A 72,089-nucleotide genomic window follows, 5' to 3' on the forward strand; every position below is an offset into this window, starting at 1 on the left:
TAATAAAATGTTACACTCACATTCTTATAGTTTAAATTCCAAACAATTCCATTTAAAGGGATAGGAAAGTCAAAATTAAACTTGCTTGATTCAGATAGAGCATTCATTTTTAAGACACTTTTAAAGTGAGTGCTACATTTTATTAGTAAGAAACTAATTTGTGATTCTTAGTGGGTGTCTTTTAGCTATTTTTTAGCACTTTTTTTTTGCTTTCCATTATACATCAGTATTCTTCTAGAACTTTGGGGCTTGGTTAGGAGTCTGAAAATCAGCGCAATGCTATTTAAAAATTAGCAAAACTATACTTTTTTTTTAAATAAAAAAAAAAGCTGTATAGGCTATATAAATGGATCATCTACAAAAAAGTTATGCAAAGAAAAAATCTAGTGTATAAAGTCCCTTTAACCGTTTCGCAAAACAAAAAAGTCTCACAAAACACAACAAAAATATATTGCAAAGTACAGATCCACTCAAAATAACACCATCTAATAAAAATTCTTAAAATAAAATATTGCATAAAAAAGTTATAAGGGCTCCAAGATAGGTGTTAAAAAAAAAAAAGGCAGGCAAAGGGCGTTTTAACATTAAGATACATACTGTATATATGCATGTCTAAAGATGTACAGTATATACACATAAATACACATGTATACATATATAGGCATGTATATAAGTGTATTAGAGCCCTTTGCAGATGAAAACATGCAAAGGCATTTTTATGCAATATTCATATTTAATAAACTGTTATAATGTGTATTTACTGTAAATATTTCAAATTCCAATGTTCTGCACATATCAGAACATGTTCAAAGTATTTGTAAAACAGAATTTATGCTTACCTGATAAATTACTTTCTCCAACGGTGTGTCCGGTCCACGGCGTCATCCTTACTTGTGGGATATTCTCTTCCCCAACAGGAAATGGCAAAGAGTCCCAGCAATGCTGGTCACATGATCCCTCCTAGGCTCCGCCCACCCCAGTCATTCGACCGACGGACAGGAGGAAATATATATAGGAGAAACCATATGATACCGTGGTGACTGTAGTTAGAGAAAATAATTCATCAGACCTGATTAAAAAACCAGGGCGGGCCGTGGACCGGACACACCGTTGGAGAAAGTAATTTATCAGGTAAGCATAAATTCTGTTTTCTCCAACATTGGTGTGTCCGGTCCACGGCGTCATCCTTACTTGTGGGAACCAATACCAAAGCTTTAGGACACGGATGAAGGGAGGGAGCAAATCAGGTCACCTAAATGGAAGGCACCACGGCTTGCAAAGCCTTTCTCCCAAAAATAGCCTCCGAAGAAGCAAAAGTATCAAATTTGTAAAATTTGGCAAAAGTGTGCAGTGAAGACCAAGTCGCTGCCTTACATATCTGGTCAACAGAAGCCTCGTTCTTGAAGGCCCATGTGGAAGCCACAGCCCTAGTGGAGTGAGCTGTGATTCTTTCAGGAGGCTGCCGTCCGGCAGTCTCATAAGCCAATCGGATAATGCTTTTAAGCCAAAAGGAAAGAGAGGTAGAAGTCGCTTTTTGACCTCTCCTTTTTCCAGAATAAACAACAAACAAGGAAGATGTTTGTCTGAAATCTTTAGTAGCCTCTAAATAGAATTTTAGAGCACGGACTACGTCCAAATTGTGTAACAAACGTTCCTTCTTTGAAACTGGATTCGGACACAAAGAAGGTACAACTATCTCCTGGTTAATATTTTTGTTGGAAACAACTTTCGGAAGAAAACCAGGCTTAGTACGCAAAACCACCTTATCTGCATGGAACACCAGATAGGGCGGAGAACACTGCAGAGCAGATAACTCTGAAACTCTTCTAGCATAAGAAATTGCAACCAAAAACAAAACTTTCCAAGATAATAACTTAATATCTACGGAATGTAAGGGTTCAAACGGAACCCCTTGAAGAACTGAAAGAACTAGAGTTAGACTCCAGGGAGGAGTCAAAGGTCTGTAAACAGGCTTGATCCTAACCAGAGCCTGAACAAATGCTTGAACATCTGGCACAGCTGCCAGTCTTTTGTGAAGTAAAACAGATAAAGCAGAGATCTGTCCCTTCAGAGAACTTGCAGATAATCCTTTCTCCAAACCTTCTTGTAGAAAGGATAGAATCTTAGGAATTTTTATCTTGTTCCATGGGAATCCTTTAGATTCACACCAACAGATATATTTTTTCCATATTTTATGGTAAATTTTTCTAGTTACAGGCTTTCTAGCCTGAATCAGAGTATCTATTACAGAATCTGAAAACCCACGCTTTGATAAAATCAAGCGTTCAATCTCCAAGCCGTCAGTTGGAGGGAAACCAGATTCGGATGTTCGAATGGACCCTGAACAAGAAGGTCCTGTCTCAAAGGTAGCTTCCATGGTGGAGCCGATGACATATTCACCAGGTCTGCATACCAAGTCCTGCGTGGCCACGCAGGAGCTATCAAGATCACCGAGGCCCTCTCCTGATTGATCCTGGCTACCAGCCTGGGGATGAGAGGAAACGGTGGGAATACATAAGCTAGGTTGAAGGTCCAAGGTGCTACTAGTGCATCTACTAGGGTCGCCTTGGGATCCCTGGATCTGGACCCGTAGCAAGGAACCTTGAAGTTCTGACGAGACGCCATCAGATCCATGTCTGGAATGCCCCATAATTGAGTTATTTGGGCAAAGATTTCCGGATGGAGTTCCCACTCCCCCGGATGGAATGTCTGACGACTCAGAAAATCCGCTTCCCAATTTTCCACTCCTGGGATGTGGATCGCAGACAAGTGGCAGGAGTGATCCTCCGCCCATTGAATTATCTTGGTCACTTCTTTCATCGCCAGGGAACTCCTTGTTCCCCCCTGATGATTGATATATGCAACGGTCGTCATGTTGTCTGACTGAAACCTTATGAATTTGGCCTTTGCTAGTTGAGGCCAAGCTCTGAGAGCATTGAATATCGCTCTCGGTTCCAGAATGTTTATCGGGAGAAGAGACTCTTCCCGAGACCATAGACCCTGAGCTTTCAGGGATTCCCAGACCGCGCCCCAGCCCACTAGGCTGGCGTCGGTCGTGACAATGACCCACTCTGGTCTGCGGAAGCTCATTGCCTGTGACAGATTGTCCAGGGTCAGCCACCAACGGAGTGAATCTCTGGTCTTTTGATCTACTTGAATCGTCTGAGACAAGTCTGTATAATCCCCATTCCACTGTCTGAGCATGCACAGTTGTAATGGTCTTAGATGAATTCGTGCAAAAGGAACTATGTCCATTGTTGCAACCATCAATCCTATTACTTCCATGCACTGCGCTATGGAAGGACGAGGAACAGAATGAAGTACTTGACAAGAGCTTAGAAGTTTTGATTTTCTGACCTCTGTCAGAAAAATCCTCATTTCTAAGGAATCTATTATTGTTCCCAAGAAGGGAACTCTTGTTGACAGGGACAGAGAACTTTTTTCTTTGTTCACCTTCCATCCGTGAGATCTGAGAAAGGCTAGGACGATGTCCGTATGAGCCTTTGCTTTTGACAGGGACGACGCTTGAATCAGGATGTCGTCCAAGTAAGGTACTACTGCAATGCCCCTTGGTCTTAGAACCGCTAGAAGGGACCCTAGTACCTTTGTGAAAATCCTTGGAGTAGTGGCTAATCCAAATGGATGTGCCACAAACTGGTAATGCTTGTCCAGAAAAGCGAACCTTAGGAACTGATGATGTTCCTTGTGGATAGGAATATGTAGGTACGCATCCTTTAAATCCACGGTAGTCATAAATTGATTTTCCTGGATAGTAGGTAGGATCGTTCGAATAGTTTCCATTTTGAACGATGGTACCCTGAGAAATTTGTTTAGGATCTTTAGATCCAAAATTGGTCTGAATGTTCCCTCTTTTTTGGGAACTTTGAACAGATTGGAATAAAATCCCATTCCTTGTTCTCTTATTGGAACTGGATGTATCACTCCCATCTTTAACAGGTCTTCTACACAATGTAAGAATGCCTGTCTCTTTATTTGGTTTGAAGATAATTGAGACCTGTGGAACCTTCCCCTTGGGGGTAGTTCCTTGAATTCCAGGAGATAACCTTGAGAAACTATTTCTAGCGCCCAAGGATCCTGAACATCTCTTGCCCAAGCCTGAGCAAAGAGAGAAAGTCTGCCCCCCACTAGATCCGGTCCCGGATCGGGGGCTATCTCCCAGAACGAGGCTCTGTCTATAACTAGAAAGGCCCCCATCTGAAAAAGGTGTCCAACACAGTGCCTGCCGTTTTTCTAAACGTTCCCCAAGATTATAATACCAATAATTAGTTAGAATCTGCATAATATGCCTAGTAAAGCAATCGTTTTAGCCCAGAAAAATGTCTACCAGTTTTTAAGCCCTTTTTGAAGCCCTTTATTCTTTTATGTTTAACTAAGAAAATGGCTTACCGGTCCCCATGAGGGGAAATGACAGCCTTCCAGCATTACATGGTCTTGTTAGAAATATGGCTAGTCATACCTTAAGCAGAAAAGACTGCTAACTGTTTCCCCCAACTGAAGTTACTTCATCTCAACAGTCCTGTGTGGAAACAGCAATCGATTTTAGTTACTGTCTGCTAAAATCATCTTCCTCTTACAAACAGAAATCTTCATCCTTTTCTGTTTCAGAGTAAATAGTACATACCAGCACTATTTTAAAATAACAAACACTTGATAGAAGAATAAAACTACATTTAAACACAAAAAAACTCTTAACCATCTCCGTGGAGATGTTGCCTGTGCAACGGCAAAGAGAATGACTGGGGTGGGCGGAGCCTAGGAGGGATCATGTGACCAGCATTGCTGGGACTCTTTGCCATTTCCTGTTGGGGAAGAGAATATCCCACAAGTAAGGATGACGCCATGGACCGGACACACCAATGTTGGAGAAATAAATATCCCTATATATATCTGTATATATCTATACCTATATATAATCATCTATATACAAGTATATATTGTACCAAAATACCATTAGATATATATATATATATATATATATATATATATATATACAAAAATATGTATTTATTTATGAATAAATAGAATATATTCTTCTATGTTAAAAACATTGGAATGCGAAATATTCATATTTTCATGTCAGGTTAATGCACATTAGAATACGCGATTGGGGTTTGCGCGCAGGTAGGGCGTTTCCCCCCCCACCACACACACACACACTTTTTTTGCTCCATTGGCTTCTATGGGGGATTAGGTTATCTCATGCGCGATATTGTAAGGTTGGCATTTTCCGAGTGTCATGTTAGTGCGAGATAACTTTTTACTTTCAACTCATAATACCAGCGCAACCCAACGCGTGCAAAAAGTTTACTTCTAGCGCAATTAGCGCTCTAATGAAAGTGGTAAATAGTGTTCCACTCGTAAAGTGGTCCAGTATGGGTGTCTTTTAGCTATTTTTTAGCACTTTTTTTTTGCTTTCCATTATACATCAGTATTCTTCTAAAACTCTGGGGCTTGGTTAGGAGTATGAAAATCAGCGCAATGCTATTTAAAAATAAGCAAAACTATACTTTTTTCTTAAACAAAAAAAAAATGTAGGCTATACAAATGGATCATCTACAAAATATTTATGTAAGGAAAAAATCTAGTGTATAAAGTCCCTTTAACTGTTTCGCAAAACAAAAAAGTCTCACAAAACACAAAAAATATATATTACAAAGTACAGATCCACTCAAAATAACACCATCTAATAAAAATGATTAAAATAAAATATTTCATAAAAAAGTTATAAGGGCTCCAATATAGGTGTTAGAAAAAAAAGGCAGGCAAAGGCCGTTTTAACATTAAGATACATACTGTATATATGCATGTCTAAAGATGTACATATGCAAACACCTGTATTGTAAGGGATAAACCTGCTCAATGGCCATAACATTAGTTATGTGCATTTGTATAACATGAAACTGGTTAACTTCTGGTAGCTTGACAAAGGGGATCATGGTTTACATTCAACTGGAGTTTATTTTTTTTATTTTTTTTTAATATTTTTTTTTTATTGAGGCGTAAGGAGAAACATTACAATAATAAGACCACTAAACAAATGTGGCAAGCATAACCAATACATATTTAGTCATTGTATGAAATACAAACAGGGTATATTCAAATCAGTTTAAGATTCGAAATCTGTGCCTATCTGTCATCCTGGGATAAAGACAATGGTCTATATGATAAGTCAAAATAGTCTCGTTTTCTTTTCACAAAGGGTTATTGTATAATGTACAGGCGTAATGGGTAGTTATATCAATAATATAAATGCGAACATTTAAATAATAGTGGAAGAACCGTACAATTTGCAGATAAGTATGGATGTTAAGTTATGTGATCCGGGAAGGGGAAGAGAAGGTAGGAGGGGAGAGAGAGAGAGACAAAAAGATAAAAAAAGAAAAAGGGAGGGTAAAAGTCATGGGGAATCATACAAGTTGGGGGGGGGGCAATATGGGGAAGTTGTAGGTATAAGGGGGTCTAGATGGGTAGGTTAGTTTTGCGGTCTGTTTCCCATTTCGGGAATTTCGAAAGCCAAGGGGACCAGATCTCGTGGAAGGAATCCACTTTGTCTAGGACTTTGTATGAGTATTGCTCCATTTGCCCAATATACTGAGCCATGGATAATACTTGAGATAGGGGAGGAGGTTTCTCTTTGTTCCAACATCTAGCTATGGCCAGCTTCGTGGCCATGAGGATGTAGATCGCAAGAGCTTCATTTGGAGGGCTAAGGTTTGACATCTTCATATGAAGTAAAGATACCTCTGGTATGAATTGTAGAGTAATTCCAAGAAAGCCGAGGAGGGCATAGACTTTTTCCCAAAGTGGTATAATGACTGGACAGGATGACCAGATGTGTTGTGCTGTACCTGTGAGTCCGCATTTCCTCCAGCATTCGGGGGTGTTTGTATTGTAAATCTTGTGTAATGTAGCCAGGACTAGATGCCAGCGGATTAGAATTCTATAGTGCAGTTCCAAAAGGGTGGCACAATGTAATAGTTTTTTAGTTACCATGATCCTAGAGTGCCAGGTATTGATGTCAACGGTGAAACCCAATTCTCTCTCCCAGGCAGTATGCTGTGAAATTTTATGGGGGGTTTTAAGTTAATGAGTAGGTTGTATTATAGGGAGAGGGGATGTGAGATATTAGAGGCTTGTTGCCATATAGATTCCCATGGAGATAGTTGCCTAAGTACTTTTTTTGGATAGCCCCATGTGAGTAGTCGTGTGTTTAGACGATATGTCTCGAAACTAAGATTCGGTGGAATCTGAAATTTAGTACAGACATTAGGGTGAGAGAGCCACTTTTCATTATCATAGAAGTCTGTTACTGATAGGATCTGTCTGTTGCGCCATGCCTCAGGGTGGGAGTCTGGTAGGCAGAAGAGTGCACCTGATACGGTAAGCACAGGTGACGGGTGAGGAGATATAGCTGGGTTATGTCTTTCTTGATCCTAGAATTGGATCCAAAGAAGATCCGTGAGGCATATTGTAGTAGGTAGTAGTGCTGATTCCACAATGTGCCATCCCGTGAGTCGCGCCATGTTATTCCAACCCAGTAAATGTGAGAGTCTGGCAGAATTATAATAGGTAATGAGGTTTGGTAAGGCCAGGCCTCCTTGTTCAACTGGTTTCTCAAGAGTTCGACTAGATGTTCTGGGTCTCTTATCTTTCCATACATAGATAGTTACCAGGCTCTGTAATCTATTTAGGATAGGCCTAGGGACATTGTACGGTATGGAGCGGAAAAGGTAAGATATCTTAGGGAGAAAAGACATCTTGATCGCAGTAATGCGACCAGTCCAAGAAATTTCTCGGAATTCCCAGGTATTCAATAGTTTCCTAAACTCTAGGAGTCTATCTGTGTAGTTTTGCGCCACCGTGGTGGGGTTTCGGGGCTGAGGAATATCCCTAACACCTTAAGGGAAGATGTATTCCAGTGAAACTGGTATTTTCTTTGCAATAGTGTGAGGTCGCTAGGTGGTATGTGGATAGGGAGAGCTTCTGTCTTTGCAATGTTGAGTTTATAATAGCTTAGTTTGCTGAATTCCTCAATGATCCTGAAAACTGAAGGTAGGGATTCTTTCGGCAAAGTTAAGAGAAGGGTGATATCGTCTGCATACAATGAAATTGTATGTACGTGTGCTCCAATGCGAAGCCCTGTGATTCGTGAATCCTTTCTTATGCTTTGATCTAAGGGCTCAATAGCCAAGGCAAACAGGAGAGGCGACAGTGGGTATCCCTGCCTGGTACCGTTGGCTATGGAGAATGAGGCAGACTGAAATCCAACTCCTCGAACTCTAGCTGAGGGATGTGAGTAGAGAGCCTTAACAGCTAAAATAAAGGGATTTCGGAAGGCTTCCATAACCTTCCATAAATATTCCCATCTGACCCTGTCAAACGCATTTTCAGCATCCAGAGACAGGGCCAGAAGGGGCATCTCTCTCGTAGACGCAAAGTTTAGGAGATCTAGTATATGCCTGACTGCATCAGGACCTTCACTATGAGGTATAAAGCCTACCTGGTCATTTGCATTTAAGGAGGGGATGATTCTTGAGAGTCTATTAGCTAGGAGTTTGGCATAAATTTTGGTGTCAATGTTAAGTAGTGAGATTGGGTAGTAGCTAATACAGTGATCTGGAGGTTTGCCTGATTTTAGGATTGTGACTATCATGGCTTCTAAAAATTCTGTTTTGAGGGAGCCTTTACTCATAGTCTCCTGACATAGTCTACAGAGAATGGGGGCTAACAAGTGGTGAAAGGTTTTGTAAAACCTGGCTGTGAAACCGTCAGGGCCTGTGGATTTCCCTAATTTCATAGATTCAATGACTTTACGGATTTCTTCTATGGTTACCGGAGATGTCAGAATGTGGGTGTCTTCTGGATTTAACCTGGGGAGACAAAGGTCCTCTAGGAAGGAAGAAATGTCCTCTGGGGAATGAGGGGGGAACTCAATGGTATCTTCTATGTTATATAGGGTTTGGTAATATTGTCTGAAGGTATTCCCTATATCTGCGGGTGAATATACAAGTTTTCCGTTTGAGGTATGGATTGGCATGATTCGGGATTGGGCATTTTGATGTTTGAGCTTTGTTTCTAGTAGTGTAGAGGCTTTATTACTATGGTGGTAATAGATTCTCTTGAATTTCTCTAACATGTTTTGAGTTCTTTTGATTTCTAAAGTTTGAATTTGTTTAGTAGTTTCTATAATTTTATCATTTACTGATGAAGAGTACGTTAGGGTAAGTTTAGCTTTCAATTCCCTTAATTGAATAGCTAGGGCTGACAGAGTTGTGCCATTTTTCAAGCGTGCAGCTGATTCAGTCTGCATAAGGTGTCCTCTCATGACAGCTTTAAATGCGGCCCAAAGGTTTTGGACTGTGGTTTGGTTATCATCATTTAAGTTAATAAAATCAACAATCTTAGTTTGGAGTTCTATCTTCAGAATGGGGTCCGTAACGGTCCAATCTTGTAAACGCCAGAGCGGAGGTGAAATGGGTGTGAGACGGGGCCCACTCGTAAGTGGAGGGCATCATGATCAGACCAGGAGACTGGAGTGATTTTAATGTAGGAAATATTATCTAGAAGTTTGGAACAGGTAAAGAAGTAGTCTATGCGTGAGTGCGACTTGTGTGGGGCAGAGTAGAATGTAAAATCCTTTTCTTGTGGGTGAAATTATCTAAATATATTATATATTATTATTATTATTATTATTATATTATATCATATAAGTCATATTGGGCCATGAGCATCCAAAATGCTTGGGAGAGCGAATGTGTGTTTCTGTCATGATGAAAGGTTTTTGGCCCTGTTCTGTCAAGAGTAGTATCCAAGATTAGGTTGTAATCCCCTCCCATAATTAATTCCCCATGTTTCACCGCTGACAGTGACCTGAGAAGTGATCTAAGAAATTTTATTTGTTTAGAATTAGGTGCGTATAAATTAATTAGAGTGACTAATTGTTTGTTAAGTTTACATATTATAATGATAAATCTAGCATGAGGGTCGCGTTCAATGTAAATGGGGTCATACAGAACACTTTTACCAATATAGACAGCTACGCCTTGAGCCTTGGAGGAATATGTGGCTTCAATTACTGAGGGGAATGGGCATGTGGTATGTGTGATTCCGGAGTTAGAGATCCAGTGTGTCTCCTGAAAACGCTTTGTGGGAGAAACATTCAGTGTGAGGAACTGCATACCATCCATGATTATGGCAAGGGGAAAAGGAAGGCAATGAGGGGTTAAATGAGGGGTAGAGGAGAAAAAAAAAGGGGGGGGGTAGGTGGAGGGCAAGGTAAGTAGCTTCCCGGATCAGGATTCTGCAGGAGAACGGATCAGGAAAAAAAAAGAAAATATTTGGAATAGCAGTTATGACAATATTTGTTTATAACTAAGCTGTAAACAATTTAAGGGGGGTTCGGGTGTTCAGGGGTCCAGAGCCGCTTTGGTTAGAAAAAGGGATAATAGTTGTGAGATGGAGGTGAGGGGAGTGAGTCCCCTAAGTTGTAATGTAATGTATGGGAAAGGGGATAAAGGGTGGGGGGGAGAGCTGAGAGATAAGTGTTAAGTCTTGACTATGTGAAATATTTTTGGAAATGTCTGAGCAGTCTAGCAGGAGAGAAGGTTATGAGGGAATGTTTGAGTTTAGATTTATGTAGAGTAGGGTGGTCTAGGTTATAAGAGTGGGAGGTCTAAGGAGAGGGAGAGGTGCCGAGGGTGAAGGCCCCCCCCAGTTTATAGGCATTGGGGTAGGCATGGGAAGAAATACATGTTTCTGGAGGTGTGGAGGAGGTCCAGGTTGGATAAAGTTATTCCAGATATATGTCAGAGGGGAGGGATGTAGAAAAAGAAAAAAGAAAAAAAAGAAAGAAAGTGTGCTTAGTGGAAGTTATTGTTATGATATAACGAATTTTGTGTCATTCATGGTATGTGTTAAAAAATTGGAACGTCATATCAGCTGTTCAGGTAATCAATTGAATAACATAACATGCAAAGCTATACAATAGATACATGTGAGATAACAAGTACAGTATTTGAGCTAAGTTCAGTAAGGAAATAAAAAAGATAAACAACTCATAACATAACATTTAAAGATATATGCATATGGTCCGGGGTGTCCCATATCCTCAGAAAGTGACAACTTTATAGGGTGTAAGCAATTCCTGTAAAAGGTCTTGATTTTCTCCCCACCGCCCAAAAAGGGCAAAAGGAGAAAGATGTGCCCTTCAATAAACAAACCTAGTAAACATTGGTAACAACAAAGCACAAAAGAGAAATATAAAAACAAAAAATCAAGTGGAATAAAAAAAAACAAAAAAAAAACTAAGAGCTAAAGCAAGGTAAGGTATGTACCCTTATGTAAGCTCTAGGTCTACCTGATTGAAGGTCTTCTGGTGGAAAAGTCTTCATCCCACAAATCAGTAGCTGCAGAGAAGATTGAGGGTAAGGTATGTACCCGTATGTGAGCTCTGCAGGATATTGATTCTGGGAAGACTGGGATGGAAAGTGGTAAGTCCAGGCATAGCTAGTGTCTTTAAGGAATAAGGTTATGGTCTAATTCAATCTTCTTCTTGGTGAGGAGTTTCCACGGTTGGAGGATGCCACTCTGGTGCTGTGGTATTGAGTACCTTGGGGTTGTTCTTACGCCTGATGTTAGGATCTGCTGGAATCACAAGGCCCAGGTTATGTAGTAACTTCAGTCCTTGTTCCAAAGATGAGATAACATATGAGTGATCCTCATGTTGAAGAAAAATCTTAACCGGGAACCCCCATCTGTATTTTATATTATGGTGTCTTAGGGTTTGCGTGACCTGCTGGAATGATCTCCTTTTGGCTAGTGTGTGCGGAGACAGATCTGGGAAGATTTGCAAATTGTGGTAGGGTTCATTGAGAGGTTTGTTGCTAAAAGATGCTTTGAGGATCCTCTCTTTTGTTGTGTAGTAATGAAGTCGTGAAATGACGTCCCTTGGGGCGTCAGAGGGTGAGTTGCACGGGGGCGTAATGCTCTATGAGCTCTGTCAATTAGGAGATCTGAGTCTGTGACAGTGCCCAGGAGATTCTTGAAGAGGCCATTTAAGTAGTAGTTAAGGTCAGCTGGTTTTATTTCTTCCATAATGCCCCTAATCCTAAGATTATTTCGGCGTGATCTATCCTCCAAATCAGCCAGTTATGGCCAATATTATCCGGACTGGAGTGTAAGGGGTATAGGGAGTAATATTATGGGCAAATAACTTCGGGGTATAAAGGATAGTAATAATTTAGGAAGTTTTTGCAGAGAGAGCTCCTGCTGTATGCGACCGCTCAGTATGGTTGCAAGCTCCGCCCCTAACTGGAGTTTATTTTGACCGAACATTCAGAGTACATTGAAAAATGACTGTTAAGGAATATTCTGGTTTTAGTCTTTTGCTGCAGCATTTTGATTTTAAAGGGAGACATCCCTTTAAAGCTTTAATTAATTTGTGAATTGATTTGTAAATTAATATTTAGAAATAAATTTGATAAAACTAATATATTGTTTTGATCTATCTCTTACACTGTATATAAATTGTATAAGTTTTTTAGACGATGAAGGTGTTGTAGCTGTTAGCGGCCTGCACAATACGTTTTTTTTTTTTTTAAAGCACGCTACATTGAAGTCGGTGTTGAGAAGAAGTTAACTTGGTCGCAATATATGTAGTCTTGAAGTTAGCATGCATCTGGGTTCGCTCACGCTCTAACCTATTACTATCAGCTAGTTATACGCATATTAACCCACCCACGTTAAATGTTTACTTTGAATATAGCAAGCGTGCGAGCGAAAAATAGGATAGCGCATCACTTTTGATCTGGCCCAAAGATATTAGTTTACAATATTTATCAATGACCTTTTAGATAAGAAAGATTTGCAGCCAGGAGCTTCAATTTATTTTCTTTCTGTTTCACGCATAACAACTGATTCATTTGATTTGGTAAGTTTGACCAGAAGCTGCGTCCGGTTGCAAAATGATAAGATATTGCATATTGGGCGTTTTGTATTTGTGTGCTTTATTCTCAGTGAGGATATTGGACAAAACTTCTATCTCTTAATAGAGACACAAAGCAGCCACATGATCAAGGAATGCCTTGCAGGAACTTAATTTCTCTCTTTGTATTATTTTTCTACCATTCATTTCTCTTTACATTATTTGGACAATATATATTTGCAATGTGTGTGTTTGGACATTGCATATGTGGCCATGTTTGATTCAAATTAAAGGATTGGATTGTTTGTGATTAAATGTTCTCAGCAGACTCCCAATTAGTTATTTTAAAGCATAATAATTTCTGTTTCTCCTTATGCTTTGGTATGTATCATTATATTAGTGCCTAGACCAGAGCTTTCCAAACTTTTCATGTTGGTGACACACTTTTTAGACCTACATCATTTTGCGACACAGTAATTCAGTTGTACTAGCAAAAAGGAGGTTAAACTAACTTGTTTTAAGAGATACGGACACATACATAAATTATATAATAACGGAATGTATTTAAAAAAAGCTTAATAACACCAATAGCTACTTACTATTTTTTTTTTATTTTTTTTATTAAGGTTCACCAAGCAGTACAGAATAAATATATTACAATGTGAAACATTGGGCACCATATCCCACTACAGATAATAGCAAGGACCACATTGTTATTATTTACATCTTACAGTACAGTATAATATAGTATGCCTTCCAGCTGATAATGAGGGCCACTTTAGGACCCCTCCTACACCTAAACCTTATGGAAGGCAAATTATAAATGAGGGACCACTTTTGGATCCCATATAGGAGGAAGAACCTTGTTTTTCTTCATTTTTTCTCATACATATAGAACTTGATAGGCTGCTCACAGACCTTATATTAAACAGAATAACAGCTGCAGCTAATATGCCGACATGTGGGAATCAAATAGTGATTTCTAAATAGTTGAAGCACAGTTGTGAGTTTGGAGCACATAGAGATATAGTCGGTATATACAACACAATTATGACATGCAGCTTTCAGATATAGACGCGCTATGAGCACCTGCCTCAGGGTTGCAAAGAGATAATCTTATTAAAGCTCACACACTAAGCTACAGTATATTTGAGGTAAACTGTAACACACCTTACATATCTGGGAGGAGAAACTGTAATAGACTCATTTTTGCAGAATCCCTAAACATTTTAGATAAGGGGAATAACAATACATATGTATCAGTAAATAGCTCCCCTTAAAGCATAAAGTCATATATGGCAGGGTTCATTTAACCGTGAGGTAAAAATATCAAAGAGTAGTATATGTTATAACCTAAAAATATCGTGCAGAATGACCCTAACAAAGACATTATTTGGACTCAATTAGAAACAGATATCGCAGGAATTATCCCACGGGACATGATTCTTTGGGACTCTAAACAGTGCCTCAATAGGAAGCAGCATGAATATCCAGTAATAGACTTCATGATCAAACATTGGTCTAGACTGACCACCTCTCTAACTCTACTCCCCGCACACTCCGCTAAAGCCACACTTACAAGCTTAGTCAGACATGAACTGATCCCCATCATCCAAAAGTGGGAAAATAGAGGACTATATAGAATAGCTGACCTTATAGTAGGAGGTAAACTGATGAGTTACACACAACTACAAGAAAAATTGCAGCCAATCAAATTAGAATGGTTTTTATACCTGCAACTTAGCTCCATCATTCACCCAATCTTGCCACTCATAACTAAAAACTTACCCTCTGTGCTAGAGAGCATTTGCAGTACCTCAACCAGGCCCAAGAACACCATCTCCAGGCTATACCAAGCAATCCAGCTAGCATCAGACAATACTAAATCCACCATACAAACTAAGTGGGAAAGGGACATCAATAGGGAGGTGGAGACTCAAGAGTGGCATGTAACTATATCTGGTGCAGGGAAGGGATTAATAAGTGCAGATATGTGGGAAAATTGCATTAAGACCAATTTTCAATGGTATCTAACACCGCAGATAACCTCACACTCCACCAAAGATAAATCTAGACTCTGTTATAGAGGTTGCGGGGAGGTCGGGGACTATAAACACATGTGGTGGGACTGCTCACATACACGCAGGGTGTGGAACCAGCTGTCGCGATTCTTAAGCTCTATCATAGACAGCCCTATTAAGCTTACCATGGAACAAGCCCTACTCCACGTCAGACTTAAATAATTCAATAAGTACATTAATTTATTTATAAGAATAACATGTACAGCCACAAGGATATGTATAGCCCACCATTGGAGGGAGAGCGCCCCGTCCTGGGAAGAAATCAAATTAAAACTTAAATTTTATTATAACATGTCAGAGCAGGCAGCATTTCTTCTAGATACTCAAGAAACCTTTCAGAAAGTATGGTACTACTGGATATTACACAACGTGTCCTAACATACTAATCTAGTCCAATAGAGCCCCTCACCTGGATTGTCCTACTATTTGAATTTTGAAATCCCCAAACACGACAGATACAATTTGGATCAATAGGAGACATCCTAAACCCACATATAACAAACTCCTGAATAAAACGGAGTGGAATGGTCAGGAGATATCTTTACATCTACACTTTACTTCTCTTTCTCTCTCTCTGCTCTACCTAATTCTTTTCCCCCTTCACTTTTTCTTTATTTTATTAATCCTTATCCTGGTAATATGTAACCAGTTTGAGCCTTAAAGCAACACAACTACGTACAAAGTTACTTTAATCCCAGCTACAAAAGAAAACAGCTACAAAAGACTGTTTCACAATGTTGGGTGCTATTAAGCCTTTTTTTTGTTTTTTTGTTATGAGAGTGGCCTTACAGGTTATGATACAGCGACTGAACGATTCAATGATCCGTAATCTGAACTATTTTATTCACTATGTAATCTTGGAGAACCAGGATTTCTGTTTCCTTGATCTGTTAATTTCTTGTTTCACATCTCTTTTTTTTATTATGCACTTGCTACAAAATAATAAAAATTACTTTATCATAAAAATATCGTGCAGGAAGCCCTATCAGCTGTAGCCTCTAATGAGCAAAGAGGACAGAGTATGTCTAAATACTTACAGCCAAACTTTAAAACTAATAAGGCTGCTGTTAAACTATTGCAGCCAATGAGTCATAGAAACATAGAAACATAGATATTGACGGCAGATAAGAGCCATAGGCCCAGCAAGTCTGCCCCACCTTACCTAACAGTATAAACTTATCTAGTTCGTAGGATAGCCCTATGCTTGTCCCATGCATTTTTAAAGTCCCCCACAGTGTTTGTTGCTACTACCTCTTGAGGAAGTTTATTCCATAAATCAATCACTCTTTCTGTAAAGAAGTGCTTCCTCAAATTACTCCTGAATCTACTACCCTTTAGCTTGAGCTCATGACCCCTTGTTCTTGAATTTTCCATTTTATGTAAAATACCCACAGCCTCAGTTTTACTAAACCCTTTAATGTACTTGAAAGTTGCTATCATATCACCTCTTTCCCTTCTCTCCTCTAAGCTATACATATTTAGGTCTTTGAGCCTATCCTGGTAAGTTTTATTTTTTAGACCATGTACCATTTTGGTAGCCCTCCTTTGCACAGATTCAAGTTTGTTAATATCCTTCTGAAGATATGGCCTCCAGAACTGCACACAATACTCAAGATGAGGCCTAACTAATGATCTATAAAGTGGCATAAGAACCTTACTATTTCTGCTGCAAATACCTCTACCAATACATCCAAGCATTCTGCTAGCCTTACTCGCTGCCTTACTACATTGTTTACTAAGTTTTAAATCATCTGAAATAATAATTCCCAAGTCCTGTTCCTCGTCTGTAACAGTCAGTAAAGTGTCATTGAGTCTGTAATTAACATTTGGATTTTTCTTCCCTAAATGCATTATTTTACACTTTGCTGTGTTAAACTTTAGATCCCAGTCGTTTGTCCAATCCTCCAATTGTTGTATATCACTTCTCATTTTGTCTACCCCCCCTGGAACATCCACTCTGTTGCAAATTTTTGTATCATCTGCAAAGAGACATACTTTCCCCTGTAGCCCTTTGCTGATATCGCAGATAAATATGTTAAACAAAACAGGCCCCAGAACTGACCCCTGAGGAACACCACTAGTAACAGCCCCCTCTGCTGAATGAACTCCATTTACTAAGACACTTTGTTTTCTGTCCTTAAGCCAGCATTCCACCCAGTTCACAATTTTTGAATCTAGACCAAGGAGATATAGTTTGTGAATAAGTTTATTGTGTGGGACGGTGTCAAATGCTTTGCTGAAATCTAGATATGCTACATCAACTGCTCCTCCCTTGTCTAATACTTTTGTTACATAATCAAAGAAGTCAATTAGATTAGTCTGACATGATCTCCCTGAAGTAAAACCATGCTGATTTTGGTCCTCTAAATTGTTTGTCTTTATGTAAGTCATAATTCTTTCCTTTAAGAGGCTTTCCATTAATTTCCCTACTACTGAAGTTAAACTAACTGGCCTGTAGTTGCCAGATTCTTCTCTACTGCCCTTTTTATGAAGAGGTATTACATTTGCTATTCTCCAATCATCTGGGACAGCTCCTGTTAATAGTGACTGATTAAACAGATCAGTTAATGGGACAGTTAGCACTGAACGAAGTTCTTTTAAAACCCTTGGATGAATATTATCAGGACCCACTGCCTTTGTAACATTTATTTTTGATAATGCTAACAAAACCTCATCCTCTGTAAAAAGATTACTGTTAAGCTTGTTTCTATTTTGCATAGCATCCCTTAATGTAGACATTGTATCTTCACAATCTTTAGTGAAAACAGAACAGAAGTAATCATTGAGACAGTCTGCAATCTGCTTATCTCCTATTATTCTACCATCAACTGATTTCAATTTTACTATTCCTACCTTATTTTTTCTTCTTTCACTGATATATCTAAAGAATGTTTTGTCCCCATGTTTTACTGACTGTGCTATCTTCTCTTCTGCATCAGCTTTAACCTTCCTAATTAACTGCTTAGTCTTTGCAGTTTATATAATAAAAGACTATGTGGTAGCCTATTGAGCGGCAAAACATGCATGAAATAGGTTGCAAAAATAAGAAAAGCAGAAATTAACACATTAAGGCTAACATAATAAGCTACAGAGTGTTAGAGGTGAACTGCAGCGTATAACATATAGCTAAGAAAGAGAACTACAATAACGTATGAATGCATAATCACTAAACACATCTTAGGTAAAGAAAGCCAACAATGCATTTATGTAAATAGATAACCTCCTATTGAGCATAACATAATAACGCTAGGCTCCACAAAAACTGTTTAAAGTGGACATGCTAATGGTAGCAAATATGGTTATATAATTAGAGCTCACATATAGCTTAAGCAAATGGATAGCTAAAGGTTATAAAAATAACAATCTAAATTAAGTACTATCTAGTTGGATATCAGACCTTTTGCGCATCAGGGTAAGCTGCAATGGGGTTCACACAAGTTTCTTGCAAGGACCTAACCTATTATCTATACTGATAAGATGAAATGATAAGGCGTACTATGCTTTACCATTCGTAATCTGATTATTAGAGGTTATATAGCGTAAATTGGTGATAATAATTACTAACCAGTCATCCACATTTTTATAGAGGGAAACTATACGTGTATGTTCACCTAAACAAAGGCTCATATATATTAATATACAATTATATAGGGCATTTCCCAAAAGTATGTAAATTGAACCGGAAATATCAGTTAGAAAGAAAACTGCAGCCAAACCGGTACAGGGTGTGGGAGTCCAACTATATAACTTATAGCGTCCTGGGCCTCAACTTCAAACCTCACGATCTTCATTAAAGTGCCCAAGTCTAAAACAAAAGCAGGATACTATATCGAGTACTCAGGTCTAAGATTTCCACTGTACTTAAAGTGTCACCCAATACCGACTTTCACGAGGGTATTGAAATACCGGGAGCCTTCTGATGGCTTGACAATCCCCTGTAGAGACAAGTCTATGGCTGAGGCTGTATAAACAGCAGTACAGCAACAATCCGTCTGCAGCTTTTGTCCACCGACAGGGCTACGCGTCAGGGAGCCGGCCGTTCTCCCCACCGCGACCCCACAAGCGACACCAGCCTGACGATCTTCTCCACAGCTGGTATCAGCTGTTTCTACCATATCCCATACACTGATGTAGGGCCCTCTGTCCAAGCTTGTATACTTCCCAGGTATCGGTACTTCTCGGTCCCGCAAGACCAATGTTCCACACGCCTCTTTCGGATTTGTCTCAGCGGTACCACCTTCTAGTTGCCTCGTTTCAGGTGAGGCATATTTATGGGGAACGTCTCCAGTACTCGATAGGGCCTTGCCTTTCATTTCTTTCACCTTACCAGGCCCAGGATAGATCCCTTCAATACACTGTGCTCCCACTATCGCCATGAGGCAGTCAAATTTGCTATTTATTTGCTTCTCAGACTTCTTAGAGCAAATAAAGCCTTTAGTTTGGCATATAGTTCCTCCTCCATGGTTGAAGAAAGTTCTGTGCAGGATTCTTGTATTACCTCTGATTTCCAAAGATACAACAATTGAAAGGAGTGAAGCGTGCTGTAATTCACTCAAACCCCGGTTCCCAAGGAGGCTTTCTCAAACACTGGGCCGCCAAAGCCCGCAACGGTCCGGTCTGTGGAGCTCAGTATCTTGCAGATATATATATGTTTCTCTCCGGTACACCTTTAGCTATCTCTTACAATAACATATCCTACCAGATGACTTTCACGATTTGAGATACACGGCGGAATGTATTTCCCCATTACAGAGCTCCCAGATTAGCTGCCATCTTGGGCCATAGCCTGGACACGCTCGCTACTTACTATTTTAATGGGATGTATGAGGTTGATGCGATGAACACAGTTTCTGAATATTTAGTGGAATATTAGATAAAGACACTCGCATTTCATCATCAAGCATTTTTAAGCTTCCACTTCCTATCCATATATCAAGAGCAGGAGCAGCAATGCACTACTGGGAGCTAGCGGGGAAAAAAAACCACTTTGACTTCTGACTTCAGCTCAGTGTTTAAGCTGCTACCCTCAGAGCTCTGGAAGTCCGACTGACTATTGCCCACACTGCAAACACACTGCTGTCCCACTCACTGACTACACGTGTAGTCAAGCCGATTGAGGAGTCTGCACGTGCAGTCAGGAGCCAATGTGCCGCCAATGGGAATAGTTTCAGTTCCGGCTAACCTGCACCAATAGGTTAAGATGATCTGTGACCCACTAGGTATCAATCACGTGTCAACCACATGATATGCGTAGCAGGCAGGCAGAAAGTTGGAAACCAAAAATAAAATTGAAAAGAATTTTAAATTAAAAAAAAAATTGTGCTGAAGCAGGGACACACCTACACACTGTCGCCGACACACTAATGTGTAGGGATGGGCAAATGTTTTGCAACATTTGAAAAATGAAACAAATTTTACACATTCGTTCTAATCAAATTTCGAATGTTTACATAACATTCTAACATATTTGTTTGAAAATTTTGAATTGATATATTTGTAATAGTATTTCTATAATGCTTTATTTAAATGTAATATTCGAATTATGCAATATTCAATCGAAATAGAAAAATTCAAATTGATTTATTTGTATCTATTATGTATCAATTTACTAGATTCCCTACCAGATGAACTATTGAACTTCTGAATAGTATTTGTTAAATAGAATCTTAAATTCAAAATTTCGAATATGGACATTCGATCTAATTATAAACATTTTAATTAGAAAGTGACATTCGAAAACTGTAAATAGCATGTGATTATAGAATTTTTAAGAATATTCATTCGTATCAACATTCGGATTTGTAATTCCAATTTTGGTAATAACATTCGAATTTGTAAATTTACACATTCACCCATCCCTACTAATGTGTCACGACACACACGGCTAGATTACGAGTTTTGCGTTATGAGCGGCTCGGTAATAACTGGAAAGTTATTTCCACCGCTAACCTTTAATAGCGCTGCGATTACAGGTTTGCAAAAAACCTGCATTAGCGGGCAATATGGCAGCGTTAAGCTCCATACTGCACACAAATACCAGAGCTGCTTTGAGCTGGTTTTACGTGCTTGTGCACGATTTCCCCATAGACATCAATAGGTAGAGCGGGCTGGAAAAAAAAAGCCTAACAACTGCAATAAAGGAACGTAAAGCTCCATAACGCAGCCCCATTGATTCCTATGGGGAAAGAAAATTTATGTTTAAACCTAACATAAACCCCTAGTCTACACACCCCTAATCTGCCGCCCCCGACATCGCAGACACCTACATTACACTTATTAACGCCTAATCTGCCGCCCCCAACGTCGCTGCCACCACTATACTAAAGTTATTAACCCCTAAACCTCTGGCCTCCCACATCACTAAAACTAAATTAATATATTAACCCCTAAACCTAACCCTTGCCCTAAGTCTAACCCTATTCCTAACACCCCAACTTTAATATAATTAAAGTAAATCTAAATACAAATTACTATCATTACCTAAATAATTCCTATTTAAAACTAAATACTTACCTGTAAAATAAACCCTAAGCTAGATACAATATAACTAATAGTTACATTGCAGCTATCTTAGGTTTTATTTGTATTTCCCAGCTAAGTTTGTATTTATTTTAACTAGGTAGACTAGTTAGTAAATAGTTATTAACTATTTACTAACTACCTAGTTAAAATAAATACAAATTTGCCTGTAAAAATAAAACCTAACCTGAGTTACACTAACACCTAACATTACACTAAAATTAAATACATTACATTAATTAAATACAATTAACTAAATTAGAAAAAATAAACACTAAATTACACAAAATAAAAAAAGGAATGATAAAATATTTAAACTAATTACACCTAATCTAATCGCCCTATCAAAATAAAAAAGCACTCCCAAAATAATAAAAAAAAAACCTAGCCTACACTAAACTGCCAATAGTCTTTAAAAGGGCCTTTTGCGGGGCATTGCCCCAAAGAAATCAGCTCTTTTACCTGTAAAAAAAAATACAAACAACCCCCCAACAGTAAAACCCACCCACCACACAACCAACTCTCCTAAATAAAATCCTATCTAATAAACCTAAGCTCCCCATTGCCCTGAAAAGGGCATTTGGATGGGAATTGCCTTTAAAAGGGCAGTTAACTCTTTTTCATTGCCCAAACCCCTAATCTAAAAATAAAACACACCCAATAAACCCTTGATAAAACCTAACACTAACCCCCGAAGATCCACTTACAGTTTTTGAAGACCGGACATCCATCCTCATCCAGCCGGAAGAAGTCTACATCCAAGCGGGCAGAAGTCCTTAACGAAGCCGGGAGAAGTCTTCATCCAAGCGGCAAGAAGTCGTCCTCTAGGCGGGCAGAAGTCTTCATCCTGACGGCATCTTCTTTCTTCATCCTTCCGATGCGGAGCGGCTGCATCTTCAAGACATCCGGCGCGGAGCATCCTCTTCTTTTGCTCGATCTTGAAGAGTGAAGTTTCCTTTAAATTACGTCATCCAAGATGGTGACCCTTGAATTCCGATTGGCTGATAGAATTATATCAGCCAATCGGAATTAAAGGGTAAAAAATCCTATTGGCTGATGCAATTTCTTTTTTATTTTGTGTAATTTAGTGTTTATTTTTTTTGTAATTTAGTTAATTGTATTTAATTAATTCAATTTATTTAATTTTAGTGTAATGTTAGGTGTTAGTGTAATTCAGGTAAGGTTTTATTTTACAGGTAAATTTGTATTTATTTTAACTAGGTAGTTAGTAAATAGTTAATAACTATTTACTAACTAGTCTACCTAGTTAAAATAAATACAAACTTAGCTGTAAAATAAAAATAAAACCTAAGCTAGCTACAATGTAACTATTAGTTATATTGTAGCTAGCTTAGAGTTTATTTTACAGATAAGTATTTAGTTTTAAATAGGACTTATTTAGGTAATGATAGTAATTTGTATTTAGATTTATTTTAGTTATATTAAAGTTAGGGGTATTAGGGCTAGACTTAGGGTTAGGTTTAGGGGTTAATATATTTATTTAGTGTTAGTGATGTGGGATGTCAGAGGTTTAGGGGTTAATAACATTAGTATAGTGACGGCGACATTGGGGGCAGCAGATTAGTGGTTAATAAGTGTAGTTAGGTTGCAGCGATTTTGGGGGCAGCAGATTAGGGGTTAATAACAGTAATGTAGGTTGTGGGGATGTTAGGGACAGCAGATTAGGGGTTAATAATATTTAACTAGTGTTTGCGATGCGGGAGTGTGGCTGTTTAGGGTTTAATATGTTTATTATAGTAGCCGCAATGTCCGGAGCGGCAGATTAGGGGTTAATACATTTATTTTAGTATTTGCGATGCAGTAGGGCCTTGGTTTAGGGGTTAATAGGTAAATTTATGGGTGTTAGTGTACTTTGTAACACTTTAGTTATGAGTTTTATGCTACAGCTCTGTAACGTAAAACCCATAACTACTGACTTTCAGTTTAAGGTACGGATCTTGTAGTTATAGGCTATATTGCTCACTTTTTGGCCGGACAGGCAAATTCGTAATAACGGCGCTATGGAAGTCCCATTGAAAAAGGACTTTTTAAAAAGTGCGGTAGTTAAGTTGAATGACGGCCAAAAAAATGTGCGGTACAGCTGTACCTACAAGAGTCGTAATAGCAGCAGTAGTGGAAAGGCAACGTTATGAGGCTTTTTCACTCATAACGCAAAACTCGTAATCTAGCCGACTGTTTGGAAAGCACTGGCCTAGACACTCAGTGAGGCAGTTATGTATATTTCACAGATTTAAAAATGTCTTGCATGACAATCCAACCAGGACACTGCAACCCCCAGCTGAAGCTTTATAAAAGCCAAGATACCAACATAAAACTATTAATTGTAAAAAAAAACTTTATATAAAATATGTATGAGTTTCTTAGCAAAATCTGTTCCTCCTGCAGTAACAGAGTATTCTAGTTCACTTCTATACACCATAGTTGAATTATATATAATTACCATAATTACTAATTGACTCTACATGTGGCTACGGTTCAGTTGTCATTAACTGCAGACACCTATTGTGTTTCATTAATTGAGAAGGACCAAAACTATAATAACAGAATCATTAAAGTAACAGTCTTCCATTGGATTTGATTTTGTTTTAAAAGATAGATAATCCCTAATTCTCAGTTTTGCACAACCAACAGGTATATTAATACACTTTTTATCTCTGTGATTACCTTATCTAAGCATCTTCTGACAGCTCCCTGATCACATGACTTTTTATTTATTATCTATTGACTTGCATTTAGTACTGTGTTGTGCTAACTCTTAAATAACTCCTCAGGCGTGAACACAATGTTTATCTATATGGCTCACATGAACTAGCAGTCTCCTGTTTTGAAAAGCTAATACAAAAGCATGTGATAAGAGGCTGTCTATAAAGGCTTAGAAACCGGCAGACATTTAGAGTTTTAAATGTTCTAAAGTATATTAATATAACAATGTTGTTTGTGCAAAGCTGGGGAATGGGTATTAAAGGCATTGTTTTTATTATTATTCTTTATTTATAAAGCGCCAACAGATTCCACAGCGCTGTCTATGGGTACGAAGATATAAGTACAACGGTGAAACAATACAATATAAGACAACATTTTTTAGACTAATACAGGGGGGATTGAAGGCCCTGTTCCCGTGGGAACTTACAATCTAGATGGGTTGGAGGGTGAGAAACAGGAGGTGGGGACTGCAAAGGTGAGAATGATGTTAGTGAGGAGTTATATGAGGACAACTGTTGGTTAAAGGGACAGTCAACACCAGATTTTTTGTTGTTTTAAAAGATAGATAATCCCTTAATTAGCAATTCCCCAGTTTTGCATAAGCCCCCTTATTTCAGTTCTTTTGACAGACTTGCATTTTAGACAATAAGAGCTGACTCCATGGTAAATTCACTTGCATGAGCTCAATGTTATCTATATGAAACACATGAACTAATGCCCTCTAGTGGTGAAAAACTATTAAAATGCATTTAGGACTTCCGGTGGGCGGGACTTCTGGATGGAAGCAAGCAACATGAGCTCCGCTACCATCAGCCAAATAAGTGGCTTTTCTCTAAATATTTACGCCTAGATTTAGAGTTTTGCGGCCAAAGGGGTGCGTTAGCTACGCGTGTTTTTTTCCCCCGCACCTTTTAAATAACGCTGGTATTTAGAGTTCTCTGAAGGGCTGCGTTAGGCTCCAAAAAGGGAGCGTAGAGGCATATTTACCGCCACTTCAACTCTCAATACCAGGGTTGCTTACGGTAGCGGCTAGCTGGAAAAATGTGTTCGTGCACGATTCCCCCATAGGAAACAATGGGGCAGTTTGGGCTGAAAAAAAACCTAACACCTGCAAAAAAAGCACTTTCTAAGGGGAAACACTTTCTAAGTCTGCACCTAACACCCTAACATGTACCCCGAGTCTAAACACCCCTAATCTTACACTTATTAACCTCTAATCTGCCGCCCCCGCTATCGTTGACCCCAGCATTTTATTATTAACCCCTAATCTGCTGCTCCCGACACCGCCGCAACCTACATTATACCTATGTACCCCTAATCTGCTGCCCAGAACATCGCCGACACCTATATTATATTTATTAACCCCTAATCTGCCCCCCCCAACGTCGCCGCTACCTTACATACACTTATCAACCACTAATCTGCCGACCGGACCTCGCCGCTACTCTAATAAATGTATTAACCCCTAAAGCTAAGTCTAACCCTAACACCCCCCTAAATTAAATATAATTTTAATCTAACAAAATAAATTAAATATTATTAACTAAAGTATTAAAGTATATATATATTTATATATATATATATATATATATATATATAATATTAAAGTATTTAAAGCTAAATACTTACCTGTAAAATAAACCCTAATATAGCTACAATACGAATAATTATATTGTAGCTATTTTAGGATTTATATTTATTTTACAGGCAACTTTGTATTTATTTTAACTATGTACAATAGCTATTAGTTATTAACTATTTAATAGCTACCTAGTTAAAATAAGTACAAAATTACCTGTAAAATAAATCCTAACCTAGGTTACAATTAAACCTAACACTACACTATCAATAAATAAACTAAATTACAAAAAAAAAAAAGATTACAAGAATTTTAAGCTAATTACACCTACTCTAAGCCCCCTAATAAAATAACAAAGCCCCCCAAAATAAAAAAAATTCCCTACCCTAATCTAAATTAAAATAGTTAACAGCTCTATTACCTTTTTTTTACTCAAGAGACATAAGACACACTATTGTGTCTAATGTCAGAAAGGTTATGCTTCTGTACACTGTAACACACGTGTGATATTGAAGTTAAATTATAAAATATACCTTTTATTAATAATAGTTAAAAAAGACAGCAATATTTTTGTGTTTTGCTGTTCTCACATAGGGTTAAAAACACTTCTCCATTACGTCAATATTTATGGTTTGTGAATTTACCAGTTGATATTCATATGCGAGCTATAGGTTTATGTGGGGTACTTAGTTGGTTATTATTGTTACTCTGATACAATTTGTAGCCTTATATTTGGCTTGTCTGAGAGTTAAATTTTTCCACCAAGTATATTAACAGGTTTGGTATTCCTGTATATTGCCTACAGTTCTAATGTATTGGTCTTCAAAAAAGGATAGCTTTCTAATGACTTTCAATGTTGATATACCTTTTGTGGTTATCAAAGTGTCTATTTCCTTATACTTGGGTGTGTGCTTCATATGGTGTTTGTGCACTTTGTTCAGAGCAGCATATTTTTACTGCTTAACAAGTTAGAAACTAATTAACGCTATTACTTGGCTTAGTATTACACTTCCAGTGACCAATGCTTAGACTTAAGACCGGATCTTACAATATACCATTGATCAAGATTGTATCCTAATACCACTTAATTGTAACAAGTTACTTTGTTAGTTTAACATGTACACGTTTTCCTTGCACCTCTATATGCTCCGGTTTCACCTGATAAGGATAAGCGCAGCGCTGCTGACATTGATACAAACTTTATATTGATACAATTGTGGATTGCCGATATTTTACTGTTTATATACTTGTAAATTACAGATATTTATCTGTTTGTATATAAAGGTAATATAAGTAAATAATAAAAAACGGTTTTCTACTTCAAGCTTTTTAATTCAGCTTATTATTTTGCTGTTTGCTCTCACTGAGCCTTTGTATCAATGAGAGGTTAATTTTGTTTGTATAATTTCAGTGGTAATATATATCTACTTTGTGGCTGCGATGTGTAACCAGAGGGAGCCAATAATGCTTTCACAGTAGCTTTGTTTTATATATTGTACATTTCTAAGTTTTTGAACTTGTTCAAAATTTAATTTATATATGAGCGGTATTACTTTAAATAAGTGACCTAAGGAATATCCGTTCAGATCGCTGTGTTAACAGAAGGTCAAATAATATCGCTTAAAGTGTTGCTTAACTTGTCACTTCTATTAGTAGTTACTGTATTGTAACAGTTTACATGCAATAGCGTTTGCGTTTGCTGCTTTAGTTATACTAGCTTGCTGTCTTAACGTATCACCACCATTGTCCAAGTTTAACTAAATGGCACTTCTGTGCATAGCTAGTCTAAAACACTCCACTTAGAATTACTGCAGTTATATGTTATGTTTATTAGAAATTATTTACTATTAAAGACCACCAACTGTTTGTTAAATAGCTACTTAGTTTTTTAGGACATATAGGAGAGCAAAGTTAAAATAAGGAAACCCCTGACGCGGCGTTTCACATACGCTTCCTCAGAGCTCTATTACCTTACCAGCCCTTAAAAGGGCTTTTTGCGGGGCATGCCCCAAAGAAATCAGCTCTTTTGCCTGTAAAAAACACACAATACCACCCTCCAACATTACAACCCACCACCCACATACCCCTACTCTAACCTAAACCCCCTTAAATAAACCTAACACTACCCCCCTGAAGATCTCCCTACCTTGAGTCGTCTTCACTCAGCCGAGCAGCAATGGAAAAAAGAAGACATCCGGAGCGGCAGAAGTCTTCATCCTATCCGGGCAGAAGAGGACATCCGGACCGGCAAACATCTTCATCCAAGTGGCATCTTCTATCTTCATCCATCCAACGAGTAGCGGCTCCATCTTCAAGACCTCCGGCGCGGAACATCCTCTTCTACCGACGACTACCGACGAATGAAGGTTCCTTTAAGTGACGTCATCCAAGATGGCGTCCCTCAAATTCCGACTCCAATACAAGTGGGTAGGGCGTTCCATCAGCCCTATCCCCCGTCGCATTATAAAACTAAGATGGCCATCTGGCGTTGTGGTGTGTGTTTTGCTGCCATGCTGTATATAGTTCTGTTTCTACATATTATTATCCTCCTTCCTGACCCTACACAATGGAATTGTCCACCAGCAAAGAAGCAAGTGCCGACAACTACATCCTTTCTGAAATAAAAGCCATGCTCTTACCTAGGCTGGATAGATTTCTATCGTACTGCATGGATCTCTGCACAATGGTGAGGATGCCAGAGCAATAACTCTGTACCTAGTCAGCATGGACCTACCGCACAGTCTTTGGCAACTACTACCAGATCTTATACCTGGGGGACTGACAACGGCCTCATGACCTTAGCTTCTTCACAGAGTGGGGGGGAGGCGACGTCATCGGAGACTGGGATGACTCCCGCATGCTTGAACCTGTTGGAGCCGGTCGTAGTACCAATGTCTTTTCCGGTGACTGCTCTAGACATGGACCCCAGGTCCAGAATTGAAGAGAAAGTCGCCAACATCACTTTTAACCCAGCGGTGGCGGAGGAAGTATCTCTCAGCTCACAATATTTGTATTTCATTATACATGGGGGCTCGCAAGATGCATGTAATGTTAAAATCATGCCTGCACAAGTAGCCACCAAACTCGAACTGGACAGGTATGTCAAGGTGGACAAGAGACTCACAAAAAAGAAGCACAACATGGACTGGTGGAGATCACTTTGTTGCTGTACTTACAAGATACACCGCTGCTGGAAGCAGTGTAGGGCCCACTTAGCTACGGGTATTGGCTGAACAATAAGCATTTCCTCTGTATCAGCATAGTCAGGCCCCACTAATTCAAATAAAGAGGTTTATGTATATTGTTGCAAAATACTAATAATATTTAATTTCTGTGGTTATGAATATTGCTATAAAACTCCAACAATGTTTACTTCTATATTTAAATCTGCATACTCAGTGTACTTTACATATAAGTTTACCATGTCAGATTGCCTGAATTTAGATATATGTTATTTTTGATAGGAGCACCAAAAATGTTGTTTGTTAGTTTTTTTTGTATGCTATTGGCTTAAATTACCCAGCTCACGATCGCTATGAGGAAGAAATGTATGCGTGTTCTTATCACTCTACTGTTATAATTCTGCTGCCTACTCAGTAGAAACAAGCTCTGCTCTTAGTTATATATACCTCATACATGGGACAATAATTCACCTATAAAAACATCTATACCTAGCTCCCTGGTTTTCTTAACACCAGTTTCATCACCTCAATGCTTTTAGTCCTGTTTCTTGACTAATCAGAAGATTTCTATCTGAGTGAGGATATCCCTGGAAAATGTAATCTAACTCTGACATTTCAGATTTAAAGGATCCCTATTACTACTCTCCATGTACCTTAGCTAATGCTCACTTGACCATGTTTGACCCACATAAAATAATGGTACCCACAATGTCTGATTATAATGGCTTCAAATAATGAGCTAATATCTAACATCCTGGTCAGGCGGTACTCTGGGCAATCGCTTTGGGACTTAAATGTATCAGCAAAATCTGTTATCCTCTGTTTTGGATTGGGATCCAATTCAAATGTTACTCTAATTGTTTATCTATGCCTCGAACCTTTAGTAACGCTGTTCTCCCCTCATTAAAGGCTGACTGTTTGCTTAGTCCCTAAGCAGCTTATACACACTGAAATGCATGATACACACCTACGCTACAAGAGTGTTAAAAACGTAAGGCCTTGGTTGTTTCTTTTTTCTTTTTATTTCAAAGTATTTATTTGATGGTACCTGTCTACACAGGGTAACGATCGCACCTAGGCATGTTAACGTTTGTATTATTCCTACCCTTGAAACTTATATCACATTTTGTGTTAAGAGAAAAGTCTTATACTTAAGATAAGCAACATTTCTAGGCTGCTACTTGCAGATGGCTTATATAGATCACTACTTCCCTCAAAGACCTGTCAAATGATTTAGACAACTTGTGACTTACAGTACACCTTTAAAGGGTTCTCTAACAAGACAAGTGAGTCGCTCTTTACATGACTTACTGCCATTCTTATATATTATATATATATATATTATATTATATATAATTATATAATAGTAGTAAATCCTGCATCTAAGTCTTACAGCCCTAAGGTTTGACGACTGAGTATTGGGACCGTAATGGCTCAACTTTACCTATATCCTCTGATAAAAGCATAGCCTAATTCAGCCCCATTTCTGCAAAACTGCCAAAAGCATCTATGAGAACCACAAGTTGAACATGTTATGGTTGTTCTTTTTGTTTTAATATGTTTTATTTTGTTTGTTTGTTGTTTATTTGATACAAAATTGAAGCGCAAGTGTTCTTTCCCCCTGGTCTAGAAACTACTTATTATACCTAGTTCTATGGTTTTATAGGTAGACAGAATTTCTCTATGTGGATACAGGCCTAATTTCAGAAGAAATCTTAAGTATCTCTATGTCATCTAATCTTTGCCCCAGTGATCTGCGAATAACAACACTGTATTATAGATTTCTATGGGGGAACTAACTGTATAACTGTATGCTGTACCTATTCTCTGTCTCTCAATAAAAAAAGAATTAAAAAAAAATGCATTTAAATTAGAGGCGGCCTTCAAGGTCTAATAAATTAGCATATGAACCTCCTAGGTTTAGCTTTCAACTACGAATACTAAGAGAACAAAGCAAAATTGGTGATAAAAGTAAATTGGAAAGTTGTTTAAAATTACATGCCCTATTTGAAAGGTTTTTTTGGACTTGACTGTCCCTTTAAGTGATATTCATTTGTTTGTAAGTTGGGTGATTAGCTTCCCTGAGCAAAAAGGTCTTTAGGGAGCATTTAAAGGAGGACAGCTTAGTGGAAAGTCTGACAGCTCTAGGAAGTGCTGCATGGGAGAAGTCCTATAGTCTAGCATGGGAGGAGGTGATGGTTGAGGAGGCAAGGAGCAGGTCATTGTTGGATCTTATGGGGGCAGGCTGGAGTATATTTGTTGATGAGGGAGGACAGGTAGGGTGGGGCAGCATTGGTGAGAGCTTTGTAGGTTAGGGTGAGAATTTTGCATTTTACTCTGCTGTGAATGGGGAGCCAGTGAAGGGACTCACAGAGAGGTGCAGCTGATACAGAGCATCGGGAGAGGTGGATTAGCCTGGCAGAAGCATTTAGAATGGATTGAAGGAGGGGGGCCAGTTAGTAGGTTATTACAGTAGTCAAGTCGGGAAATTACCAGGGAGTGGATTAGCTGTTTAGTAGTTTCAGCATTCAGAAATGGATGAATTTTGGAGATATTGTGTAGGTGGTTGCGGCAGGATGAAGATAGCAATTAGATGTGGGGAATGAAGGACAGATTTGAGTCAAAATGTTTATTTTTGGTGGTGAGAGGCCATCCAGGAGTAAATGCCAGATAAGCAGTCGCTAATGTGAGAATTGACAGAAGGAGAGAGTGCAGGGGTGGATAGGTAGTTCTGGGTATCATTAGCATAGAGGTGATAGTTGAAGCCATAGCTGTTGCTAAGTTTACCCAGTGAAGAAGTGTAAATAGAGAAGAGTAAAGGGCCCAGAACAAAGCCTTGAGGTACTCCAACAGACAGAGTCAATGGAGAGGAGGAGTCACCGGCAAAAGAGACAGAGAAGGATCTGTTAGAGAGATAAGAGTGAATCCAGGAGAGGGCTGTATCACAGAGCCCAAGAGAGATGAGAGTCTGTAGGAGGAGGGGATGGTCAACAGTGTCAAAGGCAGCAGAGAGGTCAAATAAGATGAGTATAGAGTAGTAGCTGCTGTTTTTAGCAGAAGGGAGATCGTTAGTAACCTTGGTGAGGGCAGTCTCAGTTGAGTGTTGGGGACGGAAGCCAGATTGCAGGTGGTCAAGCAATGAGTTGGAGGAGAGGAAGTAGATAAGGTGATCGAAAACTAGTTTTTCAAGGACTTTTGAAGCTAGTGGAAGCAGTGATATGGGGAGATAGTTTTCAGGGGAGTTAGGGTTGAGGGAGGCTTTTTTGAGGATGAGGGTGACCTTTGCATGTTTGAAGGAAGATGGGAATGAAGCGGTAGAAAGGGATAGGTTGAATATGTGAGTAAGAGCTGGAGTGAGGGTGGAAGATAGAGAAGGTATTAGATGTGAAGGAATAGGGTCAAGTGGGCACGGAGTGAGCTGTGAGGAAGACAATAAGGAACCCACTTCACTCTCAGTGGATGGGGGGAGGGTGCAGAGAGTGGCAGAGGGGGTGACAGGAAGCAATGTTGGGAGATTGCAGGCTTGTATTGGGATGTTGCTTTGGATGGTAAGAGCATTATCAATCCTTTTAAACAATAACAATTTGAGTGTAGACTGTCCTTTAAATCTCTAAAACAGTGATCTAAAAATAGGAGATAAACTTCCCACACAATGTAACCATAGAATGAAATGACTCCCGTGGTGCGATCCGATATACGGTGCAGGTTTCAGCGCAAACGTGGAAACCTGCGTCGCCCGTAGTTTCAGCTCGCATAGCGAGCTATCTCATTTACGGCGCCGGCAGTTGCTAAAGTGCCGTAAGTCTGACAAACTAGCGATGTCCAGAAATCAGCGTAAGTACAAATTTCTGGAGTAGCCAGTGACTTACGGCACTTTAGAAACTGCCGCCGCCTAAAAAAACTTACTAAAATACTAAAACTCCCGTTACTGTCTAACACGCCTCCCAAACATAGCCCGACATGTATACCCCTCTATCCGCAATCCCCCCTCTCGCTCCTAACAATAAATATATTAACCCCTAAACCGCCACTCCCGGACCCCACCGCCACCTATATTAACTGTATTACCCCCTAATCTGAGCCCCCTACACCGCCACCACCTATATTAAAATTATTAACCCCTAATCTAATCCCCCTACACCGCCGCCACCTATATTATATTAACCACTAAACCTAAATCTAACCCTAACACCCCCTAACTTAATTATTATTAAAATAAATCTAAATAATATTAATATTAACTAAATTATTCCTGTTTAAAACTAAATACTTACCTATAAAATAAACCCTAAGATAGCTACAATATAATTAATAATTACATTGTAGCTATTTTAAGGTTTATATTTATTTTACAGGTAACTTGGTATTTATTTTAACTAGGTACAATAGCTATTAAATAGTTAATAACTATTTAATAGCTATCTAGTTAAAATAATTACCAAATTATGTGTAAAATAAATCCTAACCTAAGTTACAAATACACCTACACTATCAATAAATTAATTAAATAAACTACAATTATCTAAACTAAAATATAATTAAATGCACTAAACTATATTACAAAAAACAAACACTAAATTACAAAAAATAAAAAAAGATTACAAGAATTTTAAGCTAATTACACCTAATCTAAGCCCCCTAATAAAATAAAAAAGCCCCCCAAAATAAAAAAATGTCCCTACCCTAAACTAAATTACAAAAGTAATCAGCTCTATTATCAGCCCTTAAAAGGGCCTTTTGTGGGGCATTGCCCCAAAGTAATCAGCTCTTTTACCTGTAAAAAAAAGAACCACCCCCCCATTACAACCCACCACCCACACACCCCTACTCTAAAACCCACCTGATCCCCCCTTAAAAAAAACCTAAGTCTAACCCCCAAGTGGTCCTTACCTGTCCTGAAGACCGGCGGAGAAGGTCCTGTTCCAGGCGGAGAAGTCTTCTTCCAGGCGGCGACCTCTTCTTCTTCCAGTAACCAGCCGGCGCAGAGCGGAGGAGTTGAAGACCGATGACTGCGGAGCTGAAGACCGCCCTCTTTGGAACTGAAGACCGGCGATGCAGGAACTGTACTGAAGACCGGCGATGCAGGAACTGTACTGTAATTCTATTGGCTGATTTGAATAGCCAATAGAATAAGAGCTACTGTAATTCTATTGGCTGATTAGAATAGCCAATAGAATTACAGTAGCTCTTATTCTATTGGCTATTCAAATCAGCCAATAGAATTAAAGTAGCTCATTAAATGTAGCTGGCAGCGGGGTCCGGGAGCAGCGGTTTAGGGGTTAAACACTTTATTAGGGATTGCGGCGGGGAATTGCGGTTGACAGGTAGATAGACATTGCGCATGCATTAGGTTTTATTTTGCAGGCAGTTTAGGGAGTTACGGGGCTCCAATACTCAGCGTAAGGCTTACTATGCCTGCAATTTGTGGCGAGGTGAAAATGGAGTAAGATTTCTCCATTTTCGCCACGTAAGTCCTTACGCTGTATATTGGATACCAAACTGCGCGGGTTTGGTATACCTGTCTAGGGGCCAAAAAACTACGGCCGAAGGCAGAAATATATGAGCGTAACTTCTATGTTACGCCGTATATGTGATACCAAACCTGCGCAAAATTTGGCGTTGCCTGCTTTTGAGGGCGACGCTGCATATCGGATTGGGCCCCTGACCTAATCAAGCATGCAGCAAGTTCAGAATCAAGATCCTGGGATACCCTCTGGTCTTTCTGGAACAGTGAAAATAGACACATTTTTTAGAGGCAAACTGCAGCAAAAGGAGGGCAAAATAAATAATGGAAGTATATTGAAATGTGTTTTTTTACACTCTACATAAAATCAACTCTGCATGAAAGTCAAAATTAAACTGTCATGATCCAGACAGAATATGCAATTTTAAGATACTTTTCAGTTTACTTCTATTATCAAACTTACTTTTTTCTCTCTGCATACTTTGTTAAAAAACATACCTAGATAGGCACAGGAGCAGAAATGTAGTACTGGGAAGAAACTAGCTGGTTATTGGTTACTACACACATGCCTCATACTATTGATCCACCAGATGTGCTCAGCTACGTCCCAGTAGTGCATTGCTGCTTTACAGATTACTTTAACTATGTGCTTAATTTCTTTGCAGGAGTTAAATGCATACATATGTGCAAACAATAGTGCATACAATGATCTAACACGTCATGGTATTTTGTTTTAACTTTTATGTCACTTTGAACTATTTAAGGAGAGATAATACTGAGTGAATGTAATGTCCCTTTTACTAAAATCAAAAAACTTTAATACAAAATTATACTCGATATAGGTGTCTGATAAAAAGAACATCTATTCTAAAGGTCTTTGTAGACAAGGCAAACTATTGGTTTAGATTTCTCCCAGTAACATTGCTGGTCCCAGTTGTTTTTTGGGGGGATGTAGATGTTGAGGTGCTGTACAAAGTGCTCAGATCCCATTCTCTCTAAAAAAAAAAAAATAATCACAAGAAGTTTTTTTTTAAAAAAATGGGTCAGTTCCATATAAACCACACATAGAAGAATAGAAAGCAGGACACCGAAATGTGTTTTTGATGTAGTAGATGTGTTATTTTACATTTTGCTCCTTTTCTGGCATTCTAATGTGTGCTATGTGCACGGATATTCTGTGGCAGCAGTGGGATTTCAGGTGGGCTTTGTGTTGTCCTTCTCTCTATTTTCTTTACTCGAGGGACAGAAATGCATTTAATTAGACATGATGCTAATTGAGATCTTAATGGATCAGGGAAACTGAGAGGTTGAGAACTTTGAGTTCTAATAGTAATGCTCCTTATCTATGCACAAAGGCATTATTTTTAATGTGTTTCATTTATTAAATGACTTCATTTTTAATTAAATTTGAGTAGCTCAACTAACATTTTTTAATGGCTAAAACAGCTCCCCCAAGATATAATCTCCTGTCAACAATCTACAACCCATATTCGTTTCTCACAATATTTTAAATTATGAATGGGTATGAAAAGCATTTTCTTATTATTTTGAAAATACAAGGTTTATAAAAGTCTGTTATATATGCTGGAATATTGGTAACTGGATTTTCCAACCCTTTCAGTAAAATAATGCTTGCTAATTTATGCCCTCCCTTTATCACAGTTTTGCTTCACAACAAGATCTCTGGTTTTGTTCTTTCTGCAATTTGTTGGTTTTAAAAAGTGTATTTAAAAGGCACATTTGCTAACAGGAACATACCATATTCAACTATTGGAAGAGTTCTTCAAATGGGGCTTTGTAGGGTAGAGACGTGCAGTCAGGGGAGGCAATTTACAGCAATTTTTGTTTTGAGCTCAATGTCTGCAGCATCAGCAGCAGGAGAGGTAATTATTTTAGTGCCTCTCTCCATTCTGCACTGCGTGTCCTGTGTGGGCAGGGCTGGGTTCCACTTATACCGTTCCCCATGTAGAGGACAGATAGAGCATGCAATGCAGGGTAGCAGCAGTCCTTGCTCTATTTTGGCTGCTGACTGCATTTTGTTACACACTTCTGCAAGCAGCAAACAGCAGCCGTGGCTTTAAGAGGGCAGAGCTGTCAGTCTTTCACTTCCTCTCCCCACTTGGCAGAACGACAGTGCATTACTGGGATTGGCTGCTCTTAGCTCTCACTGCTGCTGTGATAGCTCTCATGTGGAGGTGCTAAGGAGGGACAGCCTTGGGGAAGTATTTGTTTTATAAGCATTTAACCCCCTATGCTCAGAGTGGGGTTGCCAGCTGTCCTCCTCAAAAATTCTGGACACTCTAGATGACTGGGCATGATGGTTGCTGGGGTCACACTCTGCCCCCCCAAAAATAAATAAATAAATCACACTCTTGACCCAACCATGTATATTTTTAACAACTAAGTGGTCATTTACCCTTTGGCTGCCATTAAAGGGACAGTCAACACCAGATTTTGTTGTTGTTTTAATAGATAGATAATCCTTTAATTACCCATTCCCCAGATGTGCATAACCAACACAGTTAACTTAGAATAATACATATTTTACCTCTGTAATTACCTGGTATCTAAGCTTCTGCAGACTGCCCCCTTATTTCAGTTCTTTTGACAGACTTGCATTTTAGCCAATCAGTGTTCACTCCTTGGTAACTTCACGTGCATGAGCTCAATGTTATCTATATGAAACACATGAACTAACTCCCCCTAGTGGTGAAAAACTGTCAAAATGCATTTAGATTAGAGGCAGCCTTCAAGGTCTAAGAAATTAGCAAATGAACCGCCTAGGTTTAGCTTACAACTAAGAATACCAAGAGAACAAAGCAAAATTGGTAATAAAATTAAATTGGAAAGTTGTTTAAAATGTCATGCCCTATTTAATCCATGAAAGTTTTTTTTGGACTTGACTGTCCCTTTAACATACAAATCAATCATTTTACCGCTAGTTGCCAGTAACACATGTAAATAGTAGTGATTTGACCCCCTTGTCTACCTCTTACTTTTTTCTGCTTCATATTTGTAATGCATTAAGGCATAGGAAGTATTTTACATTTAGCTAAAACTCAAGAACTTTAAAAAACTGGTCATTTAAATGTCCATTATTTTTGTGAAGATTTTATTGTACAGCCTGCTAAAATACTGGACTGTTCAGTTAAATACTGGACACCTGGCAAACCTAGCTCAGGTTGTATTGGTTGTTTATAACATTTGTGGTAAAAAGCCTTCATAAACAATGCTATATAATTATACTGAACACAATATTTATTTATACTTTTTTTTTTTTATTCAAGGTTCAGTTAGAGGCATACAACATCGAAAAAGCTAATTCACATGAGAAAAGACATAAGTTTTAAAAGCAATGGAAACAATAAGAGTAAGGGATAAGCATCACAAAGCTAAAAATGTGTACCATGTGAACATTAATTAGTTACATGAAATGCCAATTTCCTAGCAACCTTCTACATGACACAATAGGCCACTCTTGGGCCTCCAAAGAATAGAAAGAAATATAAAGTAAAAGAAGGTTATTTCAAACAGAGGAGACCACTTGTGGATCTCAAATGATAAATCTTATTTTTATGCTGTTGTATACTAGGCATAGTACATTTTTATAATATTTTTAGACTAGGAATAACAAACTCTTAGGGATTATAATAGAAGAAAAACATGTAAACATGACCAAATTTAATCCCTTTTAACTGAAAATAATTAGATAATAGCGAGCTAACGTGTTAACAAGTTAACAAAGGAGCCTCCAAGTAATAATGCAAGTTTTTCCCCTGGCCGCCACATGAGTGTCTAGGAGTCCAAACAGTAATGACCAAACTAAGTGTACTTACAGGGTGGTTTATAGTTTATCCAGGAGGAATGGATAAGTTAACAGCTAGTTGAATTTTTGGAGAATTGTCCGGGAGCTAATTAACTTTCACATCTATAATTATATGGAGAATAGCATATGACTAGATACTTGTCTTCCAGTGTAATTAGCGAGCACTATGGGGCTTAGAGTAATATGCCAAAGGACAAACTAATGAGGGTGGGTAAGAGCCTGGTGTATACATAAACCTGTTTATGTCAAGAGATGTAACTACATTTCTACAGTTTAGTGCAATTCCACAATAATATAAGCCAAGAGCTAAGAGTTAACGTGGATATAGTGTGGCTAAGGAAAATAGTTTCCAAACAATGGCTATAATAATATATCTGAATGTGTTCATCCGCCTCGGCCGCCAGCGGTCCAACTCTAATTACCAAAGCCAAACCAGAATATGCAATTCATTTTATGAACATAGTGGACAAAAATAGTTTTCTCAAACCCATTTCCCATTATTACTATATACCTGGTATATGAACACTATAGGGATAGCAGATGAGTCACACAGGGAAGCATAGTCACTACAATACACTATTATACCTTGCCCCTTACAAGTAAGGAATATATCTTCTATGCTGTATATATATCAGGAAGCATACATTTAGCTTAAAGAGCCTCCACTACAGAATGAATTGCAGTGTGGTAATGTAATGTGTATAACATAAGTAATTATCTAAAAGATCCTCTAAGTACACAAATTGTCATGAAACTGTGGTAGGGAACATATGTGAATATTGACCGTTTCTCACCATACTATGCACCCATATTGAAGCACAAGGGGTAAAACTAGACATGTGCATGGCGAAAAAATTTGGTTCGGTTCGGATCGATTCGGAATTTTTCGAAGTTCGGTTCGGATCGATTCAAATTCGGAAAATTATGAATTGATTCGTTTCGGATTCGTTTCGGATTCATTTGGATTCGAAGAAATTCGGCTGGATTCGGTTCGATTCGGTTCAATTCGGTTCGTAAATTCGGCATTTCGGTAAGTGTTAGGTGGGATTAGACTAGTATTATACTGTATATTAGGTGTTAACCTAACATACTGTACAATACTAGTGTAATCCCAATGGCCATCCGAATTTACGAATCGATTCGGTTCGATTCGGTTAGATTCGGAAAATTCGGCAGAATTTTAATTCGGAAATTCGGTTCAATCCGAATCGCCGAATTTGCCGAATTTTCCGAATTTCCGAATCGAAACGAAACGAATCGCACATGTCTAGGTAAAACGTGTGTTAAAAAAGATAATGCAAAATTTGTAGACATAACATATTTGAAAAGGATGCCTGTGGGAAAAAGAGCTTCACTGATAAAAGCATATGCGGTAGACCAGTAATTACCCAGGACCTCTATAATTGAAACGTAACTAAAAAATTAAGAAAATCAAAAGGACTACTGCGCAGCGCTATAGTGTTGTGAGCAAGGATCGCTGCAATGATGGTCTAACAAGCATATTAACTGTCAATACACATTTACGTTATAGAAAATAAATAAGAAAGAAAAAGAAAAATGATTGAGTGCAAATGTTGCTAATATCCCCTACCACTTTACACCACATCACTTCTAATCTTCAGATAACACGTTTGCCTATGTATAACAACAGGAAAGTGGAACCTAGATTAAATGAGGAGGATTGAATTGCAAAACACATTACTTTAGGAGATCGTTGCTTCGAGTCTATATGAATAGGCTGTCATATTGCCACATTACTAAAGTTATCATCAGTCCTTCTTAGGGGTATTTGTGGTATAAATGGAGTCCAGGGGGGCAAACAGAGAACAGTTAGATCATCCGACTCCAACCTTTCTGTGCCGGCACCAAGTTGCCATGTTGAGATGGGACAGTGGCGACCCTGGTTGGTCGCTGGACTGAACTGAGGGATCCGGCACAGATGATGTGGCTAACTGCGGTTTCCAATCTACAACAGTTCTGTCTCTCATCCTACCCTCTCCAAAATTCACGGCGTAGGGATCCGGTATTGGGCCAAGTTTGCATGGGTATAGTGAGGGCTTCATACCATCTTCTGTAGCAGCTGTTGCGCTGTTTCTGGCTATAGGGAAAAGGGAATGTACGGCACCCAAATGTTCCAATTGATCCCTTTCCTTGACCTCACTGTTAGATCTCGGCTTATGCAAGGGTATGTCAGCTGCGTGCTGGAGGGCATGTATACGATCCTGTTTAGTAGTTAGGCAGATAGCTGGAGCGGCATTGTTACACAGTGAACCCCATTCGAAATCCAGCTGTGTGCAAAATTGCAAGTAGTAGGAACTGAGAAGACATTCCACCTCCTACAAGACAGTCTGGGTTACGAATGCCATTATGTATAGGCGGCCAGTTTAATAAAGGCTCCTTTGACTATTTGCTGCTTATTGTAGGTGCACTCACCGTGCTAGCTAATGACAGGAGCCAAGGAGCATCCTGCCAGGGGGTAATCCACGTGGCTGGTGTTGAAGGCCACAATCTTCAAATGAAGCTCTGGGCTCTGAAGCCAACAGCCATTCCAGTAAAATTAGTCTCATTAGGTAGATTTTCTTTAACAGATATGCAGTATGTTAGTCTCTGGGTCAGATGGTTCATATAAAGGGAGATATCATAAAGATTGCTCTAGAAAGCTGAAGCAGCTTGCAGGAGTGCGACCAATCATGGCCGCTGCCCGGAAGTCCCCCCCCCCCCTTTATTTATACTTTTGATTTCTGAGTGGCAGAAAATTGTGGTAGAAAATCAGTGTACTAACATCATAAAAAATGCAGGTATTATTTAAAAAAATAGGAGTTACAGGTATGTGATATAACTTGCGCCAAAGAAACTAATGAAGGGAAAAGCTATGTCAGCATCAATGTTTATCTTTCTAATTTTATATATAAATACTTTGAAAGTATAATACACAATGTAACAAATGGCACTTACAAGTTCTGATGAGTGAACAATGACACAAGTATCGAGCAATTTGATTAGTTAGTGATAGTTTATAATGTGTATTTGAATCAGATTGACTGATGTCATAAATCATGTGATTATGCATATTCCAATCAAAAGTGGTGGAAAAATCCACTAGTGTGTGGGTTGTTTAGGAGTTTGCATCATAATTGGTGTGAAAAGTGTTGAGTCAAATATGGTGCGAAGTGGAGAGTGGGACTTTTATTACATGGCTTAAAGATAGTGCACATAGATTTTTCCAAAAAATAAAAAGGAACGGCTAGATTACGAGTCTTGCGTTAGGCTTAAAAAGTAGCGTTGGCCGGTCCCTATGCTGCTTTTTAATGCCCGCTGGTATTACGAGTCTTTCAGGTACAGGTGTACCGCTCACTTTTTTGGCTAGACTTGGAAATACTGCAAATCCACTTACGTAAATTGTGTATCCTATTTTTTCAATGGGACTTGCATAGCGCCTGTATTATGAGTCTGACAAAAAGTGAGCGGTACACCCTCTCCTGTCAAGACTGGTACCGCATTTTAAAGTCAGTAGTTAAGAGTTTTATGGTACAACACCGTAGCATAAAACTCTTAACTAAAGTGCTAAAAAGTACACTAACACCCATAAACTACCTATTAACCCCTAAACCGAGGGGTTAATAGCCAATAGGATTTTTTCTACCTTAATTCCGATTGGCTGATAGAATTCTTGGATGACGTCACTTAAAGGTACCTTCATTCTGTGTTAGCCGTCGATTGAAGAGGATTCTCCACGTTGGATGTCTGGAAGATGGACCCGCTCCGTGCCGGATGGATGAAGATAGAAGATACCGTCTGGATGAAGACTTCTGCCCGCCTGAATGACCACTTCGCCCGGCTTGGATAAAGACTTCTCCCAGCTTCGTTGAGGACTTCGGCCCGGTTGGTTAAAGACTTCTCCTGGTAAGGTGATCTTCAAGGGGTTAGGTGTTAGGTTTTTTTAAGGGGGTATTGGGTAGGTTTTAGAGTAGGGCTGGTTGTGTGGGTGGTGGGTTTTAATGTTGGGGGGATTTGTAATTTTTTTTACAGGTAAGAGAGCTGATTACTTTGGGCAATGCCCCGCAAAAGGCCCTTTTAAGGGCTATTTGTAATTTAGTGTAGAGTAGAGCTTTTTTATTTGGGGGGGGGGCTTTTTTATTTTTTTTAGGGGGATTAGATTAGCTGTAATTAGTTTAAAAATCTTGTAATTTTTTTATTATTTTCTGTAATTTAGTGTTTTGTTTTTTTGTACTTTAGATAATTTTATTTAATTGTATTTAATTTAGTTAATTTATTTAATTATAGTGTAGTGTTAGGTGTAATTGTAACTTAAATTAGGTTTTATTTTACAGGTCAATTTGTATTTATTTTAGCTAGGTAGTTATTAATTAGTTAATAACTATGTAGTAACTATTCTACCTAGTTAAAATAAATACAAAGTGCCTGTAAAATAAAAATAAACCCTAAGCTAGATACAATGTAAATATTAGTTATATTGTAGCTAGCTTATGGTTTATTTTACAGGCAAGTATTTAGTTTTAAATAGGAATAATTTAATGAATTATAGTAATTTTATTTAGATTTTTTTTAATTATATTTAAGTTAGGGGGTGTTAGGTTTAGGGTTAGACTTAGGTTCAGGGGTTAATAACTTTAATATAGTGGTGTAGATATTAGGGCCGGCATATTAGGGGTTAATAATATTTAACTAATGTTTGCAAGGCGTGAGTGTGGTGGTTTAGGGGTTAATATGTTTATTATAGTGGCAGCGATGTTGGGTGCAGCAGATTAGGGTTTAATAAATTTAGGTAGGTGGCGGCGACATAGGGGGAGGCAGATTAGGGGTTAATAAATATAATGTTGGTATCGTGATGTTGGCGGCAGCAGGTTAGGGGTTCATAAGTATAATGTAGGTGGCGGCAGTGTCCGGAGCGGCAGATTAGGGGTTAATAATATAATGTAGGTTGCGGCGATGTCAGGGGCGGCAGATTAGGAGTTAATAAGTGTAAGATTAGGGGTGTTTAGACTCGGGGTTCATGTTAGGGTGTTAGGTGTAGACATAAAATGTATTTCCCCATAGGAATCAATGGGGCTGCGTTAAGGAGCTTTACGCTGCTTTTTTGCAGGTGTTAGACTTTTTTTCAGCCGGCTCTCCCCGTTGATTCCTATGGGGAAATCGTGCAAACGTAAGCAGCGCTGGTATTGGAGTGCGGTAAGGAGCAAAATTTTGTTCAACGCTCACTTCTTGTCTGGGTTGTAAAAACCCGTAATGCCAGCTCTGTCTGTAAGTGAGTGGTGAGCATAAACTGCTGGTTAGCACCGCACAGCCTCTAACGCCAAACTCGTAATCTAGCCGGAAGTTAGCTATATTATGTTGTGTATTTAATTCATTTTTATCTCTATATCTATTAGTGCAACGAGTTTGGGGCAAAACTTTGCACCACATTTGCTGAAACAATATTGTTCCCTTGCTTTGTAATGAGAGACAAAGTTGTAACATAATCCATAAGTAGTAATGTATTTTTCATTTGTATCCCTATATCTACTAGTACACCAAATGTGGAGCAAGAATATTGTTTGATTTAGAAAGGGTATACACATTTAATAAAGTTTCTAATTTACTTTCATTATGTCATATGCTTCATTCTCTTGCAGCATCGAATATAAGTTTTCTGTGTTTTCAGATTCCCATTGAGTTCTATGGCATCCGCGACCTCAAGGGTGGCAGATTGAAAACTAGGTACGCTGAGTCAGAAAAGACGCAAGTGTAAATGTAGAACTTTTTGATAACTTCGTGGGAGCTTTAAATAGTGTCGATTAGGAGGGTGAATGAACACGATTCCACTTGAATACCACGGTTTTCAACTTGCATTGATCTGCCTCGGATTGAGATTGCTGGATCGTATTTTACGTCACAAATTTCAACATTTGCCGATCTTGACTCTTTGATAACTATGGCGGATCAATCTCGCGACAAATACGACGTGGAATTCCAGCATATTTTCAGTTGACGCTTTGATAAATAGGCCCCTATAAGCGTGATATGCACCAAAAACTGGAAAAAACTAAAAGACTGAAGAAACTACTTAAAGGGACATTATACACTCATTTTTTCTTTGCATAAATGTTTTGTAGATGATCTATTTATATAGCCCATAAAGTTTTTTTTTTAAATAAATCTATAGTTTTGCTTATTTTTAAATAACATTGCTCTGATTTTCAGACTCCTAACCAAGCCCCAAAGTTTTATGTGAATACGCTCGACTACCTACTCCAGCTTGCTCCTGTTTGTGTAAAGGGTCTTTTCATATGCAAAAGAAGGGGGAGGGGGGGGGGTGTCTTATTTGCCACTTGCAGTGGGCTTTCCAGCTACCTTTTCAACAGAGCCAAAGTGACAGCTTCTAAGTATGTTTTTAAACAGTTTTATACAGAATTTTTATATCAGTATCTGTGCATATTATTCTTTATAGTAGTGTCTATTACATGCAGTTATATGAAAATGAGTGTATACTGTCCCTTTAAGTCTCTTGCGCCCAATTGTAGTGTAGAGCTGCAGTATTATAATCCAATATATAAGCAGTAAAGAACTTGCAAATGTCACTGCTATACAAGTGCAACAGAGTGTACCCAAAATTCTGGAGGAGATACCTTCAGAGTATACCTATGGAAAAAACGTTTTAAACTCTCAAAAATGGGTATAATCGTTCTGCTAGTGGTAAACGGATTGCTCTGTTCCAATATTCTAATGTGAGCAGAAAATGGAACTCCAGATGGGCCAAATATGACCCTTTTCTCTAATTGCGTGTATCGTGATTTGTGCAGGTGGGGGATCAGTTTTTTGCTGGAGGGCACTCAGCTCTATCTGTGATCCTTCTTTTCAAATGTGTTAGATGAAGAAAGGCACAGCTATTTCTCTTTTACTTCAAGCACAACAGCTTTATTAGAGGTAGGGCTCAATTAAAAGCCCAAACAAATAGATAAATTGTCCAATTCGTCAGTCGTTTGCAGGCAGGTATGAATCTGTCTCTAGTTGGAGAGCGCATTGCTCTATCTGCTTCCTTAATATTGAAATACGTGTTTAAACGTAAAAAGGCAGAGCTTATTTTCTTTTCCTTGCAAGCATACAGCTCTATTTGCAGTAATGATGGGGCTCAAATGAAAGCCCAAAAACAGTGGATAACTTGTCCAAAAGGTCAGTAGTTTGCAACACATTTCAGCTGGCTTCCTTCCGCCTTTTTCAAGCTTACTACTGATCTAGGATAATCTAGGTCTTTATATGGCCACTCCTGGGCATGTGTAGCGGATACTTAAAGGGACATGAATCCTATTTTTTTTCTTTCATGATTCAAATAGAGAATACAATTTTAAACAGCTTTCCAATTTACTTCTATTATTTAATTTGCTTCCTTCTCTTGTTATTGTTTGCTGAAAGGTTTATCTAGGTAAGCTCAGGAGCAGCAAAGAACCTAGGTTCTCGATGCTGATTGGTTGCTGCATATATATATACTGATTGTCATTGGCTCATCCATGTGTTCAGTTAGAAACAAGTAGTGCATTTCTCCTCCTTCAACAAATGATACCAAGAGAATGAACAAATTAGATAATAGAAGTAAATTAAAAAGTTGTCTAAAATTGTATTCTCTATCTGAATTATGAAAGAAAACTTTTGGGTTTCATGTCCCTTTAATTAAATTGGCTGATTGATAAATTGCAACACCTGTTTCCAGTCCAGGCTGCAAGGTGTTTTCTACCTTTTATGCAGGTGATTTAAACAGAAACAGCTTTTATTCCTTTAGTTCAAAAAACTCTGTGTTATACTTTCAAGCAATTTTATAAAAAAAACATAATTTATGCTTACCTGATAAATTTATTTCTCTTGTGGTGTATCCAGTCCACGGATCATCCATTACTTATGGAATATATTCTCCTTCCCAACAGGAAGCTGCAAGAGTCCACCCACAGCAAAGCTGCTATATAGCTCCTCCCCTAACTGCCATATTCAGTCATTCGACCGAAAACATGCAGAGAAAGGAAAAACCATAGGGTGCAGTGGTGACTGTAGTTCAAATGAAAAAATTACCTGCCTTAAAGTGACAGGGCGGGCCGTGGACTGGATACACCACAAGAGAAATAAATTTATCAGGTAAGCATAAATTATGTTTTCTCTTGTTAAGTGTATCCAGTCCACGGATCATCCATTACTTATGGAATACCAATACCAAAGCTAAAGTACACGGATGATGGGAGGGACAAGGCAGGTACTTAAACGGAAGTTACCACTGCCTGTAAAAAACCCTTTCTCCCAAAAATAGCCTCCGAAGAAGCAAGGTATCAAATTTGTTAAATTTGAAAAGTATGAAGCGCAGACCAAGACTCCGTCTTGTAAATCTGTTCAACAGAAGCCACATTTAAAAAAGGCCCAAGTGAAAACCACAGCTCTAGTAGAATGAGCTGTAATCCCTTCAGGAGGCTGCTGTCCAGCAGTCTCATAAGCTAAATGAATTATGCTTTTTAACCAAAAAGACAGAGAGGCTGCTGAAGTCTTTTGACCTCTCCTCTGTCCAGAATAGACAACAAACAAGGTGAACGTTTGATGAAAACTGTAGTAGCTTGTAAGTAAAACTTTAAAGCACAAACCACGTCCAATATTGTGTAATAGACGTTCCTTCTTTGAGGAAGGATTAGGATACAAGCATGGAACAACTATCTCTTGAGTGATGTACTTGTTAGATACCACCTTAGGAAAAAACCCAGGTTGGTACGCAGGACTACCTTATCCGTACGAAGGACCAGATAAGGAGAATCACATTGTAACACAGATAACTTGGAGACTCTACGAGTCGAGGAATTAGCTACCCAAAAGGAACTTTCCAAGATAAAGATTGATATCTATGGAACAAAAAAGGTTCAAACGGAACTTCTTGAAGAACCTTAAGAATCAGGTTTAAGCTCCATGGCGGAGCAACAGTTTTAAACACAGGCTTGGATCTAACCAAAGCCTGACCAAATGCCTGAACGTCTAGAATACCTGCCAGACGCTTGTGCAAAAAAATAGACAGAGTAAAAATCTGTCCCCTTTTAAGGAATTAGCTGACAACCCTTTTCTCAAAAACATCTTGGAGAAAAGATAATATCCTGGGAATCCAGACTTTACTCCATGAGTAACCCTTGGATTCATAACAATCAGATATTTACATTATCTATGTTCAATTTTCCTAGAGACAGGCTTTCATGTCTGTATTAAGGTATCAATGACTGACTCTGAGAAGCCATGCTTTGATAACATCAAGCTTTCAGTCTCCAGGCAGTCCATCTCAGATTGATTCTATTTAGATGGTTGAAAGGACCCTGAGGTAGAGGGACCTGTCTCAGAAGCAAAGACCGTGATGGAAAGGATGACATGTACACCAGATCTGCATACCAGGTCCTGCGTGGCTACGCAGGCGCTGTCAAAAACACCAAAGCCCTCTCCTGCTTGGTCTTGACCTCCGGAGGAAATCCCACTCCCCCGGAAGAAAAGTCTGACGACTTAGAAAATCCACCTCCCAGTTCTCAACACCTGGGATATGGATAGCTGATAGACAAGAGTGAGTCTCTGTCCAGTGAATTATTGTAAGACTTCTAACATCGCTAGGGAACTTCTGTTCCCCCTTGATGGCTGATGTAAGCCACAGTCGTGTATATTGTCCGACTGAGTATGATGTACCTCAGAGTTGCTAACTGAGGCCAAGTCTGAAGAGCATGGAATATCACTCCCAGTTCCAGAATATTTATTAGAAGGAGGGTCTCCTCCTAAGTCCACTATCCCTGAGCCTTCAGGGAGTTCCAGACTGCATCCCAACCTAAAAGGCTGGCATCTATTGTAACAATTGTCCCATCTGACCTGCGGAAGGTCATACCCTTGGACAGATGGACCCGACATAGTCACCAGAGAAGAGAATCTCTGGTCTCTTGGTCCAGGTTTAACAGGGGGACAAATCTGTGTAATCCCCGTTCCTCTGACTGAGCATGCATAGTTGCAGCGGTCTGAAATGTAGACGTGGAAACGGTACTATGTCCCTTGCCGCTACCATTAAGCCGATTTCATTCATGTACTGAGCCACCGAAGGGCGCGGATGGGATGAAAAAACACGGCAGAAATTTAGAAACTTTGACAACCTGGACTCCGTCAGGTAAATTTTCATTTCTACAGAATCTATCAGAGTCCCTAGGAGGGAAACCCTTGAGATTGGGGATAGAGAACTCTTTCCTTGTTCACTTTCCACCCATGTGATCTCAGAAATGCCAGTACTACGTCCGTATAAGACTGGGCAATTTGGATGTTTGACGCCTGTATCAGGATGTCGTCTAAATAAGGGGCCACTTCTATGCCCCGCGGTCTAAGGACCGCCAAAGCGACCCCAGAACCTCCATAAAGATTCTTGGGGCTGTAGATATCCCAAAGGAAAGAGCTACAAACTGGTAATGCCTGTCTAGAAAGGCAAACCTGAAAAACGATGGTGATCTTTATGCATCACAATGTGAGGATAAGCATCCTTCAAATCCATTGTAGTCCTCTATTGACTCTCCTGGATCATAGTTAAGATGGTACGAATAGTTTCCATCTTAAATGACGGAATTCTGAGGAATTTGTTTAAGATCTTTAGATCCAAAATAGGTCTGAAGGTTCCCTCTCCTTGGGAACCACAAACAGATTTGAGTAAAAACTCTGTCCCTGTTCCTCTCTTGGAACTGGATGGATCTCGTACACAATGTAAGAATGCCTCCTTCTTTATCTGGTTTGCAGATAATTGTGAAAGGCGAAATCTCCCCTTTTTTTGGGGGGGAATCTTTGAAATCCAGAAGATATAAAAAAAAAAAAAAAATCCAGAAGATAGCTGATATAAATTCCAATGCCTAGGGATCCTGGGCATCTCTTGCCCACGCCTGGGCAAAGAATGAAAGTCTGCCCCCTATAGGATCCGTTACCGGATAGGGGTCCGTTCCTTCATGCTGCCTTAGAGGCAGCAGCAGGCTCCTTGGCCTGCTTATCTTTGTTCCAGGTCCGATTGTCTCCAGACCGCCTTGGACTGAGCAAAAATTCCCTCTTGTTTTGCCTTAGAGGAAGAGGATGCCACACCTGCCCTGAAGTTTTTAAAAGGTACGAAAATTAGACTTTTTTTTTTTTTTTTGCCCTTGATTTAGACCTATCCTGAGGAAGGGCATGACCTTTTCCTCCAGTGATATAAGCAATAATCTCCTTCAAACCAGGCCCGAATAGGGTCTGCCCCTTGAAGGGAAGTTAAGTAGCTTATTTATTAAAGTCACGACAGCTGACCATGATATAAGCCATAGCGCTCTGCGCGCCAGTATAGTAAAAAACAGAATTCTTAGCCGTTAGTCTAGTCAAATGAACAAGGCATCAGAAAACAAAGGAATTGGCTAGCATAAGCTTGTCAAATATATTCATCCAATGGAGTCGCTTAACTGTAAAGCCTCATCAAGAGACTCAACCCAGAACGCCGCAGCAGCAGTGACAGAAGCAATGTATGCAAGGGGCTGCAGGATAAAACCCTGTTGAATAAACATTTTTTATCCATTGGATCTAAAAAGCACAACTGTCCTCGTCAGAGGTAGTGGTACGCTTAGCTAGAGTAGAAACTCTTCTCTCCACCTTAGGAACTGTTTGCCAGAAGTCCCGTGTGGTGGTAACTATTAGAAAACATTCTTCTAAAAAATAGGAGGGGAAGAGAACGGCACACTTGGTCTATCCCATTCCTTATTAAAAAAATTTTAGTAAACCTCTTTAGGTATTGGAAAAACATCAGTACACACCGGCACTGCATATTATTTATCCAGTCTACACAATTTCTCTGGCCCTGCGATTGTACACATTCATTCAGAGCAGCCAAAGCCTCCCTGAGCAACAAGTGGAGGTTCTCAAGCATAAATTTTAAATGTAGAAATATCAGAATCAGGTTAAATCATCTTCCCTGAGTCAAAAAAAAAATCACCCACAGACTAAGCATATTGTGAGGTAGTATCATACATGGTTCTTAAAGCGTCTGTATGCTCTGTATCTACCCCCAGAGCTAACTGCTTTCCTTTAATTTCAGGTAGTCTGACTAATACTGCTGCCAGAATATTATTCACCACCTTTGCCATGTCTTGTAAAATAAACGCTATGGGCGCCCTTGATGTACTTGGCGCCATTTGAGCGTGAGTCCCTGAAGCGGGAGTCGAAGGGTCTGACACGTGGGGAGAGTTAGTCGGCATAACTTTCCCCTCGACAGAATCCCCTGGTAAAAGAAACGCTATGGGTGCCCTTGATGTACTTGGCGCCATTTGAGCGTGAGTCCCTAAAGCGGGAGTCAAAAGGTCTGACACGTGGGGAGAGTTAGTCGGCATAACTACCCCCACGACAGAATCCTCTGGTGATAATGTTTTTAAAGACAAAAAATGATCTTTATTGTTTAACATGAAATCAGTACATCTGGTACACATTCTAAGATGGGGTTCCACCATGGCTTTAAAACATAATGAACACAGAGCTTCCTCTATGTCAGACATGTTAGAACAGACTAATAATGAGACTAGTAAGCTTGGAAAACACTTTAAATCAAGTTAACAAGCAAATATATAAAACGTTACTGTACCTTTAAGAGAAACAAATTTTGTCAAAATTTGAAAAACAGTGAAAAAAAAGGCAGTAAAACAAACGAAATTTTTACAGTACATGTAATAAGGTAACAGAGCATTGCACCCACTTGCAAATGGATGATTAACCCCTTAATGCAAAAAACAGATCAAAAAAAAAAAAAAAGACAGACGTTTTTAAAAACAGACACAACAAACTGCCACAGCCAACAGTGGGAAGCTTCAGTTAACTGTTTCTATGCAAAATTTAAGCCAGCCATGTGGAAAAAACTTAGGCTCCAATAAGTTTTATCACCAAACATATGTTAAAAAACGATTAAACATGCCAGCAAACGTTTTAAAACACATTTTTACAAGAGTATGTATCTCTATTAATAAGCCTGATACCAGTCGCTATCGCTGCATTTAAGGCTTTACTTACATTACTTCGGTATCAGCAGTATTTTCTTAGTCAATTCCATTCCTAGAAAAATATTTTACTGCACATACCTTATCTGCAGGAAAACCTGCACGCCATTCCCCCTCTGAAGTACCTCACTCCTCAGAATGTGTGAGAACAGCAAATGGATCTTAGTTACGTCTGCTAAGATCATAGAAAAACGCAGGCAGATTCTTCTTCCAAATACTGCCTGAGATAAACAGCACACTCCGGTGCCATTTAAAAATAACAAACTTTTGATTGAAGAATAAACTAAGTAGAAAGCACCACAGACTCTCACGACCTCCTATCTATGTTGAGGCTTGCAAGAGAATGACTGAATATGGCAGTTAGGGGAGGAGCTATATAGCAGCTTTGCTGTGGGTGGACTCTTGCAGCTTCCTGTTGGGAAGGAGAATATATTCCATAAGTAATGGATGATCCGTGGACTGGATACACTTAACAAGAGAAATTACTATCATTACCTAAATAATTCCTATTTGAAACTAAATACTTACCTATAAAATAAACCCTAAACTAGCTACAATATAACTAATAGTTACATTGTTGGATCAGCCAATAGGATTTTTTTAATCTTAATTCTGATTGGCTGATAGAATTCTATCAGCCAATTGGAATCTAAGGGACGCCATCTTGGATGACGTCACTTAATGGTACCTTCATTCCACAAGAAGACGTCGATTGAAGAGGATGCTCCGCGCCGGATGTCTTGAAGATGGAGCCGCTCCACGTCGGAAGGATGAAGATAGAAGATGCCGTCTGGGTGAGGACTTCTGCCCATCTGGAAGACCACTTCTGCCCATCTGGAAGACCACTTCTGCCCATCTGGAGGACCACTTCTGCCGACTTCCTTGAGGACATCTTGCCGCTTGGATGAAGACTTCTCCCGGTAAGTGGATCTTCAGGGGTTAGTGTTAGGATTTTTTAAGGGTGTATTGGGTGGGTTTTATTTTTAGGTTAGGACTTTGGGCTGCAATAGAGCTAAATGCCCATCCAAATGCCCTTTTCAGGGCAATGGGGTGCTTAGTTTTTTTTAGTTAGGGTTTTATTTGGGGGATTGGTTGTGTGGGTGGAGGGTTTTACTGTTGGGGGTTGTTTGTATTTTTTTTTACAGGTAAAAACAGAATTTATGCTTACCTGATAAATTTCTTTCTCTTGTGATGTATCAAGTCCATGGATTCATCCATACTTGTGGGATATTCTCCTTCCCAACAGGAAGTGGCAGAGAGAGCACTCACAGCAGAGCTGTCAATATAGCTCCTCCCTTAGCTCCACCCCCCAGTCATTCGACCGAAGGCTAGGAAGAAAAAGGAGAAACTATAGGGTGCAGTGGTGACTGAAGTTTTTTAAAGAAAAATATACTATTTGTCTTAAATAGACAGGGCGGGCCGTGGACTCGATACATCACAAGAGAAAGAAACTTATCAGATAAGAATAAATTCTGTTTTCTCTTGTAAGATGTATCGAGTCCACGGATTCATCCATACTTGTGGGATACCAATACCAAAGCTTTAGGACACGGATGAAGGGAGGGACAAGACAGGTACCTTAAACGGAAGGCACCACTGCTTGTAGAACCTTTCTCCCAAAAATAGCCTCCGAAGAAGCAAAAGTATCGAATGTGTAAAATTTGGAAAAAGTATGAAGCGAAGACCAAGTCGCCGCCTTACAAATCTGTTCAACAGAAGCCTCATTTTTAAAAGCCCATGTGGAAGCAATAATTCTTTCAGGAGGCTGATGGCCAGCAGTCTAATAAGTCAAAAGGAAAGAGAGGTAGCCGTAGCCTTTTGACCTCTCCGCTTACCACAACAACAAACAATGAAGATGTTTGACGGAAATCTTTAGTTGCTTGTAAGTAGAACTTTAAAGCACGAACCACATCAAGATTGTGCAACAGACGTTCCTTCTTTGATGAAGGATTAGGACACGGTGAAGGAACAACAATCTCCTGATTGATATTCCTATTAGAAACAACCATAGGAAGAAACCCAGGTTTGGTACGCCAAACCACCTTATCTGCATGGAAAACAAGGTAAGGTGAATCACACTGTAAAGCAGATAACTCAGAAACTCTTCGAGCCGAAGAGATAGCTACTAAAAACAAAATTTTCCAAGATAGAAGCTTAATATCTATGGAATGCATAGGTTCAAACGGAACCCCTTGAAGAACTTTAAGAACTAAGTTTAGGCTCCATGGCGGAGCAACAGGTTTAAATACAGGCTTGATCCTAACCAAGGCCTCACTAAATGCTTGAACGTCTGGGACATCTGCCAGACGTTTATGTAAAAGAATAGACAAAGCCGATATTTGTCCTTTTAAGGAACTAGCTGATAATCCCTTCTCCAATCCTTCTTGGAGAAAGGACAATATTCTAGGAACCCTAATCTTACTCCATGAGTAACCCTTGGATTCACACCAATAAAAATATTTGCGCCAAATCTTATGATAGATCTTCCTGGTGACAGGCTTTCTAGCATGAATCAGGGTATCAATGACCGACTCAGAGAAACCACGCTTTGATAGAATCAGGCGTTCAATCTCAAAGCAGTCAGAAGCAGAGAAATTAGATTTGGATGCGTGAATGGACCTTGGATTAGAAGGTCCTGCCTCATTGGCAGAGTCCATGGTGGAACCGATGACATGTCCACTAGGTCTGTATACCAAGTCCTGCGTGGCCATGCAGGTGCTATTAGAATCACCGAAGCTCTCTCCTGCTTGATTCTGGCAACCAGACGTGGGAGGAGAGGAAACGGTGGAAATACATAGGCCAGATTGAAGGACCAGGGCACTGCTAGAGCATCTATCAGTACCACCTGGGGATCCTGGGACCTGGACCCGTAAAGAGGAAGTTTGGCATTCTGACGGGACGCCATCAGATCCAATTCTGGTGTTCCCCATAGCTGAGTCAGCTGGGCAAATACCTCCGGATGGAGCTCCCACTCCCCTGGATGAAAAGTCTGACGACTTAGGAAATCCGCCTCCCAGTTCTCTACTCCTGGGATATGGATTGCTGAGAGATGGCAAGAGTGATCCTCCGCCCATCGGATTATTTTGTTTACCTCCATCATTGCTAGAGAACACTGTGTTCCTCCTTGATGATTGATATAAGCTACAGTCATGATGTTGTCCGACTGAAATCTGATGAATTTGGCCACAGCAAGCTGGGGCCACACCTGAAGTGCATTGAATATCCCTCTCAGTTCTAGAATGTTTATCAGGAGGAGAGTTTCCTCCTGAGACCATAAGCGCTGTGCTTTCAGGGAGTTCCAGACTGCACCCCAGCCTAACAGGCTGGCATCTGTCGTTACTATGAGCCACTCTGGCCTGCGGAAACACATTCCCTGAGACAGGTGGTCCTGAGACAACCACCAGAGAAGAGAATCTCTGGTCTCCTGGTTCAGATGCAGTTGAGGAGATAAATCTGCATAATCCCCATTCCCCTGTTTGAGCATGCATAGTTGCAGTGGTCTGAGGTGTAGGCGGGCAAAAGGGACTATGTCCATTGCCGCTACCATGAGTCCGATTACCTCCATGCACTGAGCCACTGATGGCCGAGGAATGGAATGAAGATCTCGGCAAATGGTTAAGAGTTTTGATTTTCTGACCTCTGTCAGAAATATTTTCATTTCTACCAAGTCTATCAGAGTCCCTAGGAAGGAAACTCTTGTGAGAGGGAAGAGAGAACTCTCTTTTATGTTCACCTTCCACCCGTGAGATCTCAGAAAAGCCAACATGATGTCCTGAGGAAATGATGATGATCTCTGTGAATAGGGATGTGTAGATACGCATTCTTTAAGTCCACGGTAGTCATATTGACCCTCCTGGATCAGAGGTAAAATAGTCAGAAAAGTCTCCATCTTGAATGATGGTACTCTGAGGAATTTGTTTAGAATTTTGAGATCTAAGATTGGTCTGAAAGTTCCCTCTTTTTTGGGAACCACAAACAGGTTTGAGTAAAACCCTAGCCCTTGTTCCGCTTTTGGAACTGGGCGGATCACTCCCATGGTATATAGGTCTTCTACACAATCATAAGAACGCCTCTCTCTTTGTCTGGTTTGCAGACAATTGAGAAGTGTGAAACCTCCACCTTGGGGGACAGTCTTTGAAGTCCAAAAGATATCCCTGGGACACAATTTCTAAAGCCCAGGAATCGTGGACATCTCTTGCCCAAGCCTGAGCGAAGAGAGAGAGTCTGCCCCCTACTAGATCCGGTCCCGGATCGGGGGCTACTCCTTCATGCTGTCTTAGAGGCAGCTGCAGGCTTCTTGGCCTGTTTGCACTTGTTCCAAGCCTGGTTAGGTCTCCAGACTGACTTGGATTGGGCTAAATTTCCCTTTTGCTTTGCAGCAGGGGAAGCTGAAGCGGGACCACCCTTGAAATTTCGAAAGGAACGAAAATGTTTTAGTTTGGTCCTCAATTTATTTGTCTTATCCTGAGGGAGAGCATGACCTTTCCCTCCAGTGATGTCTGAAATAAGCTATTTCAGTTCAGGCCTGAATAGGGTCTTTCCTTTGAAAGGGATGTTCAAAAGTTTAGATTTTGATGATACATCAGCAGACCAGGACTTAAGCCATAACACCCTGCGTGCTAAAATGGTAAAACCTGAATTCTTTACCGCTAACTTAGCCAGTTGGAAAGTGGCATCTGTAATGAAAGAATTAGCCAACTTAAGAGCCTTAATTCTATCCATAATATCCTCTAATGGAGTCTCCATCTGAAGAGCCTCTTCTAGAGCCTCGAACCAGAAAGCAGCTGCAGTAGTTACAGGAACAATGCACGCAATAGTTTGGAGAAGAAAACCTTGATGAACAAAAATTTTCTTCAGGAGACCCTCTAATTTTTTTATCCATAGGATCTTTGAAAGCACAACTGTCTTCGATAGTTATAGTTGTACATTCAGATAGAGTAGAAATAGCTCCCTCCACCTTAGGAACCGTCTGTCACGAGTCCCGCATGGTGTCAGATATGGGAAACATTTTCTTAAAAACAGGAGGAGGAGCAAACGGAATACCTGGTTTATCCCACTCCTTAGTAACAATATTCACAATCCTCTTAGGGACTGGAAAAACATCAGTGTAAACAGGAACCTCTAAGTATTTGTCCATTTTACACAATTTCTCTAGAACCACTATGGGGTCACAATCATCTAGAGTCGCTAATACCTCCCTGAGCAATAAGTGGAGGTGTTCAAGCTTAAATTTAAAGGCCATCATGTCAGAATCTGTCTGAGGGAGCGTCTTTCCTGAATCAGAAATTTCTCCCTCAGATAATGTCAGACTGCTCAGCTTTACTTAACCCAGAGCTGTCACGCTTTCCTTGTAAACCAGGCAGTTTAGAAAAAACCTCTGTGAGGGTTTTATTCATAACTGTGGCCATGTCTTGTAAAGTAAATGAATTTGACGCACTAGAGGTACTTGGCGTCACTTGTGCGGGCGTTACTGGTTATGACACTTGGGGAGAGCTAGATGTCAAAAACTCATTTCCTTCTGTCTGAGAATCATCTATTTCTATATTTTTCATTGCTAAAATATGCTCTTTATAATTTATAGACATATCAGTGCAAGTGGGACACATTCTAAGAGGGGGTTCCACAATGGCTTCCAAACACATTAAACAAGGATTTTACTTAGTGTCAGACATGTTAAACAGGCTAGTAATGAAACAAGCAAGCTTGGAAAACACTTTATTCAAAGTAAATAATACATTTAAGAGAAAAAAAGCTGCACAAACTCTACAAAACAGTGTAAAAATGCAGTAAACTCAACAATTTTTTTACAGTAGCATCATAAAGCCTTAGTAACTTTGCAAAGCTATGCAAATAAACAATTAACCCCTTAATGTAAAAACCGTATTGACAAAACGTCAAAAACAGGTAAAAAACTTTCAGCACCTTGCCACAGCTCTGCTGTGGCGCCTACCTGCCCTTTATGAATGATTTGTGGGGAAAATACCTTCTTAACAGCCCTCAAACACAGCAGGACCCTCTGAAGATGCAGTTGGATGTCTCTGAGGAAAAGAAACTGCGCAACTGAAGTGTGAAAATAGGCCCCTCCCACCTCATTTGATGTCATGGGTCCTAAAGGAAATACAACAGAGTGTTTCCTAAACTAGCCATGTGGGTTGATAACCCTTAAACAAGCCACAAAGACCCCTTAAAGTCCCTCAAAAAAACGGTATTGCAATAATAATAAAAACGTTTTTCCTTATCAGTGTCACCAGTAACTAATGAGCCCTTTGTGTAAGCTGGGATTCTTACTAAGTCTCTGAATACAGCTTACCCTTCCCTCATGGGGATATTGTCAGCCTTTTCTAGAATTAACACAGTCTGTCTAGAAAAAAATAGACTAAACATACCTCAAAGCAGTTTAGCCTGCAAACTGTTCCCCCAACTGAAGTTTTCCTGTACTCTTCATTCCTTGTGAGAACAGCAGTAGATTTTAGTTACAAAGTGCTAAAATCATCATCCTCCCTGCCGAAATCTTCATCCCTTTTCTGCCAGAGAGTGAATAGTACACACCGGTACCATGTAAAATAACAAACTTTTGCTTGAGAAAATAAAAACTAAACATTTTTGTCACCACACTCACTTTGCCCTTCCTAGCAGTTAAGCAGGCAGAGAGAATGACTGGGGGGTGGAGCTAAGGGAGGAGCTATATAGACAGCTCTGCTGTGGGTGCTCTCTCTGCCACTTCCTGTTGGGAAGGAGAATATCCCAAAAGTATGGATGAATCCGTGGACTCGATACATCTTACAAGAGAAAGAGCTGATTTCTTTGGGGCAATGCCCCACAAAAGGCCCTTTTAAGGGCTATTGGTAGTTTAGTTTAGGCTAGGGTTTTTTTTTATTTTGGGTGGGCTTTTTTATTTTGATAGGGCTATTAGATTTGATGTAATTAGTTTAAAGATCTTGTAGTTTGTTTTTTATTTTCTGTAATTTAGTGGGTTTTTTTTTGTAATTTAGATAATTTTATTTAATTTAGTTAATTGCATTTAATTGAGGTAAATTATTTAATTGTAGTGTAGTGTTAAGTGTTAGTGTAGCTTAGGTTAGGTTTTATTTTACAGGTAAATTTGTATTTATTTTAGCTAGGTAGTTATTAAATAGTTTATAAATATTTAGTAACTAGTCTACCTAATTAAAATAAATACAAACTTGTCTGTAAAATAAAAATAAACCCTAAGCTAGCTACAATATAACTATTAGTTATATTGTAGCTAGTTTAGGGTTTATTTTATAGGTAAGTATTTAGTTTTAAAAAGGAATTATTTAGGTAATGATAGTAATTTTTATTTAGATCTATTTAAAGTATATTTAAGTTAGGTGGTGTTAGGGTTAGACTTAGATTTAGGGGTTAATAAATTTAATATAGTGGCGGCAATGTTGGGGGCGGCAGATTAGGGGTTAATAAATGTAGGTAGGTGGCGGCGATGTTAGGGACAGCAGATTAGGGGTTAATAATATTTAACTAATGTTTGTGAGGCGGGAGTGCGGCGGTTTAGGGGCTAATATTTTTATTTCAGTGGCGGCGATGTCTGGAGCGGCAGATTAGGCGTTAATAATTTAATTTTAGTGTTTACTATGTGGGAGGGCCTCGGTTTAGGGGTTAATAAGTAGTTTATGTGTGTTCTTGTACTTTTTTTTTTTTGTAGTGCAAAACTCATAACTACTGACTTCAAAATACGGTACGAATCTTGACGGGATAGGCTGTACCGCTCACTTTTTGGCCTCCCAGGACAAGCTCGTAATACCGGCGCTATGGAAGTCCCTTAGAAAAAAAGACTATACGTAATTTGCGTAAGTTGATTTGCGGTAAGGCCAAAAAAGTGTGCAGTGCCCCTAAATCTGCAAGACTCATAATACCAGCGTTATGAGGCTTAATGCTGTTTTTTACTCATAACGCAAGACTCGTAATCTCGATAATATTTATTATTAATTATTTAAAAAAATAGAATGTGTTATGTTTATAAGCCACCTCTCTACATCTTATCTTAAAAAAAGCCATGTGCCACTATTATGTATCTAATAGAATTGTAACAATTACTCCAGGGACATAATTTACTATTTATTTACTATTTTAACTGACTGTGTGGGAACAATATACTTTTTTATCATAATGTTTATTAATTGTAAAACAGAAAAGGATATGTGCTTGCATCTTTTTGTTAATAAAGTTACTCATGTCCATTGCTAATGGGTTAATAGAGGAAACAACAAATTAGCTAAAGGCCTAGGTTTCTTTGAAAGGGTGATATACTAAAAATAATGTACAACAGAATTTTCTATTTTACATAAAAAAAATGTTAATATGTTTCAGCAACACCACTTAAATTAATACAGGGAATAATGACATGCAGGGTTGTGCACAACTGATTTCTTAAAGTTTATAGTTCACTGAGATTGATAAGGACGACTGACACAACTGTTATGGTGATTAGGGTCTCTACAGCAGTAATTTTATTCAAGAGAGGAACATCCATTTAATACAAGGATGTTTGCCAGAGAAAGAGGGCTCCCGGTTATTCTAATAAAATGATTATTTTATTCACAAAGAGATTTCCACAAGAAATACATTCTACTCTTTAATAATCCATTTGTCTAACTGAAATCTAAACCACTTACAATGAAACATCACATCACATTTAGCCAGAATCAGACTTTCCACTGAAGTTTAAAAAGAAATAAAAAATAACCAGATTTTTCTTATCCCCAGAACCCCTAGGCAGTTGTGTATTGTGAACCATAAATAGCAGTGTGTTGCCGAAGGGCACAAAAAAATATTGCTGCAGTGTTCGCTTAATAGTAAAAATATGTTTTAAAGGCCGCGTTCGGGCAGCGCTCAGGAGCTAGTGGAGGCGCTTCACTCCCAGAGATGACGTGGCGCTAGGTGACGTCACAAGCAAGGGAGCTTCAAAAAAACGTTTGCATGCTCAAAGGGATCTGCTGCACAATAATGGACTGCGCATGCGAACATTTTTACTAAGCTCCCTTGTATTGTAGCTGCCTGCCGAGGAGTTCCCCATCCCCAGTCTCTTCGCAAACATCGGAACTCTGACCAACCTCCATTCAGCTGCTCTCAGCTCAGCCCCTGTAGCTTATCCTGCACTTAATAGAGGTGGGCCAGAGTTGCGATGTTTGCCAAGAGACTGGGGAAATCATTCTTGGCTCTGGGGATCAAAATCGGCAATTCCTAGAACCCCGCCCACACATCTCTAACCCGCCCACACAACGATCGCCAGCCAGCCCACCCCGTGAGGGAAATACACACAATGCTTGAACGTCAGGTATTTGTGTTTATATACATATAATATGATTTTTTTGTGTGCTCTAGATAATGTAGCCCATTTCTTTACACTTCATACGCTACGTATGAAGTGAAAAGAAATGGGCTACATTCTCTAGAGCACACGAAAAATCATATTATATGTATAAAAACATGGCAGCCTCCACAGCAACACGTGTGTGGAGGCTGCCATGTTTCCAAGCGTCTGAGCTTGCTCTGAAACGTCCCAGCTTTTCCAGCACACTGGAAGCGCTGGGACTTACGTCACCTGAGCGCTCAAAAAACGCCAGCCATCTCACTCAATCTGATTGGCCCCCCGGCCAATCAGATTGAGCTCGCATTCTATTGGCTGTTCCGATCAGCCAATAGAATGCAAGCTCAATCTGATTGGCTGATTGGATCAGCCAATCGGATTGAACTTGATTCTGATTGGCTGATTCCATGAGCCAATCAGAATATTCCTACCTTAATTCCGATTGGCTGATAGAATCCTATCAGCCAATCCGAATTCGAGGGACGCCATCTTGGATGACGTCATTTAAAGGAACCGTCATTCGTCGTCTAGTCGTCGGTTGAAGAGGATGATCCGCGTCGGCTTGGAAGAAGATGGTTCCGCTCCGCTCCAGAAGAAAGAAGATTGAAGATGCGGCTTGATAGAAGACTTCATCCAGATGATGGACTTCCGACTTCAGCCCGAGGATGGATTTCTTCAGTCGCCGCTTGGATCCAGACTTCAGCCCGAGGATGGACGTCACTCTTCAGCCCCCCGCTTGGGCTTGGATCAACACTTCCGAGGCTTGGATCAAGACTTCCGAGGACGGATCGGTGAACCTGGCAGGGTGAAGATAAGGTAGGACGATCTTCAGGGACTTAGTGTTAGGTTTATTTAAGGGGGTTTGGGTTAGATTAGGGATATGTGGGTGGTGGGTTGTAATGTTGGGGGGGGTATTGTATGTTTTTTTTTTACAGGCAAAAGAGCTGAATTTCTTGGGGCATGCCCCGCAAAGGGCCCTGTTCAGGGCTGGTAAGGTAAAAGAGCTTTGAACTTTTTTAATTTAGAAAAGGGTAGGGCATTTTTTATTTTGGGTGGCTTTGTTATTTTATTAGGGGGCTTAGAGTAGGTGTAATTAGTTTAAAATTGTTGTAATATTTTTCTAATATTTGTAAATATTTTTTTATTTTTTGTAACTTAGTTCTTTTTTATTTTTTGTACTTTAGCTAGTTTATTTCATTGTAGTTATTTGTAGATATTTTATTTAAATAATTTATTGATAGTGTAGTGTTAGGTTTAATTGTAGATAATTGTAGGTATTGTATTTAATTAATTAATTTATTGATAGTGTAGTGTTAGGTTTAATTGTAGATAATTGTAGGTAGTTTATTTAAGTAATTTATTGATAGTGTAGTGTTAGGTTTAATTGTAACTTAGGTTAGGATTTATTTTACAGGTAATTTTGTAATTATTTTAACTATTTTAGCTATTAAATAGTTCTTAACTATTTAATAGCTATTGTACCTGGTTAAAATAAATACAAAGTTGCCTGTAAAATAAATATTAATCCTAAAATAGCTATAATATAATTATAATTTATATTGTAGCTATATTAGGGTTTATTTTACAGGTAAGTATTTAGCTTTAAATAGGAATAATTTATTTAATAAGAGTTAATTAATTTCGTTAGATTTAAATTATATTTAACTTAGGGGGGTGTTAGTGTTAGGGTAAGACTTAGCTTTAGGGGTTAATACATTTATTAGAATAGCGGTGAGCTCCAGTCGGCAGATTAGGGGTTAATGCTTGAAGTTAGGTGTCGGCGATGTTAGGGAGGGCAGATTAGGGGTTAATACTATTTATTATAGGGTTATTGAGGCGGGAGGGAGGCGGATTAGGGGTTAATAACTTTATTATAATAGCGGTGCGGTCCGGTCGGCAGATTAGGGGTTAATAAGCATAGGCAGGTGGAGGCGACGTTGTGGGGGGCAGATTAGGGGTTAATAAATATAATATAGGGGTCGGCGGTGTTAGGGGCAGCAGATTAGGGGTACATAGGGATAATGTAAGTAGCGGCGGTTTACGGAGCGGCAGATTAGGGGTTGAAAATAATATGCAGGGGTCAGCGATAGCGGGGTCGGCAGATTAGGGGTTAATAAGTGTAAGGCTAGGGGTGTTTAGACTCGGGGTACATGTTAGGGTGTTAGGTGCAGACGTAGGAAGTGTTTCCCCATAGACAACAATGGGACTGCGTTAGGAGCTGAACGCAGCTTTTTTGCAGGTGTTAGGTTTTTTTTCAGCTCAAACAGCCCCATTGTTTTCTATGGGGGAATCGTGCACGAGCACGTTTTTGAGGCTGGCCGCGTCCGTAAGCAACTCTGGTATCGAGAGTTGCAGTGGCGTTAAATATGGCTGTACGCTCCCTTTTTGGAGCCTAACGCAGCCATTCTGTGGACTCTCAATACCAGAGTTATTTAAAAGGTGCAGCCAGAAAAAAGCCAGCGTTAGCTACGCGGGTCGTTACCGACAAAACTCTAAATCTAGCCGACAGTGATTGCGCCATTGAATAACATGTAGCATGCTCCTGTACTAATGAAAGCTGTAACATTTTCCCCAGCATTTACTGTCCCTTTAAGTATTTGTGTTTCACTGTATATTTACTATACCATTTAACAATCCAAACTTCTTTACATAAAGGATAATGTAATTTTTATTGTAAATACATTTTTTATGTATATATATATATATATATACCTATAACATATATACCTATAACTATATATTTATTCATTTAGATATATAGGTATAGATATCTATTTTACATTAACATTATCTGTGTGAAAAAAATACGGCTAGATTACGAGTTTTTGTCGGTAAGGCTTGCGGAGCTAACGAGCAGTTTATGCTCACCGCTCACCTACAAACAACGCTGGTATTATAGTATTATGGAGAGCAAAATTTAGCTCCACATCTCACCTCAATACCAGCGCTGCTTACGGTAGCGGTGAGCTGGCTAAACGTGCTTGTGCACAATTTCCCCATAGTAATCAATGGGGCTGATTCGGCTGAAAAAAAGTCTAACACCTGCAAAAAAGCAGCGTTCAGCTCCTAAAGCAGCCCCATTGATTCCTATGGGGAAATACTTTTTATGTCTACACCTAACACCCTAACATGAACCCCGAGTCTAAACAACCCTAATATTACACTTATTAACACCTAATCTGCCGCAACCTACATTATTTATATTATTAACCCATAATCTGCCGCTCTGGACACCGCCACCACCTACATTATACTTATTAACCCCTAATCTGCCGCCCCCAATGTCGCCGCCACTATAATAAAGTTATTAACCCCTAAACCTAAGTCTAACCCTAACCCTAACTTAAATATAATTTAAATAAATCTAAATAAAAATACTATTATTAAATAAATTATTCCTATTTAAAACTAAATACTTACCTATAAAATAAACCGTAACTAATAGTTACATTATATCTATCTTAGGGTTGATTTTTATTTTACAGGCAACTTTGAATTTATTTTAACTAGGTAGAATAGTTATTACATAGTTATTATGTAACTATTTAATAACTTCCTAGTTAAAATAAATACAAATATACCTGTAAAATAAATCCTAACCTAAGTTACAATTACACCTAACACTACACTATCATTAAATAAATTACCTAAATTAACTACAATTAATCACAATTAAATTAAATAAACTAAATTACGAAAAAAACAAACACTAAATTACAGAAAAAAATAAAATAATTAAACATTTTTAAAACTAATTACACCTAATCTAATCCCCCTAATAAAATAAAAAGCCCCCCAAAATAATAAAAATCCCTACCCTATACTAAATTACAATTAGCCCTTAAAAGGGCTTTTTTGTGGGGCATTGCCCAAAGTAATCAGCTCTTTTACCTGTAAAAAAAAAAAGACAATACCCCCCAACATTACAACCCACCACCCACAAACCCAACCCTAATCTAAAACTGACCCAATCCCCCCTTAATAAAACCTAACACTACCCCCTTGAAGATCACCCTACCTTGAGACGTCTTCACCCAACCGGGCAGAAGTGGTCCTCCAGACGGCCAGAAGTCTTCATCCAGGTGGCATCTTCTATCTTCATCCATCCGGAGCGGAACGGGTCCATCTTCAACACATCCAATTGAACTTCAATCCTATTGGCTGATCCAATCAGCCAACAGGATTGAGCTCGCATTCTATTGTCTGTTCCAATCAGCCAATAGAATGCAAGCTCAATCCTATTGGCTGATTGCATCAGCCAATAGGATTTTTTCAACCTTAATTCCGATTGGCTGATAGAATTCTATCAGCCAATCGGAATCTAAGGGACACCATCTTGGATGATGTCATTTAAAGGTACCTTCATTCATCAAGAAGACGTCGATTGAAGAGGATGCTCCGCACCGGATGTCTTGAAGATGGAGCCGCTCCACGTTGGAAGGATGAAGATAGAAGATGCCATCTGGAGGACCACTTCTGCCCGTCTGGAGGACCACTTCTGTCGGCTTTGTTGAGGACATCTTGCCGCTTGGATGAAGACTTCTCCCGGTAAGTGGATCTTCGTGGGTTAGTATTAAGATTTGTTAAGGGTGTATTGGGTGGGTTTTATTTTTAGGTTAGGGCTTTGGGCATCAATAGAGCTAAATGCTCTTTTAAGGGCAATGCCCATCCAAATGCCCTTTTCAGGGCAATGGGGAGCTTAGGTTTTATTTAGTTAGGGTTTTATTTGGGGGTTGGTTGTGTGGGTTTTGGGTTTTACTGTTGGGGGGGTTGTTTGTAATTTTTTTACAGGTAAAAGAGCTGATTTCTTTGGGGCAATTCTCCGCAAAAGGCCCTTTTAAGGGCTATAGGTAGTTTAGTTTAGGCTAGGTTTTTTTTTATTTTGGGTGGGCTTTTTTTATTTTGATAGGGCTATTAGATTAGGTGTAATTAGTTTAAAGATCTTGTAATTTGTTTTTTATTTTCTGTAATTTAGCGGGTTTTTTTTGTAATTTAGCTAATTTTATTGAATTTAGTTAATTGCATTTAATTTAGGGAATTTATTTAATTGAAGGGTAAGGTTAGGTGTTAGTGTAACTTAGGTTAGGTTTTATTTTACAGGTAAATTTGTATTTATTTTAGATAGGTAGTTAGTAAATAGTTCATAACTATTTAGTAACTATTCTACCTAGTTAAAATAAATACAAACTTTCCTGTAAAATAAAAATAAACCCTAAGATAGTTACAATGTAAATATTAGTTATATTGTAGCTAGTTGAGAGTTTATTTTATAGGTAAGTATTTAGTCTTAAATAGGAATTATTTAGTTATTAATTGTAGGTTTTATTTATATTTATTTTAATTATATTTAAGTTAGGGGGTTGCTATGTTTATTATAGTGGCGGCGACATTGGGGGCGGCATATTAGGGGTTAATAACACTATGTAGATGTCGGCGATGTTGTGGGCAGCAGATTAGGGTTTAATAAATATAATGTAGGTGTTGGCGATGTTGGGGGCAGCAGTTTAGGGGTTCATAAGTATAATGTAGGTGTTGGCGGTGTTGGGAGCAGCATATTAGGGGTTAATAAGTATAATGCAGGTGTCAGCGATGTTGGGGGCGGAAGATTAGGGGTTAATAAGTGTAAGATTAGGGGTGTTTAGACTCGGGGTTCATGTTAGGCTGTTAGGTGTAAACATAAAATGAGTTTCCTCATAGGAATCAATGGGGCTGCGTTAATGAGCTAAACGCTGCTTTATTGCAGGTGTTAGACTTTTTCACAGCCGGCTCTCCCCATTGATGTCTATGGGGAAATCGTGCACGAGCACGTATAACCGGATCACCACTGACTTAAGCAGCGCTGGTATTTGAGTGAGGTATGGAGCATAATTTTGCTCTACGCTCACTTGTCTTTTAACGCTGGTTTGTAAAAACCTGTTATACCAGCACTGTAGGAAAGTGAGCAGTGAGAATAAAGTGCAAGTTAGCAACGCACCCCTCATAACGCAAAACTCGTAATCTAGCCGAAAGTTACTTACTAAAATCTTAACCAACCGACTTATTCTCAAAAACCTAATCCACTCTGATCAGGTGGGATTCATAAAAAATAGGGAAGCCCCAGACAATACATGCAAAATTATAGATTTAGTCAATATAGCTACTGTTAAAGAAGCTCCTTCTCTGTTTCTTTCTCTGGATGCAGAAAAGGCGTTCAATAGGATCAATTGGGACTATATGTTTTCTGTTTTGAACAAGGTAGGCATAAAGGGAGCTTTTTTATGCTCTCACTACTCTTTACTCGTCCCCCACAGCCTTTGTTAAACTCTCGGGATACCAATCAAAACCAATATATATTAATAATAGCACACGGCCGTGCCCCTTGTCACCATTGCTGTTTGTTCTTTGCATTGAGCCATTTGCGGTCAAAATCAGAGATGATCCAGATATTTCTGGACTTGCGGTAGGACAAAAAGAATATAAAGTATCTCTATTTGTGGACAATATTATATTGTCATTAACTAAGCCACATTTGTCTCCCCCCCCATACCCATTAATACACCACTTTGGTAAGATATCTGGTTATAAAACGAGGACAAATGTGAGGCCTTAAGCGTTAAATTACACCAACATACAAAAAAGCTTCTAGAGCTAAACTTTTAATTCAAACAGGCTTCTAAAACACTTAAATACCTAGGAATACATCTTCCCACAAACATTTACACCCTATACCAAGCTAATTACATCCCTAACTTTACACATATCAGAAACCTAATTTCAAAGTGGTTAAAACTCAAAATATCCTTGTATGGCAGAATTGTGTCAACTAAAATGTCATTACTATCAAAATTACTATACCTATTCCGATCATTACCAGTATTGATTCCGATATCGGAGCTAAATGCTTTACAGAATGATATATTACATTTTGTGTGGCAAGGAGAAAAAGCCAGAATAAGCAAAAAAATGTGTTCCCACAGAAAGAATGGGGAAGTGGGGCTGCCTAACTAAGTTTCATATTAACACTCAGCACGATTGGCCCAGACCTTACATTGGTTTAAAAATGACCACAGTAATCAATGGGTACAAACTGAATCTGAGGCCCTAGAAATAGATCAAATATCAAGCTTACTATGGGTACAGAAGAACTTTAGATATCCCTTACGAAACAAAGCGATCTCCTATACTTTAGGAATAAACTAAACTCAAAACACACATTAATTCAGGCTAGATCCAGGGTGACACCCTTGGTGGTACCACAATCTACGATTAATATAATAGTACAATAGAAATGGGCTAATAAGGGTTGCTATAGAATAAATGATAATAATAGAAGATAAGTTGATCTCATATGAGCAATACAAGGATCTTAACCCCAATGACAGGAATATTTGGTTTCATTACTTGCAATTGAAATCGAGGGTATAGGAAATATTAGGTAACTTCAAATTTCACTTTCTAATCCCTGTGCCTCACCAAAGAACATGCTAGAGGTGTGATATCAATTCTTTATCCAATACTTAACAGTAACTCTAACTTGAGTAAGTCACACATTATGTTAAAATGGGAACAGGACTTATGTAGTACTTGGCCTCTTAAGACATGGATCGATAACTTAACTTATGGTCTATCATTCTCACATAATGCCGCTCTTAAAGAAAATTACATAAAAGTGGCATTTAAATGGTATCTCCACCCAACTAGGTGTAGAAGGCTGGAGAATCAGCTCCCACATTTATGTTATAGAGGATGTGGTGAAAAAGGTTTGTTCATAGATATGTGGTGGCATTGTAACAAGATTAGGAAAATCTGGGACCAGACATCTGCTCTTTTGAGCTCCATTTTCCAAACACAGGTAGTTTTAACACCTGAACAAGCTTTATTACATTTCCAGATCCCACAAATTCCAAAAAGATACCGTAGATTAGCTATGACCATCTGTACAATTGTTAGAATAAGCCTAGCGCAATTCTGGAAGACTACACCTCCAAGCTTTTCACTAATAATAAAATAATATATCACAACAACATGGCTAGCATGGCAGCAGAGACGCTTAACACAAAAGAAAATTTCCTTATGCAATGGGAACCATATATAATGCATCATGAATCTAGAGAAAGAGGTGGGATAAAGATTACTTTTATTCACGTAGATTACAAGTTTTAAACAGGGTGCGAAACTAACGCCAATAAAATGGCATTATTGCACTCTCCATAGAGCTGCCATTACGAGTTACTGAAAAGCCTCCTTGTGCTGTGCGTTATGGTGTGTTAAGCTCCATACTGCACAAAAGCCAAGGGTTGAGTTTACGTGCACGCTTTCCCCTATAGATATCAGTGGGGAGAGAGTGTTAGAAAAAAACTAACATCTGCGATCGCGGAATGGAGATCGCCGTAATACAACCCATTGAAGTCTATGGGGAAAAGAAAGTTACGTTTAAACCTATAGTCTAAACACCCCTAGTCCCCAGCCCCCAACATTGCTGACACTAATAAAAGTTATTAACCCCTAATCCGCTGCTCCCCGACATCGCCAACACTAATGAAATAATTAATCCCTAATCTGCCCGCTCCGCAACATCGCCAACACCTAAATAAACCTATTAACTCCTAAACGGCCAGCCCCCCACATCGCCAACACTACAATAAATTATTAACCCCTAAACCTCCAGCCCCCCACATTGTAAATAATAAACTAAACCTATTAACCCCTAAACCGCCGCCCCCCACATTGCAAAACACTAAATTAAAATATTATCCCCTAAACCTAACACCCCCTAACTTTAAATTAAAATTACAATATAACTATCTTTAAAAAAATAAAAACTTACCTGTGAAATAAAAAAAAACTTTTTATATATATATTTAGGACTATGAATTAGAGCACACTTTAGGCAATAAAATATTTTCTGACCTAGAGGCAGATTAACCTATCCAGCACACAAATAATGAATTTCAAAACTTAATTTATTGGTAAAGGGTTAAACTAATTACATAATTAAAGCAACTTAAATTATACTAATCGTTATGCTAAATAAAAATCAATATACATTCTAAATGGGAGCTCCCACAGAAGCAATCACATACTTAGTGGGGAACACTGGTTCTATCTGGATCACAAATAATAGGTTTCATGTGTCTTTAAATATTTTGTGCCAGATTACAAGTGGCTCGCTAGTTAGCACTTTTGCGTGCACAAAAATGTATATGTATGTATATATCCATTATAGGCCTTTCCATTCAAATACCTTGTCATATACCATATACCCTATAATTTATATATAATAATATATAATAATAATAATACATTTTTATTAGCTAGTGTATATATGAGTGTTACACTTTATTTTAATGTATTTATGTTGTGTTTGGTGCACATTTATTTTTAGCCCTAAGCCTGTGCGTTAACCCAATGAGTGCAAATTTAATTTGCACTTGTGCGTTCACGTTTACTTTCAACTAATGTTAGCACACCACTTGTAATCTCGACCTTTATTGGCTTTATGGGATAGGCAAATGTTTTGCAATTTTAACACTCTAACATTCATTTCAAATTTCAAATGTTTGTACAATATTATATGATTTGTTTAATGTAATAGTATTTCTAATGCTATCTTTAAATGTAATATTCTATTAGAATTTTCCTAATGAGAATATTGCATAATTCAAAATTCGAATCAATATATATATGTACTTCTTATGCAAATGTAATATTTGATTTATGCAATATTTCAAAAATTTTGAATCAATATATTTTCTATTATGTATCAATTTACTAAATTCTCTACCAACTATTGAACTTCTGAGTAGTATTTGTTAAACAAATTTTAGATTCAAAATTTAGAATGTGGATATTCAATCTAATTATGAACATTTGAAAATGAAAGTAACAATTGAAAAACCTGAAATAACATTTGAATAACATTTGATTAACGAATTTTAAAGGGACACTGAACCCAAAGTTTTTCTTTTGTAATTCAGAAAGAGCATGCAATTTTAAGCAACTTTCTAATTTACTCCTATTTTCAATTTTTCTTCGTTCTCTTGCTATCATTATTTGAAAAAGAAGGCATCTAAGCTTTTTTTTGGTTTCAATACTCTGAACAGTACTTTTTTATTGGTGGATGAATATATCCACCAATCAGCAAGGGCAACCCAGGTTGTTCACCAAAAATGGGCCGGCATCTAAACTTACATTCTTGCATTTCAAATAAAGATACCAAGAGAATGAAGAAAATTTGCTAATAGGAGTAAATTAGGCCTAGATTTGGAGTTTGGCGGTAGCCGTGAAAACCAGCGTTAGAGGCTACTAACGCTGGTTTTAGGCTACCGCCGGTATTTGGAGTCAGTCAGGAAAGGGTCTAACGCTCACTTTTCAGCCGCAACTTTTCCATACCGCAGATTTCCTTACGTCAATTGCGTATCCTATCTTTTCAATAGGATCTTCCTAACTCCGGTATTTAGAGTCGTGTCTGAAGTGAGCGTTAGAATTCTAATGACAAAACTCCAGCCGCAGAAAAAAGTCAGTAGTTAAGAGCTTTTTGGGCTAACGCCGGTTCATAAAGCTCTTAACTACTGTGCTCTAAAGTACATTAACACCCATAAACTACCTATGTACCCCTAAACCGAGCCCCCCCCACATCGCCGACACTCGATTAAATTTTTTTAACCCCTAATCTGCCGACCGCCACCTACGTTATCCTTATGTACCCTTAATCTGCTGCCCCTAACACCGCCGACCCCTATATTATATTTATTAACCCCTAATCTGCCCCCCACAACGTCGTAGTTAAAATAATTACAAAATTACCTGTAAAATAAATCCTAACCTAAGTTACAATTAAAGCTACACTATCAATAAATTAATTAAATAAAATACCTACAATTACCTACAATTAAACCTAACACTACACTATCAATACATTAATTAAATACAATATCTACAAATAAATACAATTAAATAAACTAACTAAAGTACAAAAAATAAAAAAGAACTAAGTTACAAAAAATAAAAAAATATTTACAAACATCAGAAAAATATTACAACAATTTTAAACTAATTACACCTACTCTAAGCCCCCTAATAAAATAACAAAGACCCCCAAAATAAAAAAATGCCCTACCCTATTCTAAATTACTAAAGTTCAAAGCTCTTTTACCTTACCAGCCCTGAACAGGGCCCTTTGCGGGGCATGCCCCAAAGAATTCAGCTCTTTTGCCTGTAAAAAAAACACATACAATACCCCCCCCAACATTACAACCCACAACCCACATACCCCTAATCTAACCCAAACCCCCCTTAAATAAACCTAACACTAAGCCCCTGAAGATCTTCCTACCTTATCTTCACCATACCAGGTTCACCGATCGATCCAGAAGAGCTCCTCCGATGTCCTGATCCAAGCCCAAGCGGGGGGCTGAAGAGGTC

Source organism: Bombina bombina, chromosome 1 (genome assembly GCF_027579735.1).
Source record: "Bombina bombina isolate aBomBom1 chromosome 1, aBomBom1.pri, whole genome shotgun sequence".
In the NCBI taxonomy this organism is placed as follows: domain Eukaryota; kingdom Metazoa; phylum Chordata; class Amphibia; order Anura; family Bombinatoridae; genus Bombina; species Bombina bombina.